Source organism: Camellia sinensis, chromosome 11, assembly GCF_055761805.1.
Source record: "Camellia sinensis isolate YWXY chromosome 11, ASM5576180v1, whole genome shotgun sequence".
NCBI classification, from domain to species: Eukaryota; Viridiplantae; Streptophyta; class Magnoliopsida; order Ericales; family Theaceae; genus Camellia; species Camellia sinensis.
The window spans coordinates 109,897,650-109,969,738 of NC_138971.1; the positions used below are offsets into that span (position 1 = coordinate 109,897,650).

Here is a 72,089-nt window from a genome sequence, read left to right on the forward strand (position 1 = left end):
TTATGATTTAAATTGACAGATCAAAATTGATAAGTCACAATCAATGTGAAATTTGGTTATGATCAACAAGTCATAATTAGTAAAATTAGATTTGGCCATAATTGATAGGCCACAACTAATTAGATTAAATTTGACCTATTAATTGGCCAAAATCGACAAAAAATCAAATATGGTGTCAACACATACTCTAACATTGTGCCATGTGGCATATTCAAGACTTGCCATGTCACATTTTTATCTATTTTCTCTACCTTTTGTGTCCTTTTATTTTTTGTCTTTGTTAATTTCATAAATTGTCTTATCTTTTTATTTGTATTTATTTAGAAAAATATATCATTTCCAAAAAAAAAAAAAAAAAAAAAAATTGTTTAGTCCAAAACACACATCCATCATCAGAAAGATTACAGCATATGGTAGCATTGAATATGGTTTTTTAAGGAACAATATTTCAAATTTATTAGAAATTAAACTTTCAATTAAAGAAAACATAAGAAAAGGACAACCTCTGATAATCGATCCACATCAACCACCAAAGCTAAAGTTTCAAATTGCCTTAAAAAACAGTCAAAACCACCAACCAAAAACAAGATTTACAAAACAAAAACAAACAAACAAACAAAAAAAAAGAGAAAATTATGCAAATAATCCTTGTAATTTACACGATATGTCAATTTGGTTTCTGTAGTTTCAATTTGTTCGATTTTACCCCTTAATGTAACGAATTGTGTCATTTTAGTCCAACAAATAACGGTTGTTAAGTTAATTTAACAGAAAGTCAAATAATATATCAATTTGGTCCTTGTATTTTCCACAATGTGTCAATTTAGTTCCTGTCAAAATCGAGAAAATTGAAACTATAGGGACCAAATTGACACATCGTGTAAAGTACATGGACCAAATTGACACATTGTTTGACCTTTTATTAAATTAACTTAACAACCGTTATTTATTAGACTAAAATGATATAATCTGTTAAATAAGGGACAAAATCAAGCAAATTAAAACTACAGAGACCAAATTAATACATCGTGTAAACTACAGGGACTATTTGCATACTTTACCTTAAAAAAAAAAAAAAAAAATTGCATTTACAAAGAAGGGGTCAAGCACTTCCATATGACTCCATTTCTTCTCCGTCGTCTTCATCTTCCTCTTCTTCATCTTTATTATGTTTTTCTTTAATCTTCATCTCCCTCATGTTTCTTCATCTTCCTGAATTGGTTTCTTTATCGACATCCACCTTTGTCTTAAATCTTATTTTTCTAACAGGCTAGGAGCTTCGTCCAACCTAGCTGCTTCCCAAAGGAATTGGATCTTGAGCCACATTATGTTCACAGCTATGTCTAGGCCTTTGTGCGGATCAGGATCAGGTCGGATTTGGCAGAATCCACTTCAAAATCTGAATCCGATTGTCCAAATTCAATAACCAGTAACAATTTGTACAGATGCCCGAACTGTAAATCCAATTGGATCCTCTCTCTTTCTTTTTTTTTCCTTTCCAAATCAGCCATTCTTAGATGCCAAAACACAAGTAACAAAATCAATAAAATCGAATTTTGAAAACTTTTACCATCTAACTCATTCAATACTAGAACCATGAGACTTGCTACGAAAATAAAATAATACTTCCATCATTTAGTTCAATCGAGTACAAAAACACATTATCCACAATGAACCGCAAAATCAAAATTAAGGAGGCTCCTTAGTATGTGTATGTAGCTCTTACTCCCTCCCTCTCTTTCTTCATCGACTCCAAATGTGAGGTCCTGAACAAATAAATTAGTAATGCTAAATAGTTCACCAATTGAAAAAGTAATACTCAAGCGAAGCTAGAAAGCCTGGAGTTTGGGGTTGAATGAAACTGAATGAAACATAGCAATGCTCATATCAACAAAAGGCAATACAATCACTTGCAATGAAACTGCGTAATTTAAAATCTGAAAAGAGTAACATAAACTGAATAATTTATATGAATCCGTTCTTTCAGAAAGGATGCAATTCTTTCAAAAAGAAAGCAACAACTGACTCTTAAAGACTCGTATACTTGTATCTACAACTCCAAAAGCCCAATTGTGATACATCCTCCGTTGAAAAATATTATTAATAAATAAAAACAAAAGTTTTAAATTTTTTTTGCAAATAATGGACTCCAAAATTGCACTAAAATGTGAATGTAGAAGCAAAAGCAATGTTATATTTTATGATTCCATGGCCCCAAAATCAAATGTCTACCCAATCAAGCTGCACGTCTAAAATCCAAATGACAGTATTCGTAACTGACCATTTTTTGCTACTAATAAGTGATCAAAAGTTGACACTAGTGTTCGTAATTAAGTTGAATGTAGCAAAACTATGGTGATTAAGTTTCTTAGAGTTCACCTTCTATTATTTTGTTATGGTTTCACATTTAATATCTACTTAACTGGCCATCTTTTCTGATTGTTTTTTTTCCCAACCAAGTCATCATCTTATCGGGAAAATCATCACATAGATCTTTATTTGTTTACAGGTAACTTGCTACTTTTGAGCAAATGTTTTTGATGCAAGAACACGGATTGACATTGTCACAAATAACACATGGGTCATTTTCAGAAACCCATTTACTCGCATCCTTTTGTTCCTTACACAAATGATCATGTAATCCTCACTTTTAACTATCACAAACAAGGGATGAGATCAATGACCTGTTATCTTATTTGATTGATAGATAGTTCTCGCTTAAATTCAAGATAAATTGGTTGTTACATAAAAAGCTAAAAAAGAAGAACTAACCAATTCTTCAGAATACGAAATAGTGGGACAGTGATATAAATAACTTAATTCCAATTAAGTCAATAATTCACTGACTACAAGTCCAATAAAGTGATAAACCTAAGTATAAAAAACCATAAAATCAAGTTACTCAGATAAGGATCAAAAAAGAATAACCTTAAGTTATGGGGCCGCATTGAAGGCCATAATCATGTCTTGGATTCAGAGATGCTCTTTTATTATAGTTTCTGATTGAAAAAAGTGCAGGGATCTTTCTGCTACACGTGTGATTGTATTCTTTGCAAACTTTGCTTAGTGTCACCTTGTATCTATTTCAAGTCTTTAAGACCAGAATCAATTTAGTCAGTCGTGAACTGATTTAGAACATTGAAATCTAGTAAAGGTCTTCAGTCAAGCAGACAACAATTGGGCTGTTATTAAAGAATTACTAACAACCACTTAGCAGAGTTATTAAAAGCCTTTAACAAGAAGTTTGACTACAACATCAGTAAAAACTTCCTTAAATATAGCCAAGGAGAATACTAGAAAACAAAAATACAATTTCAACAGCTCTTAAACTCATGCAGGTAGACTCAATCTTTAGGCACATGATTGAATGCTCAAAGACGTGTCTCAAATTCATTGGTTGCAACTAAATTTAGAAGGTTACCAAGTCAAGGAACATGCTATGATAACTTGTGTCTATGTAGACATGCAGACATATATGCACATATTGAAGTAAACATACTGTTATGACAGAACCAAAAAGCTCTCATAGCACAAAAACAACCCACAAAGTGTACTATAAATAATGAAAATTTTATATGCTTTTGGATGGTGAAGGATATATACCTCATAAATGGATTGAACAGCACCAAAAATGAAATCAACATCCCACATAGCCCAAAAACTCTCAATGAGTATATCGCCCCGCATTCACATAGCCCAAATCCATCAAACCTAAATGAGAACCAAACAAATTTCACACACAATAATCAAGAAAACCACATAGTTTGCTGTGAAATTCATTACCAAATCCACAACTGACCTCCAATCACTGCTCAAGTTGCATTCTTTTATATCAACAATTTCAAAACAATGAGACATTAAGATATTTATAGAACTAAACTAGAAAACATCTAATCATTGCAAAATTTCAATATTCATTTACTTTTTTTTTTTTGATTGTTTGATTCAATCCAATCATTGCCATAGGTCAAGGCCACCACAATATCCGGAATTAATGAAGCATTTCTCATCAATCACCCTACCACTTACACTAAACGTCACATCTGATGCAGCAATACTATCTTGAACACTTAAAATATCACAAGCCATCCTTGCCAAAGTTGGAAATTTCACATTATTGACTTTCAACCAATATAGAATATTGAAACTTCCATTACTTGAAAATACTAACTCCTCCAAGTATTGCTCCGCCTCCGATTTTTGATATGCATAAATGTTGAAAAGCACATGTCTGGGTATACCAAGCCAACCAAACTTTCTTGATACAAAGAACCAGTGAGCAATTGACTACCACTTGAGCTACAATTATCTTAAACAAGTCTATCGGAATTCATGGAATCAAAAGAATCACTCCTATACTTGTAAAAAAGATCAACCAAAGCACTACAAACCCGCTTAATATAATTATTGTCATCACCACCATAAATTAGACCAAAGTACTATTCCACTAAGTCAATTTTGTACCTCGGATCGAGAACCATTGCAATTGCCAACACCAAACAACATTCTTCCAAATATTTTTCAAATTCCACCCTCTCATTGGACCAACCATCAAACAAAGACATCATTCTGATCCCATTATTTCAATTGGAATTAAACAAGACATATATCGGGAAAAAAAACATTTGCAGCAAAGAAAGTGGTACCACTAAAATGGGAAGTAGAATTAAAGAAAACCTTGAAGCACCTCCTAATCACATTTGCTATTCTCCACTCATTTTAGAAAGATTTTGCTTATATTGTTTCTCAATTTATTCTAAGCTCTGGAATGCATTTTTAAAAACTAATGCAGCTTCAAGCATTGAATAAGTGGAATTCCAAACATCCATGGGAGCTTTCTTTCTACCATGTAATTTAAAATGATTCACTGCAACATCATTTTTTTTTGTTTGGCATAAGAAGACTTCCCTAAATATCTCACTCTTTCTAAAATTTTGGAAATAAGACTCCACATCACTTTCAAATCATCTTGAACAACGAAACTGAGTATATGCGCACTACACCGCACATGAAACAATTCTCCACCAAAATGTAGTAATGCCTACTTGACATCATTACTCGATGCATTATCGACCAGCATTGAAAACAACCTCTAATCTATGTTTAAAGGATACTTATGCTTCATTACCATTCTAGCAAAATCCATACAACTCCTCTCTTGATCAAATTTAAAAGACTTAAAAGTTACAACCTTTGGAGTTAAATCAGAAGCACCCTTACCTACTCTCTCCAACAAATTGATTCTTGCAATGCTTACATCTAGCTATGTCTTGTGCATTCGGTCCTTTAAATTTGTCAAAGTCATTCCCTACCTTTGATGTCAGTTTTTAACTCCTCTTTGTAGGTCATACATTGTCACCCAATTCGGCCATATCATCCTTGCCAAGAATATGTTCACTACAATCTCTAGACATCTTTGACTCAAGAAATCAAATATGTACTTGACAAGTAAAACAAAAATATCAAACAGAAAATGCCATGATATGATAAATTAAACACTCTAAAACACTCAAATTCATAAAGCTTTACTAAGTAACCATCAAATTCATTTTTGCCCTGCACTGGAATGTATATTGTTTGAATCACGTTTGTTAATCTTGAAAAAATGCATCAAGTAATTAAAACTTTCAATTTCTCACAAATGCATCAAGTAACTAAAATTTCAATTTCTCATCAATAGTCACATATCAGTAACCAAATGACACTTGCAACCAGTATTTATGCTATGGTTTTAAACCAAACTTCTCAACTATCTAAAAACTTTCTTTATTTCTTTCTTCTTTCTTTTTTCTTTTGGCTTCTTAACCAACCAAACTGGAACTTAAACAAAACCAAAAGAGTCCATACAGAAACAAAAATTATTTTGAATCAACCAAACTTTTTATCAATTGAAATCAGAGAATCAACTAGATTCACAGAAATTAACCACACCTCATTCATTATATCATATATGAACATCAAAAAGTAGTAAAAAGTACTAGAAAATTCAAATACTAAAACCACCCCCCAAAAAGTGGATTACAATAGAAATCAAAGAATCAACTAGATTCACATGCATTAATCAAACCCCATTCAACATCTCACAAAAAAAGTAACACAAAGTACTAGAAAATTCAAATACTAAACCAACCCCCCAAAAGATTTAATCCACAAAGTCAGACAAAAAGTGGATTCCAAATGGTCCCTAACAGACCCATTAAAACTTAATGCTATGTTTAGTTGAGGGATTTAGGAAGAGATTTGGAAAGGGAAAGGGAAAAAGGAGGTGAAATATGCATAAAATATACCAATATTTCATTTAATTTCACACACCTTTTCCATTTCCATTTTCAAATCCCTTCACAAATCCCTAACCAAACACAACATAAAATATCAAATCTTAAATCCTTGAAGAAAACACAAACAAACAAACAAACAAACAATAACCCCCAATAAATTATAACAATCAAATTCAGAAATAAACTGAAAAGAACCCAAGTATATCAAGCCTTCAGTTGGGTGGATGTGAGTGAGAGCTTAAAATGCAATTGGGAATAGAACCAAAGAGATGAGTAATCAAAAAGGTTGAGAACTTAAGAAGAAACTAGAGAGAGAAGGGGGGAGAGAGAGCGAGATGAAAACAAACCCAAAATTTTCAACAACCAATTTTCAATGTAGATGGAGGCTTGACAATGCAGTATTGGAGGCTCGATAATCAAACTTAGCTTTGACTTGATGATAACAAAACCCTTCAGCGTTGATGTCTCGATGATGGTATTGGTGAGAAATAAATCGCAGACGGTAAGGTAAGACAAAAACAAAAAGCAAATGTTGAGGTGAGACGGTGAGAGACATTCAGACCTTCTAGTGATAGTATGAATCTGTTGGGTGAGAGAGACATACCTGTATTATAATCAGATTCAAATAAATAATCGAACTGGACAGGATTTATCCTAATTCGTTCCATTTAAAATGAAATTATGCAGGTTTGGGTTTAATCAGGTAATAGAATTTGGATTTAACTAAGCAATTAACAAAAGTATAAATATGTTACCTGTGTGAACATATAGAAAATTTAATCAAATGGTAACAAAAGCACAAATGTGTTTTGGACAAGTAAACCATTAATAAATTAAAATCTTCCCAATCAATCGGTCGATAGAGCAAAATATTTAGATTTTCTCTTCCGACAACCACATTTTATATTAAACATGACATATTCATATTGTATTAATAAACAATACCAAAAAAAATCAAGAACTGTGATACTTGGCAAGTATTAGGATTAAAGTTCATCCATGACAATGAAATTTTAGTATCTAGAATCTTTTTAGTATTAATGTCACAACTTTTCCTTTAATAGAGCGTAAATGTCTGTTTTGTGTTTAAACTAAATGTCTAAAATAACCGTAAATAAATGCCACATGAAAATCAGATGGACTTTCAATTCCATTACAAATACATACATAAGCAAATGGTTTTCTGCAGCGATAGTTGATGCATATGATCATCCAAAAGCTTTTAGTGCAGGTAAATTATGCAAGTCTAGACCAACAAAAATAAAGTTCAACAACACTTTTAAGCAAGTGCAGCAACTTGAATAAGTCACCAACTACTCAACCCAAAGATAGGAAACAAAATAAGTATATATTGTATTGCTCAAATATTGCTAACTTATTTAGTTTTCATCCAGAATGTTATCCATACTAACTGTTTGATAAAATGTTTGTATAGGACGAACATGTCAATGACTAGTACATTGACAATGGTCAAATAAATAAAACACACCATGTGATTCAAATAACACATTGGTGAGCCAACATTGAGAATCAAATTCCGTTAATTTTCATCCATATTCAAGAAGTAAAATCCATCAAGTTGTTCATTGAGTTACATATTCAAAAAGTAACATCCAAGAGTAACTGCACTTGAAAGTATTGCTGTGCAAATCAATCACCCATTTAAACAACAATCAAAAAGTGGACACGTTCTAAAAAGCTTTGAGTTAGTGCTATACAATGCCCACAACATTCCAAAAAATCCTTCATGTATAGCCATACTGTAAAAATTTATGTATTATTGATTGATTTCTGATTGATATATAGAATGTTACAATGATTCCTATATATAGAAGAGTAGGTGGTAGTAGGTGGTAGATGGAGTAGGTAAAGTGGAGGTGGTAGGTGGAGTAGGTGAAGTGGAGGTGGTAGTGGTGTAGTGGGTTAGGTTTAGTGGAGTGAAGTAGGTGATAGGTTTTAACAGCCCCCCGCAAACTCAAGGGGGATAGGAACTAACCAACTTGAGTTTGGAGAGAGTAACAAAACAAGAAAATACATAAAAAATAAAAGAGGATAGGAGACACTGTATGGTCGTGTCAGACCGTTGTAGAAGACTGTATGGTTATGGTAGACCGATGTAGAAGACACTGGCTTGTGTCGGACCGATGCAGAAGACAGTTTATGGGGTCATGTCAGACCGTTGTAGAAGACAGTTTACGGAGTCTTGCTGGACCCTTGTAGAAACTAACCGGAATCAATGTCGGGACAGTTGACGGAGTCTTGTCGGACCCATAAAGGAGCTAACCGGAATCAATGTCGGGACAGTTTACAGAGTCTTGTCGGACCCATGAAGGAGCTAACCGGAATCAATGTCGGGACAGTTTACAGAGTCTTGTCGGACCCATGAAGGAGCTAACCGGAATCAATGTCGGGACAGTTTACAAAGTCTTGTCGGACCCTTAAAAAGTCGCACCCTCAAAAGGTGTGCCCAATTTTGTCAAAAGGCGTGCCATCAAAAGGCGTGCCCAATTCATCAAAAAATGTGCCGGACATGATGGCGAGGCACGTGAGTGCCTTGGTTGGCGTGCCCGTTTGTCGTCTGGCGGCAAGTGGCGCGCGATACGCGTGGCTGCCTCGGCTATTTAACCAAGACGAAGGCTGAGGCTGAGGCATACCATTCTGAAACCTCTGAAACCAACCCTTCTCTGAAAAACTCTGCCTCTTCGGAGAGAGAAACTGTGGAACACTTTGTAGCCCAGAAAAATGGCTTCGTCTTCCCGCGGGCTACTCACCCTCTTTCCCGACCTCAACGAGTCAACGAGAGAGAGAACTGGTGCGGTGGCACTGGAAACTCAACCAAGCGCCCCGGAGTTTGCTCCGTTGAACTTTCCGATGCGGTCTGTGGAGTAAAGAATGGCAGTGCAGTCGGATGTGGAGGCCAATCAGTATACTTTGAAGGCATGTGTGGAAAGCATGACGGCGGTCACAAACTTGTCAAACCGGCTGCAGAGTAGGACAAATGAGGTGCAGCATTTAAATGCCCAACTGGCTCTGCTCCAACGCATGTATAAGGATGCGCGAGCAGAGATAAGTGTGCTGAAAGCAGAAAATAAGGAGCTGAAGCGGAAGGCCACGGTGATGTTCCGATTTGGAGGGCCGCCGTATGCTGCAATGGAGGAGTATGGGGGAGTGAACGTGCTCAGCGGCGTGGAAAACACAGAGACAGCACCGTCAAGGGTCGCCCAGGACAGAGGCAAGAAGAAAAGACCGGCGGCTGAGTAGAGAAGAAAAAATCCCACTGTGGGTGTGGGTGTGTTTTTTTTTTTTTTTTTTTTTTTTTTTTTTTTGTTGTAAAATGGTGATCGGGGTGAGCCCCAACATGAATAAAATGAGTGTGGTAGCAGTTCTTCTTCTTCTGCTGTTTTTTTTTTTTTTTTTTTTTTTTTTGAATAAAAAATAAGAATACAATAAAATAGAGAAAGAGAGAATATTTGTGGGGGGAGGATGTGGATGATAAAATGAATTAGATATATATATATATATAAATATATAGATATAAAAGAGACCATGTGCAGAGGTCTGATGAAAGAAGGTTGGGCGGTGGGTTGATTAAAAAAAAGAAAGTGCTTGAGAGATTCAAAAAAGGTGAGTGGGTGGGTCTTTAGAGAGAGAAGGTTGGGCAGTGGTATGTGATGATGGTGTTGGATGGAAAATATTTTAGAATGGAAAAGCTGGTTTATCCACTTCAACCTTTGCAAAAAAACAGCTGTCTAAGGCAGTAGAGGACAGCACGGTAATCCTGAGATCTGAAAACTTTGGTAACAAATGTTCCTGTTGCAGCCAAGAACTCAGTAGCGAGTTTCACAGAAGCAATAACCAAAGCATTCTTGCTAGTCGCCTCGTGAGCCCAAGACTCGTAGTAGGCGATCATTGTGGAGTTTCCCGAGACTCGCCGGAGATTGCGGAACCGGTGACCGGGACAAGTTTCCGCAGTGTATATCTCAGATCTCCGACTCTTGTTCTCAGATGATTCTTCAACTGCATGATCAAATCCAGGCAAGAGTGAAGATTAAGGTGGTAACAGGTACACCTTCTGGTGTGGTAGCGGCTGAAGCAAAGAGTAATGCAGCCAGCTGGGTCATATTGGACAAGTAAGTTAACAAAAAAAAATGAAACAGGAGCAAAAGCATTGCTTGGAGGAACTTCACTGTAACATTGTAGTAATGAAAGGTTCTCAACCAAAAGTTCTTAGGCTGAATCTAGGATCCTCAGATGAACTCCAAACCCAAAATGCTGTATGGAGTCAGCAACTCAGTACTTCTCAGAGGTGAGATCCGGCGGGCGGTCAAGGCAAGGTTGCCGCCCGCCGGAAGGCGAAGAACACCAAGATCTTTAACCTTGCTCTGATACCATGTAAAAAATTTATGTATTATTGATTGATTTCTGATTGATATATAGAATGTTACAATGATTCCTATATATAGAAGAGTAGGTGGTAGTAGGTGGTAGATGGAGTAGGTAAAGTGGAGGTGGTAGGTGGAGTAGGTGAAGTGGAGGTGGTAGTGGTGTAGTGGGTTAGGTCACAAAAAGATATACTAAACTAAGGACTTCAAACATCAATACCATCAGAATAGTGACCATTCTGTAGGTACAGAACTTCCAGCCGATCTGCCTTCCCCATGTGGGGGCCTCCCAATCACACTAGATTGTATTGGAACTTCTAGCGTAGAACCACCAATTGCAGACCTCCAGGGGCAAACCTTCCAAGTGTAGAACTTCCAATTCCAGCAGACCTCCCACTTCCAGCTGCAAATTCCTTGTGAGTTGAAGTTCCCACTTGAGTTAAAACCTCATGAAAGACTAAAAAAATGATAATAATTGTACAATTAAATAAAAATTAAGCAATAGAATTGAAGCTAGATACAAAATTATAATGTATACCCTTTTTCTTATAGTTAGAATTCCACGTCCCCTTTCCTTAACAACTCGCTCTTCTCATCCCTCTAACATTAGTTCCTCTTCCACCATCATTTCCTCTTCCTCTATTAGTCCGTCTCCCTCTAACTGAAGCAGCAACTGGAGGGTTTTTTTGTTATGCTCAAATTGGTTGCAGTTAGAACATGAAATGGTTTGCAGCTTTCTCTGAATAATACTCCCACCTTCACCTTCACCTTCACCTTCACCTTTTTTGGGGGGGATCGACCAAGTAGACGACGAAGTGGAGGAGGTTCTAGGGGATCACCCATAGCTGCAGGCCACATGGACTCATCAAGCATAGGATGAACAATCATATCATATGCTTGTACATACCTTTCTTTAGTAAAGTAGGCATGGCAAAATTCTTCTTTGTTCATTCTCATGTAATTGATTGCTGATTGTATGTTTACAAGGAATTCCATAAAGATCCCAAAAGCCACAGGAGTGAGTCCTCCTACCAAGAAGCACCACATACCTAGAACTTGATACTTAGAAGTGCCCTCATTTACCTTAGAAGGAGCAATCATGGTAACTTCGATAAAAATTGAGAGGCATACTAAACAATCTCACCCTAAACAAACTAACACTGAACCACCCCAATTAAATCCTTGTTTTGAGAGATTGTTTGTTTGCCATGAAACAATGAAAGTTGGCTTTCTTAGGAGTGTAGACCCTTTATTGGTGTTGACGGGTGTCATCTCAAAGGCCCATATGGTGGAGTATTACTATGTGCAGTTGGTTTAGATGGTAATGTCGAGTTGTTTCCAATTGCATATGGGATCATGGAAAGTGAAACAAGAGCCAATTGGTCATTCTTCTATGAGTGAGGATCATCTGCCACTATTTCCTGCGGCCCTCGCCAAAACGACGTCATTTTGTTTAGTTTTTTTTTTTTTTTTTTTTTTTTTTTTTTTTTTTTTTTTTTAAATTTGAGTTTCCTGCTTTTTTTTCATTTTCATCTTTCTCTATCATCTCATCTGTTTAGCCTTAACAGAGACGAGCGAGAGAGATGCTAGACAAAGAGATTGAGAGAGAGAGAGAGGCGGAGAGATGACGACGGAGGAACACGACAGAGAGAGAAACGAACTGAGAGAGATGGTGGAGGGATGTGAAGACGAAGGATAGAGGATGGCAGAGGGATGTGACATGACGGCAGAGGGACGCGACGCAATGGCAAGGCGAGATTGCGGCCATAACGAGGTCCATTTCATCATTTCAGATTTTTCTTACTGTTATATACATATATACATATATATGAATGTTGGGTTAGAGGGCTGCTGTTGATTTTTGATGAATATGAGTTTTTTTGAGGCAATCAAGTAAATTTGATCATTATTATACTCTCTGCTTGGTGATTGATTCTTACCCTCGTTGCACTATTTCCCTATTATAATGTTATGCATATACAAAATTAACGTATATTGTAGGGATTTCATAAAAAATTAGAAATTTTGTTTTCCTATAAAATTCCTAATATCGTCTTCATTAATCTAAGTTATGTCTCAATTAAGTGGGGTTGACTACACTAATCTTTTTTTACGCTATTTTGCTCTATCAAAAGCTATATGCCTAATTTTTTTCTAACCCATTAAATTTGTGTGATATTTTTGTGGAAATTGAATTGTGAAATTGATGCTGTATTTTTGAAATGTTTGTTTTGGGACTCATATTTGTGAACTTCCCCTATGAAGATAGTTAAAGCATCCCAGTGCTTTTCAATTAAAGTAACAGAAATTTTGACATGCAAAATGAAATTGAACAAAAATATGGTCCTATTTTTCAAAGAAAAGATATTCCATAACATTACTCTAAGAAGCCTGTATAAAAAATAGGGTAAATTACAAATACACCCCCTGAGATTTGCTTAAAATACGAATTGCTCCTTGTGATTTGAAAAATTATAAATACCTCCCTTATTAGAATTTGTTATTTAACAAAATTAATTGAAAAAGTGAAATTTCTAACTGTTCACCTATACAATAATAAAATTATCTGAATTATTAATTGAAATAAAATTTTAACATTATTAAAATCTATTAATTAACTTGATGATTTATTAATAAAAGGGCCTATTTGTTATGAAATTAAAAATCTTAGGGGGCATAATGTAATTTTTAGAATTACATGGGGTCATTCGTAATTTAAGTAAACCTCAAGGGGCGTGTTTGTAATTTACCCTAAAAAATATATAACTTTCCAGACTAACAACATCCCAAGCCTACTTACTTTGATTACATTATTCAATTTTTATTTATGTTTATTATTATTATTATTATTATTATTATTATTATTGTTGTTGTTGTTGTTGTTATTATTTGTATGCTATTGAATTGCAAATAATGGAAGAAAATAATGTTATTAATGAGTTGGCCAATTGTGGTTGGAAGCCGAAATTGGGCATGTCATTTGACTTTCATTTGACTTGAACAAGTTGCATATGACTTTTACAATACCTATAGCGGAAAGGTGGACTTTAGTATTAGAAATGCGTATGCACACAAGAACGAACACACTAAGGAAATAACTTCACAGACTTTTGTATGTTACAAAGAGAGAAGTCAGAGTATTGACAAGTGAGATCCACTAGTAAAATTTCCAAGACAAGAGGTGAGATGTAGTTGTGGTGCCCCATTTTGTATCAAGTTAGATAGAAATTTAGGAACATATGTTGTTTGTGATTTTATTGAACACCATAATCATGACCTTGTGCCTCAAGAGTGCATTCATATGACAAACTTGTATGACAAACTTTGTGTGCATATTGATTGACAAACTTGTATGACAAACCTTGTGTGCATATTTTTGTATATGGTGCAGCTCAATTCTATAATATTTTGTGTATTTAGAACTACAAAGATAGGCTGGAGTAGTCATTCTGAAAAATGTATCGGGTCCTAGAGAAGGTTGAGAATTGGAAGAAGTAGAAAGTGATTAAGCATCATATTATTTTGAATTCAATAGTTTTACACTACACTTAAGTAAGTAATAGGAAAATAAAGGGATGTTGTCACTGTGGGCATTCTGGGGGATATGTTAGGTGTTAATTATAAATAACACCCAATTTGATCCAAATTTTGTTAGGAATCTACAATTCTCAAATAACTAAGATTTAGAATCAACACAATTGACATAGCATAGGTAACTTTATTAATTAAGCATTGTTTGGATTTTACATGCACATATCAAAACCCATAGTGTAAGCTTTACAACCCAAATACAAGTTCTACAAGTAGTGATTACATTCACTAGAAGTGGTTACATTCAGTAGAGCAGCACCATTAGCATGGTAAAACCAATCATCACTATGGTTGTAAAGATAATGGGTATGTTTGGTTTGCATTTGGAAGATGAATTTTAGAAAAAAAATTTAAAAAAATTGTTTGGTTTGAGTTTTTTTCAAAAAATTTCCAAAATCACTTTCTCTCTCTTATACATCAATCAATCACTTTTTTTCTCTCCTCTCTCCTTCTCAATCACTTTTTCTCTCACACACATCTACTCAAATTCTCCCAAAATATTAAATCATCCCAAACTCCAAAAAAAACAACTCTCCCAAAATATACAACCAAACAAACCAAAAAAAATTCTAAACTCTCTTCCCAAAATTTTTTTCAAAAACAACTCTCCCAAAAACAAACCAAACAAGCCCAATGAATTTCATAGCTTCTTGGTTTGCCTCAAGTCGTTCCAATCTATTCATAACTTCATTGTTTCTCTCAAAATCATAATCATACCCTCTCAGCTTCATCCTTCATATGAACAGCTTTACTTCTCCTTTGGATATTTGATGCATTCCTAGTAGGAGCCGCTCCCTATGCATGGTAGTCACAAATCTTATCTGCACACTTGAAATGCAACCTCTCTGGATTTCTCTCTAATTCTGATATGGACACTGTTGCTTTTTTCCCACATTTGCATCGTTTATTTTGCAAGAATCCAGCCTCATTGTTTGAACCCATTGACATGTTAATCCTAATTACAAGTAAACACAAAATTCAAATTCAGATGTAACCATGGAACCTTAATCTAGGCGGCTAATTAAGCATGTAAAAAAAAGAGTTCATTTCCATCAATATTAGATTTTCAAGAGAACAAAATCCTCCTGAGTATAAACAAACCTATATTACAGCATACACACTATACAAATAGAAAGCAAAAAAATTCCAATCAGAGAAAATGCAACCAGAACAGAGACTTGACATAATAACAAAAAATATAACTCAAACATTAGTAATTAGTAAACAATTAACATAAATAACCAGTTCATAAGGCCGGCAGTTCATGTAATATAAGGCATTAGCAAGATGCCTTCTAAATGACAGTCCAATGATAAAGACAAATATAGGTTCCATATATTACTATTTAACACAATCATCTTGCATGAAGAGTAAATGTGTCATAGTCATTACTATTTAACACAATTGCATTATGCAATTTTCCCAAGAAATAACATCCATCGTAGTAAAATATTTTGAAATATTTGTCCATGTTAAATAGCTTGCATAGTAAATGAGGAACAATAGAACAAGGCAAAAAAGAATACTTTTTGAGTATTGAATTTGCCGTTGTTGGATGAACAATGTTAATAAATATTTTGAACAAACAGATACATGGGATTGATGAATGGATATATATATGTATATACTCACTTCCAATAAGAACATAGAGCAGGAACTTGAAAGCATTTCTCAACTTCAAGCAAAATATCCATAGGGATTTGCCTTTTGGGGGCCGGACGGCCCCTACTGCGGGTCGGCAAACGGGCAGCAGGCGCATGCGTCGCTTCTAGCTCGGATTCTGACTTAGGCGTTCAATCATAATCCAGCGCAAGGTAGCTTCGCGCCACTGACTTTTCAACCAAGCACGATGATCAATTGTGCGAAAACAAAGAGAAGCCAGGCAGCAGCGCAAGCCGAAGCCAAGGCAGCACAACCAAGGCCACAATGCATGGCCGCTACTAAGGACGCGTGCAGGCCAGGCTGGCATGCTGCCAAGGCCGCGGGTTTGACATGCTGCCAAGGCCGCGCACAGGCCAGGCTGCCATGTTGCCTAGGCCACGGGCACGCTATGTTGCCAAGGCCGCACGCAAGCCAGGTAGCCAGGTTGGCTAGGCCGTGAGCATGCCATGTTGCCTAGAGGCCGCGCACAAGCCAGGTTGGCATGCACATCCAGGTTCGCACCGTTGACGTTGCAGCATGGCATGCTCGTGGCTTGGCCGACTTGGCAGCAAGGTGTGCCCGCGGCCTAGTCAACCTGGCTGTCTGGCCTCCGCACGGCCTTGGCAACATGGCATGCCCACAGCCTAGACAGCATGGCAACCTAGCCTGCGTGCGAACTACGCGGCCTAGCTTGCAGGCGGCCCTAGCAGCTTGGCCTGCGCACGGCCTGTGCAGCGTGGCTTGTGCGCCTCCCGTGTGACGATCTTTTGACCGCGGTGCGCGAGTTGAGCGCACGCCTTCGCACGCAACGCACGTCTAATGATAACAATCATTTTGAAGTCTGGCAATATCTATGATTTGGCAACAACGCAGGCCGGTCGCAGGAGAGACTGGGAAAGGGAAGGGATGAATCGGAGCGATGAATCGGAGCAACGCAAGGCTGAATCTCAGTGGATTGTAGCAACAAGGCCACTCTGCCACTTATCAATAAGACTTAATGGGTAATAATTTCCAAAAGTAGGACCTATTGGTATTATTTATTTATTTTTAATTCATTACTACGTATTCAAACCTTTAGGTAACATTGAATTGAAAGCAGCTTTCCAATTTGTTGTATCCAGTCTTGCAATCAATATGCACCATAAATTATTCAATGAACAAACATATGTAGCACAAGGTATGACAAAATGAATACAAATACATAAAAAAGATCATAATTGCATAACATATTTAAATTCTTCATAATTAACAGTCTTAGGAATTCAATTCTACAAAAAAAAAAAAACACTATTTGATACAAAAATCAAAAATAAAACTATCATTCTTCTATTGTTATCTTTCGAATGCAACTATGGGAAACACATAAAATTTTATTACAGAATGAAAAACTTACAAACATTAAAAGTTGGTAAGATTGTACATTAAAATAGTTAAAGAAATAAGTATTTTAGCTTTCTTTGTGTTTTTGTTTAATTTTATCATATGAGCAATTTTGGTTGACTTTCTATAAGAATTCGTTGGGCTGTAGGATGGTTCATAGTTCTGATGCTCTGGATTTTATTAGCTCTCTGCATCTGCCTCAAATTCACAAAGATATTAAAGCAGATTTGATTAAGGAGGTAACAGAGCTGCAAGTTAAGAATGCTTTGTTCTCCATTCAAGCTGAGAAAGCTCCAGGACCAGATGGATTTAATGCCAAATTTTACCAAGCAAACTGGGATGTGGTTGGGCAGGATTTGAGAACATTGGTTAAAGCATTTTTCTCCTCGGGCCATTTGTTAAGAGCTTGGAATAGTACCGCTATCACCTTGGTTCCTAAGATCAAACACCCCATTATGGTTTAGGATTTTAGGCCTATAATGTTACTTACAAATGTGTTGCAAAGATTATTGCTAGAAGAATGCAGAGAATTCTCCCCAACATTATCAATCCTCACAATCAGCATTTGTTAAGAATAGATCAATAGTTGACAACATTTTATTGATTTACGAGATTGTTAGAGGATATCACAAGAATGAAGGACCAGCAAGGTGTGTGTTCAAAATTGATTTAATGAAGGCCTAGGACTTGGTCGATTGGGAATTTTTGTTGGTAACTATGATACATATGGGATTCCCTGCTCAATTTGTTGGTTGGATCAAGGTGTGCGTTTCCAGTGTTATGTACTCGGTGGTAATAAATGGAGAATTACTTTTTTTTTTTCCTGCAAAATGGGGTCTAAGGCTAGGTGATCCTATGTCCCCGTGCTCGTTTCTCATTGTGATGGAGTGTTTCTACAGCATGCTGCAGCAAAGAGAGAGAAGGTGGTTTTACTTTCCATCGGAAATGTCAAGCCTTAAATCTTGTACAATTGGCATTTGTTGATGATCTGTTCATTCTATGTGGAGCAGATAGGGGTTCTTTTCAAATTGTTCAGTGTGTGTTATCCCAAATCTAGCTATTGTCTGGTCTTCAACCTAATCTTCAAAAAGGTTTGGTATTTTTTTGTGGAGTTAGTACTGAAGCCAAGGCTGATCTATTGTCCACTTTGCTACCAGGAGGAAAACTTCCAGTTAAATACTTTAGGTGTCACTCTAATTACTTCTGGACTGAGAGCTGCATGTGAGCAGCTTAAGGAAAGAATGATAAATAGAATCTGCAGCTGGACAACTAAATTTTTATCTTATGGTGGTAGGCTCCAACTTGTTCATTCAAGTTTATTGGTCAATTTTTATCCTTCCTAAGCAAATCTTGAAAGATATAGAGGCCATTATGAGAGACTTCCTTTTGGTAAGGGGCTGATAATCACTTTGCTCATGCTAAAGTCCGTTGGGAACATGTTTGCTGTCCAAAAGATGGAGGTCTGGGAATTAAAACGAGTATTCATTGGAGTTGAGCTGCAATTACGTAACTCCATTGGGCTCTTTGCAAAAAGTCGGATATCCTATGGGTGAAGTGGATTCACCCACATATAATCAAATCTAAATGCTTCTGAACTATGCAGGTGCCTTCTTATGTGTCTTGGACAGTGAGAAAACTTTTCAGTTTAAGAAGAGAAGCTATGGCAATGGAGAATCCACCTTCCTTTGGCTTGAGAATTGGTACCCTCTGTGTCTAATTGGGATGTCAAGTTTGTTAGTTATTTTTTGAAGACACTTTGGAAATTGTTTGGCACTACATTGCAATTTTCTTCAGCTTTTCACCCTCAAACTAATGGGCAAACTGAAATTGGTAATAGGAGTTTGGGTGATTTGCTTCGGTGCATTGTGGGTGAAAAACCAAGAAATTGGGATTTAATGTTGCGAACTACGGAGTTTGCTTACAATAGTTCAGTCAATCGGTCTACTGGTAAAAGTCCTTTACCATCCTAAACATTCTTTCAAAAAACTTCATGCTTGAGCCACTTTTTGTATCATTCGCAAACTTGGACCTAATGCACATTTGCTTGATTTGCCTTCGGATATGAATATTAGTCTTGTTGTTAATGTTGAGGATTTGTTTCCTTACCGAGGTACCTTTGAGCCTCCCACTTTGTCTGCAGGTTTGCCTATTGACTTTCCTTCTCTATACGTGCTAGTTGTTGTTCCTCGTCCTCCACCACCTCCACAGTTTCATGCTAATTAGATTGAGGAGGTCCTTGACACTCAGGATATTCGTTCTTCCTGTGGTGGTTCTTGACATTATCTTGTGCGTTGGAAGAATCAGCCCGCTGCTGAGAATACATGGCTCACCAAGGATGATTTCCGCATCTTGATTCCACATGTTTTTTAGCAGTACATTAGTCATTACTCTCCAGATGAGAGTCTTTTTTCGCCGGGGAGAAATGATGGGGATAAGGAAAGGAAAGGAATAAAGACTTATTATAGGCACAAGAGGCGTCAAATGAAACCCTAGAATGTATAGGAGATTTTGTGTCCAAATTTATTTATTCCTCATTTTTCTTTAATTTCCTTATTAGCTATGTTAGTGATCTGGAACAGAAAGGCATGGGATAAAGGAAATCTTAAAGATTTTATCATTTTATTTATTTGTGATACTTAATATAATTTAGAGTTTTGTTAGGTTCATAATCACTTTTTGATACCGTAATTAGGGTTTTCTATGTTGGCTATATATATGCCTTTTATGTAATAGTTTTGGTTAGGTAGCATTTGGTAACATTTAGGTTTTTGGTTTATGTTTACAAAAATTTTATAAACTAATTTTTGTTTATTTTTAGAAAAACATAAACAACAAACGCGTTTGGTTTGAACAAAATGTTTAAAAAATTTTAAAAACATAAACTAAAAAATATGTTTGTTTAGGCCTAAAATATTTATATTTATTTTTTATTATTTATGACAATGGGATCATACACATTATAATTGAAAAAAATAATTAATTAAAAAAATTAGGAATTTTTATTGATAAATCCATTCTACAGTTGTTATAACCCATTAGGTCCACTAAAGAATATTATAACCTAATTAGTCCCATAAACTTTTCTTTTTATTCCATAAGGTCCATTTTTCTAATTTAATATAATTTCTTGGACTATTTTGCCCCTGTATATATATATGTACAGTGTTAATACGTAATAGGTGCCTGTTTCTTCGCTCATGCAGTTTGGCAGTTTCTATTTTACGCTTTTCATCATCAATCCAATTCCGAGAGATACGTTTATGTTTTGCATGCTCGTTACAAGGATTGGTTGTGCTAGGGTTTCATCCTTGCTGTTGTAGTCTGGTTTTGTGGTTTGCGAGTGAAGACGACGAAGAGAAGGGTGTTCGGTTGTTACATTTTCCGGATTATAACTAGTTCAAATCAGTTTTTTTCAACTTTCTGTACGATTGTAGGATTGCATGATCAAGGTTAGTATCAATTTGGTTATGAATACATGTTCAGTTTATGGTTTCATTCGTATAATGGATCAGATGCTCTGTTTTTGGATTTATATGGATTGAATGCTCTGTTTTTTCAATTATATGTATTTTACGTGGTTATGTGGAGGGGAGTTCATTCGTATTATGTCAAGAATGTGTAATTCTCATTTGACTTTGATGCATGCGTAATGAGGCTCTTTGTGGATGATTTGATTATCAGTATATATATCAATGTGAATGTTCACATTTTGTGAATGTGGAATATGTGAAGAATGTGGATGTTCTCATTTTAAATTGATGTTTGCTTAATGAGGCTCGGTGAAGATTGTTAATATTATGTGAAGATTGTTAATGTTCTCATTTTACTTTGATGCTTGCTTAATGTTAACATCTTATTAATATCAATGTGAATGTTCACATCTTCGTATTGTGAATTATGGATTTAACACTTGAATTGTACACGTAGTCATCTATTTTTTGCACAATGTGAATTTTCATGTCGATTTTGATTAAATGTGTAGTTCTCATTTTACTTTGATGTATGCATAATGAGGCTCTCTGTGGATGATTTGATTATCAGTATATATATCAATGTGAATGTTCACATTTTGTTAATGTGGAATATGTGAATAATGTGGATGTTCTCATTTTAAATTGATATTTGCTTAATGAGGCTCTCTGTGTGTGATATAATTCAGAGTGTATGTGTCAATGTAAATGTTAACATCTTGTTTATATTATGTGAAGATTGTTGATGTTCTCATTGTACTTTGATGTTTGCTTAATGTTGACATCTTGTTAATATTAATGTGAATGTTCACATCTTCATATTGTGAATTATGGATTTAGCACTTGAACTGTACACGTAGTCATCTATTTTTTGCACAATGTGAATTTTCATATCGATTTTCATTACTGTTCGTTGTTGTGTTTTTGTGTTTTTACAGGAGATGGATACCTTTATGCTATTGGTGTGTACATATGGTTGTAGTACAACTGTAATAAATGTTGCCCGCGCAATGTGTTATTCTCGTTTGGTGGAGTGTTTGTGTGAGAAATGGGATGAGTTGTCTGCTGGTTCTATTTCATTGTTCTGTAAACTACCTGGGATTAATAAGTGTGAATTGGGCAATGAGGCAGAATTTCAGAACATGGTACTGCTTGCTAAATCAATGTGGGTACAACATGTAGAAGTTGTGGTTGAGTTAAAAGGTGATATTGGTCAGTCAAGTAGTTTGGGATTGCTGCGTGTGGGGGTTGAGGATGAAATTGATGCACTACAGAGATTTTGCCACCATAAGGAGAAGGTGTTGTCAGCCCCTTGGGCAAATGGTATTACGCATGTAGGACAACGGTTTGTTGGAGGTGCACAAGAATTTCGTGACGTTTTATGTAAGTATACCATCCAATGTGGGTTTAAGTTCACATACGTGAAGAACGAGACAACAAGAGTTACTGCTGTGTGTGCGATGCGGGAGGAGAAGGGGTGCTTGTGGGCTATACATTGTAGAGCACAACAAGCAAATGATTTTTTCTACATCAAGAGGTTTAGTGATGTGCATACTTGTGGCACGGATGTCCGAACATCGAAGAATCCGCGAGTTAGTTCGGATTTGGTGTCGAGTACCATATCTGAAATTGTGAGGGACAAGCCGTTGACTCAGCCGTGTGAAGTGGTGACTATTTTGAAGAGGGATTATGGCTAGATGTGAGTTACCATGTCGTATGGTTGGGTGTGGAGAAAGCAAAGGCTGGTATTCATGGAGATCACTCGTTATCGTTTGACCAGTTGCGGTGGTATTCGGATGCCGTGATGCCGTACAATCCGGGGAGTTATGTCAATATTGACTATGATGCGAGTAGTCAACAGTTTTGTCGCTTCTTTATGTCATTCGCTGCGTGTATTTCTGGGTTCAATGCTTGTCGGCCTTTATTATTCCTGGATGGAACATTCCTCAAAGGAAAGTACAAAGGTCAGCTACTTGCGGCAACGGCGAAAGACGGAAACAATGGTTAGTAGTTTTTTTTAGCTGTCTATTCATGTCAATATTCACTCTGAGCAGCGTAGTCTGGACAACAGAGTGATTGCTAAATTATAAGTAATGTGAACATTGACATTAGTATGCACTGATGTGAATGTTCACATCTTTGTATGCTAATGACAGAAATGTGAACATTCACATTATTACAGACTGATGTGAATGTTCACATCAGTGTATACTAATGTTAGTTGATCTATTAATGAACAGTACTGTGCATGTTAACATTGTCAGTGACTCAACAATCAACAATGAATTATTAATGGTCGTTAATGTGAATGTTCACATCGTTGATGTTTACAAACCTGAATCCAAAAACAGCAATAGTAAAGAGGGCAATGTACATATGAACATTCACATGACCTGTTTCGTTTATACTGTTTTCTATTCACTTTGGAATATTGTGAACAGTTGTGTATTGGTGTTGTGTTGTAGGTCTGTTTCCTGTTGCATTTGCAATTGTTGATTCAGAGACCACGGTTGGGAAGGTTGTTAATGGGAAGCGCCATATTACTTTTATTTCGGATCGTAATCTTGGTCTGTTAGAAGCTATGCCAAAGGTGTTCCCATCGGCTCATCACGGTTATTGCTTACAACACTTGAAGAGCAATTTAAGAGACCGGATGAAAAGAATTGATAATGGATTCAGGGATCACCTAGTAAGTAGTTTGGGTGACTGTGCCTACGAGCCAACTGTGGTAGGGTTCCATGAAAAGCTTGCAAAATTAAAAGAGGAGGGTAAACAACGAGCTCATAATTTTTTCAAGGACTTAGCACCTGAGCACTGGGCAAATTCATACTTCAGGTAATAATAGTTTCCTAAGGTGTTCCATTTTTGAAGTTTAGAATGGTAGTGATGTGAATTTTCAGTTTAGAATGGTGACAATCTTCGAATTGTGTTTCATGTTCAATGTAAATGATGTGAATGTTCACATCTGCTAATGATGACTGATGTCATGTTCACATCTGTTAATTTGTCAAATAGTCATGCAATGTATTACAGATTTGAATGTTGACACGTGTCATATTTTGTTGTTGTTGTTAACATTCACATCTGTCTATCATTTAAGTTGACAACGTAATAAGCATATAATGTGAACATTCACATTATTATAACCTGGTAGCAGATGTGAACATTCACATTATTATACCCTGATGTGAATGTTCACATCAGTGTATACTAATGTCAGTACTGTGAACGTTCACATCTGTCAACGTGAATGGTCAGGCCTGTTAAATTCCGTATTGTACAATGTTTGTGATATATTGTGCAGGGGCATGCATTATGGGGAGATGACATCCAATGCGGCGGAGTCATTTAATAACTGGATTAAAGAAGCACGTAATCTTCCTATCACTCAAATGGTGGACACAATTCGTACTCAGTTGATGCGGCAAATGTCTGCACAGCGTGACCAAGCAAATAAATGGAATGAAATTATTTGTCCGACATTCGAAACAAGGCTTATGGATTCGTTCAATGACAGCAAGTCTTGGCAAGTTAGCAAAGCCAACGAGGATGTGTTTGAAGTTCATTCGATACCATCTGTTACAGTTGATGTTGCGAGGCGTACATGTTCTTGCTTCAAATGGCAAATCAACGGATTCCCATGTGACCATGCTGTTATTGCCATTCAGAAGAGCCGCTACAATCTCAATGATTGTGTAGAACATTACTTTCATGTAGAGACATATCGTGCAGCTTATTCGGGAGCCGTATTCCCTATACCATCGGTGGAGAAGCCGCCTTTTGATCCCACGGACTTCACTATATACCCGTCAACCGTGAAAAGACCACCCGGAAGGCCGAAGAAGAATAGGATCCCATCAAGGGGTGAGAAACTGAAGCAAATAAGGTGCGGGAGATGTGATAAGTTGGGGAGCCATAATCGAAAATCATGCACGGAGCCGATATAAGATGTACCTTTTTTCATTTCAACATTGTATTTTACATTGGATTCTTATATTCATTTTTGAAATAAGATTGTGTTGTGTTGGCAAACATTGGATTGCAATAAGATTACGTTGCGTTGGCAAACATAATAATGCATTAGTGTTTGATTTGTGTTTTATTTTTACTTTTTTAAGGTACCAATCTAACATTTATGTTGGCTGTGTTTTGGATGAATGCATGCTGTTAACATTCACACTTATGTAATATAATCACATTATGTGAATGTTCACATTGTTCAACTTTCAAACATTTCTGTGGTGGGAATGTTCACATTGTTGTTACTGTTAACAACAATGTTTACATCAATGTAAACATTCGCATCATCAACTCATAAGATGTGAATATTCATGACATCATTGTTGCCATTCGCATAATCAGAAGTTATGATGTGAATATTCACATCATCAAATTATTAGATGTGAATATTGACTTGTGTTAAGAAATATCATACTCACACCTGTCATATTGTGTTACATGAACACTTTAAGCAATAGTCACATCCATGTAGTATGGTTTAAAATAGAAGAAAGTGTACGATCATTCTGTAATGTGAACATTGACATCATGTCATGTGTATCCAAAAAAAAAAAAAGAAAATACAATCTCAATGTACATGACCAACGCAAAATAGGCCTGAAAATGCATATACATATATTGACTGAAAAATATCTGTACAAGCAGTGATATAGACTTGATTTACAATTAAGCTAGTCTGCTCCAATATGAAAAATCTATTGAAACTAAATTGTCTTAAATGTGGATAACAGATTTGGGTAACAGTGATAGGTGGACACCCCCACCTATAGGTTTTCACATTGCACTGTCTTTCTGTGGTTCAGAAAAAGGTGTACTAATGAGTCTCTTATTTGACACCATTCAAAGCGATCTAGGCTGGCAACAATGTCTTCACGATATACATGCGCCCTCATGATGTAACAAACTGCAGGCCCACAATCCACCCTGAAAATGCAAACTTCTTGTTAGATTTTGAAATTTAGGTGGGTAATGGTTGTGAAACATGTGTAGAAATCGATTTTAGGCTTACGAATTTGATGCTTGCTGAGGACAGATGTCCACTGATATGAATGTTTTCGAAGTATTTTGGCTTGATAAATTGGTCCATAATGGTGATGATGGTCCAATGTTGTGCACCAAAGCTGTGATGTAGTCCCTCTGCCAACAATGAAATTTCATATTAGGCATCAACCAACATAGGGCATACGTCCAAGTTCAAATATTACACATCACGACAAGTATTATTTTTGTCAGCCACTTACCAGTATTTGTGCTTTGTCAATATGTGGGTCATGTATGCCTTCTCTTGGGCGCAGTGAGTTATAATGCCTCCATACATTCTCTTTCACGTCATACACAACAATTGTCCAGTGAAAGTTGTCGTGCATTGGGAAGATTAAGAATCTCTGGCCTTGATACTCCTTGATGTGCACATCAATTAGTTTATTCCTCTTGTGGGGGGGGGGGGGGTACTGTTGCATGATTTTCTGCACACAAAGGGCATACAATGATGTACCAAGTATTTATATCAATGTTTGGTGTTACTGATTTGAATGTTCATCTGCTAATGGGGAGTTATGTTACTGATGTGAATGTTCACATTTCGTAATAGTGAGTGATACTACTGATGTGAATGTTCACATCACTAACATCAAATGGAACACATTTCGTATTGGTGAGTGATACTACTGATGTGAATGTTCACATTTCCTAATGGTGAGTGATACTACTGATGTGAATGTTCACATCTGTTAATGTCAGTGATATTACTGGTGTGAATGTTCCCATTTGCTAATCGTGGGTGATGTTACTGATGTGAATGTTCACATCTGTTAGTGTGAGTAATGCTACTGATGTGAATGTTCACATCTGTTAATGTCAGTGCTAATGGTGGGTGATGTTACTGATGTGAATGTTCACATCTGTTAATGTGAGTAATACTGCTGATGTGAATGTTCACATCTGTTAATGTGAGTTATATTACTGATGTGAATGTTCACATGTGTGTATCATTTAAGTTTATCAACATAATAAGCATATAATCTTCAATGCGAATGATGTTAATGTTCACATCTGTCAATGTGAATCTTCTCAAAGGTCATTTTATGTTGTTAACATTCACATCTGCCTATTATTTAAGTTAACAATGTAAGCATGTAATGCTGAGAAGAACATCCACATGTATTGAAACATAATCAAAATTAAAGTCTAGTGGTTACCAAACATGTGCTTGTAAAGATGAATGATGAATCTTCCAAACTTGGGTTGACTAGCCCTTGTAGTTCAAGTAGAATTTCACCATAAGCATCTATCACCTGCAGAACCGAAGGGGTGGCAGTACATTATTTACAGTGTCTTTACTCTGTGTGTGTGAGTGTGTGTGTTTTGTACACATTTACAGTTGCCATACGTTGTTGGTTATTGATTCTTCCTTGATGATGTGTATGATGTCATCAAAATACACATCTTTAGTCTTTGAGTCCCCTCGCCACACTAGCAACCTGTGCATTGTGATTACAGAAAATGTTAATGTCAACATTGCACATTTATGAAATGATCTAATTTATTAAGTATGTATGTGAACTGAACATGATGGAAAAAAAAAAAAACAGTTGGGGATATGTAAGATCACTTACTCAGCACCGCCGTTCTTGTGCAAATTTTGGACTATTTGCTTGTTGAGTTTGTTCATGTTAGCCCAGACCTTCAGTTTGTTGTTCAAGGTTAACTTCTTGGACTTTGTTGGCTACTTTTTTGGTGGTTGCTTGTCTAAATCTTGTGCAATTTGGACTGCATGTGATTGTTGTTCGGCTCCCTCTTTCCCTTTCTTCTGACCAGGCAGGTTGGGGTATTCAAACTCGTCCAACCTGTGTTCTTTCCTTACCTTCTGCTTTATGCGCTTTACCCTTGATGGGGGGCTGATAATGTGTTCCAATGCTGCAGTGGGATTCTTGTTAAGGCTGTCATGAGCCTTTTGTGCTTCAACTTGAGTGATGATGTGGACGGACTGATCGTCAAAAAGGTCTTGAAGTATTGTTTTTTCACATTCCAAGTTGATGACCAACTTTGTCAGCCGCTGAATTTCTGTATCTTTCCACTCCATGCAAGTCTTCATGTCCATGTCCACATTGGATGAGCCCGATTGGTCAAATAGTTTGGCTTCAAGGGCAGCAATCACCCTTGCCCTCAACTCCCATGATTCTTCCAACTGTTTGTATTTCGCTTCCCATTGCCGTACAAGAGCCCAAGCTTTTTGGTTTTCTTTTATGAGTACTTCCACAATGTCGGGCTCAGTTGGTTGTGCTATGATGATTCCTTTCTCAACATTGGGGGTGCTACAGCTGGGGTTGATATAATGTCCAACATCATTCAGGTCCACTGCACCGACAGAAAATGCATCCCTGTCATCACTGCGTTGACTGTCTTTGCTTTGATCCTCATTGCTTTCATCTTTCTTTGCTACTGCACTTGACAAAATCTTAGGTTTTGGCTCCACATTCAATTTTGTATGACGATACATCTTCGCTTCAGTTGGTGATGCCATTAGCTCGCCGCCATATACCTGCATTTCGAGACAGTATGTTAGTTAGATAGTTCCTCGTCTCACTATGTGAATAAGCACAATATATTTGGTTGTACTTCTACCTCATTTAAACCTAGCTTAGCCAAAGTTATGGACTTCATGTTGCTATGTAAGGCTGTGAGGTCCCATTTTACGCATCGTGGAATGGCATTGGGGTTGCGGGGTTGTAAGATTGTTGTATGCTCACACAGCCAATACTGAAACAAATAACAAATATCAGTAATTTGAATGTTCATATGAATTAACATTGATGTGAATGTTTACACCACTGGTGCAGTAATGTGAATGTTCACAGTACACCACTAGGGCAGTAATGTGAATGTTTACATCAATTAAAACTGATGTGAATGTTCACATCCATTGATGTGAATGTTCACATCTGCTAATGTGGAGTAATGTTACTGATGTGAATGTTCACATTTCCTAATGTTGAGTGATACTACTGATGTGAATGTTCACAACTGTTAATGTGAGTGATATTACTGACGTGAATGTTCACAACTGTTAGTGTCAGTGCTATTACTGATGTGAATGTTCACATCTGTTAACGTGAGTGATACTATTGATGTGAATGTTCACATCTGTTCATGTCAGTGCTATTATTATGTGAATGCTCACATTTTGCTAATGGTGAGTGATGTTACTGATGTGAATATTCACATCTAGTAATGTGAGTGGTACAACTGATGTGAATGTTCACATCTGTTAATGTGAATGTTTACACCAGCATCTACTAATGTGTGTTTGTACATTACTGAAACAGTAATGCGAATGTTTTCATCAGTGTTGTCAACTTCCACACCAAAGCTGAGAAATGTGAACATTCACATCAGAGTGTCCAGAGCCTGTATATGTTCATATTAAACATAGAATAAGTTTTATGAGATTTACCATTAACAACATCACACATCCGGTGACTCGTCCTGGTTTTCCACAGTTTTGGCCCAATGAACCCATCAAGATTGCCCGGATGCTCTCTGCCCAATCATACTCGATCATCTTGTCTAATGGGTCCATGCATGAGTAGAAAACCCATCCAATTGTTTCTCCGGATGTAGAAAAGAATAGCTTGACGCATGCATACATGCAAACTAATCTTGCGACCTCCTCATTGTCATGTTTTTTTGTGCCCTTCAATGCTTCCCTCAAAATTTCTCGTATTTTGGCAGCACTTAACCGACTAACATCCTTGCACATTCGGTGTATGATGTCGGTTGTTGGTTTTGCACCATAAGAGAGGTCCATCGACTTGGTGTCGCAGTCCACCCCAAAAATCAGTGATACGTCGCTTCTAAAAATCTGGATGTTCTTATCCCCAATGTAAAACCTTCCACTAGATTGCTTGAATGTTTGTACTATACGTACAATGACATCATCATATTTCATGCAGTAGTTGAGGTCGATTTCGTTACTGATCAAGCTATCAAATAATGGCCAGAACGGTGTTTTTCTAAGGCACTTCAATTGGCCACTTGTAAATTTTGTATCCTTTAACAGTTTGACCAATCCAGTTATATTTGACCGGTAGTTTACTTTTTTCATGTTCACTTCTTCAGGAACAGCTGTTTGATCAGGCTTGGTTTTGGAACGGGATTCCCCTCGCTTTCGCTTGCCATCAACTTTATGGGGAAGACCTGTGTGTTCAAATGAGCACATATAATTGGTTGAAACACAGAGGATGGAACCCGAAGCACCAAACAACATTCAACAACCAGCATTGACAGTAATTTGAACATTCACATCATTGTACACTGATGTGAATGTTCACATCAGTGTGTAGTACTGTAAGTTTACACAGTAATCAATACTAATGTGAATGTTCACATCATCCATGTTTGAAAAATAAATTCCGAAAACGACAACAGTTACTGGGCAATGTAAATGTTTACATGGGTGATCACATTATGTTATAATTTGCTAAAAATCAAAGGGGGGAACCAACAGCGCCAAACTACACCCAATAACACAAACAACTTGGGCATTGATGTCACAATGTGAATGTTTACATCATACTCCATCACAGTGTTGAGTGAAGTTTGGGGGTTCTGACATTAATGTGAACATTCACATCAGTGTGTACTACTCTAAGTTTACCCAATACTCAATACTAATGTGAATGTTCACATCATCCATGTTTGAGAAATAAATTTCGAACACGACAACAGTTACTGGGCAATGTGAATGCTTACATGGGTGATCACATTATGTTATAATTTGCTAAAAATCAAAGAGGGGAACCAACAGCGCCAAACTACACCCAATAACACAAACAACTTGGGCATTGATGTCACAATGTGAATGTTTATATCATACTCCATCACAGTGTTGAGTGAAGTTTGGGGGTTCTGACATTAATGTGAACATTCACATGATGTGAATGTTCACATCAGTGTGTACTACTCTAAGTTTACCCAGTACTCAATACTAATGTGAATGTTCACATCATCCATGTTTGAGAAATAAATTTCGAACACGACAACAGTTACTGGGCAATGTGAATGCTTACATGGGTGATCACATTATGTTATAATTTACTAAAAATCAAAGGGGGGAACCAACAGCGCCAAACTACACCCAATAACACAAACAACTTAGGCATTGATGTCACAATGTGAATGTTTATATCATACTCCATCACAGTGTTAAGTGAAGTTTGGGGGTTCTGACATTAATGTGAACATTCACATGATGTGAATGTTCACATCAGTGTGTACTACTCTAAGTTTACCCAGTAATCAATAGTAATGTGAATGTTGAGATCATTCATGTGTGCAAAAACAAATCCCGAAAACTACAACAGTTAGAGGGCAATGTGAATTTTTACATGGGTGATCACATTATGTAATAATTTGCTAAAAATCATAGGGGGGAACCAACTGCACCAAACAACACCCAACAACACAAACAAGTCCAACATTGATGTCACATTGTGAATATTTACATCACATTCCATCACATTGTTGAGTGAAGTTTGGGGGTTGTGTGGACATAAAAAATGAACAATATCAACAGTGATAGTAATATGAACATTCACATCATCATACACTGATGTGAATGTTCACATCATTATACACTGCTGTGAATATTCACATCAGTGTCTACTACTGTAAGTTTAGCCAGTAATCAACACTAATGTGAATGTTCACATCATCTATTTTTACAAAATTAATTCCAAAACATCTATGTTTACAAATTCAAATCCGAAAACCAGAAGGTGTATGTATACATCAATGATGACATTATGATTGAAAAGCAGAAGGTGGAATGGTATTCCTTACTTTTGTTCGTCATGGTTGGTGGGTATAGATCACACTCAGTGGATAAAATAAACTCAATGGGACGACAAGAATCTTCGAACGACGAAGCACCCTCCTTCCAATGTGAAGCTTCGCAGTGGTGAGACGAAGAGGAATCTGGGGTCGATGGTCGACGGTGGACGACGAGGACGTTGGTGAGGCGATGTGAATCTAGGGTTACTGGAGGCAATATCAGTATCGTTTCGTGGATTGAGTTTTTGTTTTGGAAATTTTGTGGATTGAATATTTCGAATAGGAATGGGTATTTGCAGAATCGGTTTCACGCGGGAGAGGCGGAGAGGGTTATTTCGTCCTTTAACAATTAATGGACCTAATAGAATATTCAGAAATAGTTTGGGTTTTATGGAACAAAACAGTTATAAATAGGATTTATCAAAAAATGGCCCAAAAAATTAATTGGAAAAAAAATAATTGAAAAAAAAATTATTTGAAAAAAATTTATTTGTTAGTCAAATTTTTAAATTTTTGTTTAAAAACCAATGTAAACTCATTTTTTGAGTAAACTCATTTTTTGAGTTTACTTTTTTTTCTCAAATTTATAAACTGAGACAACCATTTATAAACCAAAAAAATTATTAAACAAGTTTTTATGACAGTACCAAACAGGAAGAAGAGAATGAATTGAATGGCTTGATCATAATTCATTATTAGCCTTGTATATATATATATATACTGAATTGGAGTGATTACAATTTAGGAAGGTAGAATTAAATAAAAATCAAAATAGGAGAAAATTAGCCTAATATCTCGTAACACACAATATATAGGATCCTAATATATTCGCATATTCCAACAGATAATACCATCGAGTGGGTTGTGGCCGTTTTGTGTTAAGGTTGTGAGGCGTGACCCCTGTTCTCTTTCCTTATTCTTTCTTGCTCTTCATGATATTTTTTATCTTCTCTTTTAGATCAATTCTTCATAAATTCTGGTTTCGGAATCAATTAGTTTGTTGATCGGATTTGTTGATAACCGTCCAACATCAGTTAGTCTTATCTATATATATATATATTTATATATATGGAGATTGTGGAACATAAATCTTTACCTTTGAATGAGTTATTGAAAGAATATATTTCTAAAACCCTAGAGTGGTTGTGTTGTTCTAAATCTATATAAAGTCATGTTTAATTAAATTTTGACTTCAGGTAATAAATGAACTTACCTTGATAACCCCCCTCTCAAACTTTTTTTGGACTGTCTGGATAGTGTCAAAGAGAGCCACACGTAGATTGTGTGTTCGATTCATAAAATGGATGTATAGATCTTTCCTGTAGTTCCATTGTTTCTGCACAAAAAATGGGGAAAACTTATAAATACATCAACAACATATATACAAATTTCAAAACACAAACTCGGAGACCAACCCCATAAAGGTAAAAGTCATGGTTGTTGTGATGTGACATGAGATTCCTAGTCAATCGAATGATCGTTTCAAAATCATCGTGCTTGTTTTTCCATAGTTTTGGAATCATAAACCCACTTTGGAAAGCCGCCGTCCATGGACCATTCCAATGTTTGTGTTGCTTGTCCCATTCATTTTTGAGTACATCGGCCAATAAATCTAGCCCTCCCATCAGTATGTTGGGGGGTTTCGATGCTTGAGGACGCTGCATGTGCATATGCACTGACATCAACACAGATTCATGCTCCCCTGAGCTCCAGAAAAACGGATGGGCAAAGAGCTCATTTAAATCTTTCCGGCAAATTCAAAAAAAAAAAAAACATTTCAAAAAAAAATATCTAGTCCACCATTGTGTCCCAAAACACATTTAAGTCAATTGTGTTTGGCTTAATCATGTTATTACTAATTTCTTATGTTCATCTTCAAGGATATTATGTTGAGTGTCTGGTTTCTTCACTAAATTTGGTTGCTGCCATACCATAAGATTCTCTTTTCTTTTTCTTTTTTTCTTTCTTTCTTTCTATGCCCACTAAATTTGTATCAACTGACCTTGTTTTTTGAACAGAGACGCTTGCAACATGTATCTATACCCAGATACTTAGACTGAAGCGATGATCATAAAACTGATAGTGTGCCAAAGTACTGCATTGATGCAGGTTCCATAGGAAACATTGCTAGACTCATCAACCATATTCGCAGCAGAACCTCCATTGAAGGTTCTCTAGACACTCTTTATGTGGTTTTCCTAAATTTTATTTCCCAAAAACTTGTTGAGTCCATCTTCCTCATTTGTAGTTGATAAATTGCTGATAATGACCAACAAAATATTCTACTAATTTTAAAAAACTTAATCATTGGTGTTGAGCACCTTTTTTTTGTGACCTTTATCTAATAAATGACATGGTCCTCCTAGATATGCTTCTTAGAATTAACAATATATATATATATATACACACTAAAAAAAACAGTGAAAAAAATGTATTTCACATAGCTCATAGGTCATGAAAGATTTGTCTGAGCTTAGAATGTCTACATGAGATTGAATGGCTTTGCATTGTCATGTGATTTATATTATCTGAAAAGAAATTTTTTAGTTTGTCCTTACCACCATTTTTTTGATCTTGCCCTTTGCTTTAAATCAATCAGCTCATTGATTGGCGAAGCATTTACTATTTGAAAGAGGCTTTCTATTACTTCTGCACAGCAACCTACCATTAAATCTTCAAATTTTGCTGATGATCGTACAAGTTACAAACAAACACTATCGAAGCATTAAATTAATCAACCAATCTAGAAAAAGAAAAAGGAAAAGAAAAAAAAAAAAAAAAAGCATTGATGAATGAATACGTACGAATTGAAAGTTCAGTTTCAATCAAAGGTTTAGGTCTACATTGCAACGGGGAAACTTTGATGGATATGGTTCCCCCACTTCCGATGTACAAGTAGACGCTTGACAAATCTGGAAATAGTTGTATCCTATGGTCATGGATATCTTTCGTTGCCACCAGCAGTTCTATGTGGAATTTCGGACTGAAAGTGATAAAATTTTGGACAGAAAATTAATTTCAATTTTGGCACAAAATTGAAATTTAATTTCATTAAGAATTTCTGGGACAATTCAAATAAAATTAATATTAGAACCGACCCGACCCACACCCGCGCTCGGCACAGCTTGGCTTGGCCGGCCGGTCTGACGGACTGCAGCGCGCGCGCGTGTGGTGGTTTGAGCCAAGGTTGCATTTGTCCATAACTCCTCCCTTCTACAAACTTGGGGTGCCCCTTGGGGCCCAACCCAAGTTAGTACACCAAGAGTTTATATATCCACAAAAGCTATATTAAAGTTTCAATGTGGGACAACCCATTTCAAGGAAACCCACATTTACTTCTTTAATTGTCCATTCCACGAACCCGAAAACGACGTCAACTTCCTATTCACTCATAAATGGTTTTGACGAACCGTCTTCACCGTGTGACTTGCCATGCGGCACGAAACACGTCACCTCTTCGGACCCACCCCAAAAGACGTTTAGGGCCCACTCAATTTTGGGCTCAAAGTTAGCCCAAAATAAGCCTTATAAAACCAATTTTTCCAACAGACAGGTTACTCCTCTTCCTTGACTTTGTTTCCCTCTCATTTGTGTATAAATTGAGGCGATGAGGAAGGGATTAAACAGACAACACAGAACACAAGCAACAAACACAGAAGGTATAATCTGTGCAAGAGAGTGAATTCTATAGAGGGTTGAGGTGTGAGTTGTAATCTCCATTCGGGATAATTCTATAGTGAGTAATCTCTTGCCGAACCACGTAAATCTCGTGTCTCCTTTCTATGTGTGTGATTGATTTCTAAGTGTGCCTAATCCTAACAAGTGATATCAGAGCCTCAGTTGGAGAAAAACAGTGCTTTTCAAAAATTGTCAAATTTCGAAGTTACTCGAAATCAATTTTTGAGCACACCAAGAGGTGCGTCTCTTCGATACGATTCCGACGATATGAAATTCGTCAAAATCAGAGCTAAAACGAGTGCCATAGAGCTTGCCAAAGATTCGCCAAAATTTCGCCTGAAATTTCATTTTGGCGAAGCATTTGAAGAAGAAAGCTGATGTCACTGTGATGTCATCATTGCATCAGCAGGGTTTCTAAAATTGCAATTTAGCCCCTGAAGTTATGGTAAATTGCATTTCAGTCCCTGAAGTTTCTAGAATTACAATTTAGCCCCTGAAGTTTGGTAAATTGCATTTCACCCCTAAAGTTATGGTAAAGTGCATTTCAGCCCTGAAGTTTCTAAAATTGCAATTTAGCCCCTGAAGTTATGGTAAATTGCATTTCAACCCTTGAAGTTTTTGAAATTGTAATTTGGCCCCTGAAGTTGTGATAAATTGCATTTCAGCCCTTGAAGTTTCTAAAATTGCAATTCAGCCCCTTGAGTTTGAAGAAATTTCATTGAGGTCCCTAAAAAAGTGGAGAAGTGCTTTTCTAGCTAATTTGACCATTCCGGACTCAACGGTGTAGTCCGTTTGTCCAAATTCAGATTTTTTGTACAAGTAAGAAGACAATGGAGGAATCCACATCAACTTCAAGATTTATGATAAAGTTGAATGCTTCCAATTATGGAATCTGTAAGCCGCAGATGGAAGACGTCCTATACTGTACAGACTTGTTTGACCCTATTGCTCTAAAAGGGGTTAAACCAGAAGCAGAGAAGGATGAAGATTGGATAAACATGAACCGGAAGACTGTCAGTTAGATCAAACAATGGATAGACCACAGTGTGTTCCACCATGTCGCCCAGAAGACAGATGCATATGTCCTCTGGATAATGTTAGAAGGAATGTACCAGTCAAAGACCGCCCAAAACAAAGCCTTGGTGATGAGAAGGCTTGTAAATCTGAAGTTGAAGAATGGTGTGTCGGTCGCCGAGCACACCAGTAAATTCAAGAATTTGGTGAACCAACTTGCAACCGTCAAGATGCCCTTGGACGATGAAATGCAAGTCGTACTACTGCTCAGTTCTTTACCGGACAGCTGGGGGACGTTGATGGTTTCTCTCAGCAACTCTGCACCAGAAGGGAAGCTGACCATGAGTATGGTCACAGACACCATGTATAATGCAGAGACAAAGAGGAAAGACATAGAAGGTCATCTGTCCCATGCTCTTGTTACAGAAGATAGAGGCAGAGATAGAGGTAGAAGAAGAGGTAAGAGTAAGAGGCAAGAGTAGAGGCAGATGGAACAACAGGAATAAATCTAGAGAGAGTAAAAGTCAAGGTAACTCTAACTTCACTTACTTTCACTATGGCCAGAAGGGTCACATCAAGAGGAACTGCCCAAGCCGGAAAGATAAAAGCCAAAGCAGTAAGTCAAAGGGAGATGAGAACACGACAGCCACAACAACTGATGAAATACTTCTTGCAGTTGGTGAAGAGGAGGATTGCCTTCACGTGGCTGACCACAGCTGTACAGAGCGGGTGATAGACACAGTTGCATCCTATCACGCCACTTTGCACTGAGAACTCTTTAGCTCGTACAACGTTGGAGATTTTGGCACTGTTCGAATGGGGAATTCTAGCTATTCGAAGATTCGGGGTATTGGAGACATTAGTATTCAGACTAATGTTGGACACAAACTAGTTCTCAAAGATGTGAGGCATGTTTCAGATTTGCGCCTCAATCTTATCTCCGGAAGAGCCTTGGACCGACAGGTCTATACAAGTACCTTCAGAAATGGCCGTTGGAAGCTGACAGGAGGAGCTTTGACAATCGCCAGAAGAGAGATGTCTTCAACACTATACAAGACTCAAACAAAGATTTGTCTGGGAAGTCTTCATGCAGCAGAAGACAAGGGGTCACCAGACTTATTGCACAGAAGACTGGCTCACATGGGTGAGAAGGGATTGCATCCGTTCCCAAAGCAATCCAAGATACCCTTATCCAAAGGGAGTGCTTGGAAGTCGTGTGATCATTGTCCTTATGGCAAGCAGCATCGAGTATCATTCAGTTCAACAAGAGGAAAACAAAAATTCTCAGCATGGTATACTCGGATGTTTGTGGCCCAATCGAAGTGGAGTCACTTGGCGATCGCAAGTATTTTCTGACTTTCATTGATGATGCATCAAGGAAATTGTGGGTGTATTTCCTGAAGACGAAGGATGAGGTATTCCAGCACTTTCAGAAGTTCCACACAATGGTGGAAAGAGAGACCGGGAAGAAGTTGAAGTGTCTTCGCACAGACAATGGAGGCGAATACACTTCCAATGCTTTTGAAGCATATTGTGCCAGTAGAGGTATCAGGCACAAGACAACAGTTCCCGGTACCCCACAACACAATGGTATGGCAGAGAGGATGAACCGCACTATTGTTGAAAGAGTCCGATGCATGCTCAGAATGGCAAAGTTGCCAAAGTCACTCTGGGCAGCCCGAACAGCCTATTATCTTATCAACAGGTCGCCTTCAGTCCCGTTGAATTTTGCAATACCTGAGGAAGTCTGGTCCAGAAGAAAGGTATCATATTCTCACTTGAGAGTCTTCGGGTGTAAGGCGTTCCGCACACATCTCCAAGGAAAACAGACAGAAGCTTGATGACAAGTCCACTTCATGTATATTTGTGGGCTATTTAGATGCAGCATTTGGCTACAAGTTGTGGGACCCAGTGAACAAAAAGATGTTCAGGAGCAGAGATGTTGTGTTCCATGATGCCATTGCAAATTTTGAGAATTCAGCAAAGTCTAGAGTTGTTATCACTCCAGACTTGTTTCCGCCTCTAGAGCCATCACAAAATGCTAGATGTAATGATGTGCAACAAGAAGTGCCAGAGTTGCAGGATCCTATGCCAAAAATTGAGAATCAAGAGAAAAGAGATGAAGACCCGGATGAAAAGGGTGTTGAGTAGGGGGAGCGACCCCTTCAACTAGAGGCAACTAGGCCTCAGTTGCAGAGATCTGAAAGAGCTGTCATGCCATCAACCAAATATCCCGCTTCTCTATATATTTTGATTACTGATGAGGGGGAGCCCGAGAGTTTTTCAGAAGCAAAGAGTCATACAAAAAAAGACTATTGGATGTAAGTCATGAAAGAGGAGATGAGTTCTTTGCAAAAGAACCACACTTATTAGCTTGTTCCACTTCTGAGAGGCAAGAAAGCCTTGAAAAACAAATGAGTGTATAAGTTGAAGAAAGATGGCAACGGAAAACAACTTCAACATAAAGCTCACTTGGTTGTCAAGGGTTTTGGGCAAAAAAAAGAATTGATTTTGATGAGATCTTCTCCCTAGTTGTAAAGATGACTTCCATTCGAGTAGCTCTAAGATTAGCAGCTCGCTTGAATCTGGAGGAAGAACAGATGGATGTCAAGATTGTCTTTCGCCATGGTGATTTGGAGGAAAGGATCTATATGGAGTAGCCAGAAGGATTTGAAGTTAAAGGAAAAGAAAATCTAGTCTGCAAACTAAAGAAGAGTTTATGGCCTGAAGCACGCGCCGAGACAATAGTACAAGAAGTTTGATTCATTCATAGTGGATCAATACCTTGTCACGTATTTAAGTCGTCTGCAAAGGATTCTACCCGCCGCTCGAGATAAGAATTGTACTTCAAGGGGCCCGCGCAGCTCATCTACCGTGCGAGCTACACCAATGACACGTGCCTTTGGGGTCCGGATGGCCTGTCAAGCCCGCAGACTTGGGCAGCATAGCAGCCTGGCTTGCGAGCGGCCTAGGCAGCGTGGCATGCCCGCGACCTAGCCAGCATGGCTGCATGGCCTGTGCGCGGCCTTAGCAGCTTGGCATGCTCGCAGCCTAGGCAGCTTGGCAACTTGGCCTGCGCGCGACCTTGGCAGCATGTCAAACCTGCTACGGCTTATGTTGCTGGGCAAGGCTGCGGCCTGTGCTGCTGGCCAACGCTGCGGCATGTGCTACTGGCCACAGCACAGGCTGCTGCCTTAACCAGCATGCTGTAGCACAAGCCACTGCCTTAGCCAGCATGCAGCAGCACAGGCCACAGCCCAGGCAGCAGAGCAAGGCTGTAGCGCAGGCCATAGCCCAGGCAATAGCACATGCCGTAACACAAGCTACAGCCAAGGCAGCACAACCAAGGTAGCACCGCATGCCGCAACCTAAGCCGCAACCAAGGCAGTAGCACAGGCCACAGCGCATGCCGTAGCCAAGGCAGTAGCGCAAGCCGCAACTAAGGCAGCAAGTGGCTGGCACCGGCCGCAACCTTGGCTAGCATGCTGCAGCCTTGGCAAGCATGCAGCAGCACAGGCCGCAGCCCCTAGTGCGGGTTGGCAAGCAGACGGTGGGCGCATGCGTCGCTTCTAGCCCGGATTCTGACTTAGAGGCGTTCAATCATAATCCAGCGCACGGTAGCATCGTGCCAATGCAAGTGCAAGGACCAATTGTGCGAAGCATGCTGGCCATGGCTGCGGCCTGTGCTGCAACATGCTGGCCAAGGCTGCGGCCTATGCTGCTGGCTAAGGCTGCAGCCTGTGCTGCAACATGCTAGCCAAGGCTGCGGCCATGGACCGCGCACATGCGATGCTGCTATGCCGCCCTGAAGGGGCGCATGCCACACTGCCACAGCCGCGCGCATGCCAGACAGCCATGCTGCCTAGGCCGCAGGCATGCCATGCTACCTAGGCACCATCGACCAACCTTGATCTTCTGAGAAGGGTTCGAGTGTGAGCATGCCTGTCGGGACCCGAAAGATGGTAAACTATGCCTAAGGGGGGTGATGTCAGAGGAAGAAGTCGTAACAAGCTTTCTGTAGATGAACCTGCGGAAGGATCATTGTCAATGCCTGCATAGCAGAACAACCTGCAAACTTGTCATATTACCGCTGGGGAAGCAGGAGGTGGGTCGTTGGCTCCCTCCTGTTGCCTCTCGTCGAGAGTGCACTCAGAGCCCCTCCGAGGGCGACGAGTGCCATTCCCCGGCAAACCAACAAACCCCAGCGCAATGCTGCAGCACAGGCCCCAGCCTTGGCAAACAGCACAAGCCGCAGCCTTAGCCAGCATGCTACAGCACAGGCCGCAGCCTTGGCCAGCAGCACAGGCCGTAACCTTGGCCAGCATGTCGCAACACAGGCCGCAACCTTGGCCACTATGAAGCACGGGTACTCCAAAAATGGTGCCGTACTCGTACCGGGTACTTACCGGGTGCTGGTACGCGTACCGGTATGGCTGCATGCGTACCGGATACGGCAAATAGTGTCTCGGTACGTTTGGGAGAACTGGTACGGCTTGGGTACGCTGTGGGTACGCCGGGGTATGGCAGAACTCTGCTGTTCCGAACACGGAAGAGAAGAAACAGAGAAGAGAGGAGAGAAGAGAGGAGTACCTGGTTTGAAGCTCCGACGGCTCCGACGACCTTCGATCGACCTTTGACGACCTTCGATCGACCTCCGACGACCTTCGCCTTCTCTTTCTCTCTCTCTCTCTCACTTCACCTATCGACCTCCGACGACCTTCGCCTTCTCTTTCTCTCTCTCTCTTCACTTCGCCTATTTCTCTCCTCTCTCATCGACTCTGTTTTTCTCTCAGCTATGACCTAGATATGGATATTATATATAGATATATATATAGTATAAATTATAATTTATATTATATTATTATAACTTTTTATTTTTTTATTATATATTTTTATTTATGTTTTTATAAATTATACTTATATATATATATATATATGTATATGTGTATGATATGTTTTTATTTATATTATATATTATATATATATAGCCTTTATAAATTATTTAAAAAAATAGATCAAAAAAATTAATAATCAATCATACTTATATAATGTTAATAATCAAAAAAATTAATTAGAACAAAATTATAAAAATTAATTAGAACAAAATTAATAATCAATCATACTTTTTAGTTTTGATATTTAATTTCAATTTGTAGGTTGGATCTTTTAACCATAATTATAAAAAATAAAAAAATATCGGCGTACCGCAGCCGTACCCGTATCCTACTTTTTTGAGGTTTTGCCGTATCGACGTACCCGCACTCGTACCCGTACCGTACTCGTACCCGCACCCGTGCTTCTTAGCTTGGCCAACAGCACATGGGGGAATTAAATAAAATAAAACCTTTTTGCTAAATAACTTAAACCTTTTTTTTTTATGGCTAGAAAAATTTAGTAGATTTTATTAAGTGTTCACAAATTTTTGAAAACAAAAATAAATACCAAACTAGCTTTATTTATAGTTTTCAAATTTTTTATAAATATAAACAGAAAATTACAAACATAAAAGTTACCAAACATGTCCTAAGTTTCACAACTTTGAAAAGTAGTATTTAATTGAAGGGTTGATTACACTTTTCACCGCTATAATTTGACCAAAACTTCACTTTAGCCTCTATTGTCTACATGCAAATTTCAATTGTCTAGGTGTACACCTTAAAAAATTAACAAGTGTTGATTTGGTAGTAAGTGAAACCAATATTTTTTTTGGTTAGAAAAATTAAGTAGATTTTATGAAGTGTTTACAAGTTTTTAAAATCAAAAATAAATACCAAACTAGCTTTATTTATAGTTTTCAAATTTTTTATAAACATAAACAGAAAACTACAAACACAAAAGTTACCAAACATGTCCTAAGTTTCACAACTTTGAAAAGCAAGTATTTAATTGAAAGGTTGATTACACTTTTCACCCCTATAATTTAGTCTCTATTGTCTGCGTGCAAATTTCAATCGTCTACAAAAAAATAAATAACTAAATAAAAAATTAAAAAAAAATTAAAGTGTTAACTTCAACCTCCAATTTGGACAGAATAACCGAATTAAAATACACTTAAAAGTGTATAATTGAAATTATTGTGACTAAAATGAAATTTGAATCAAACTACGAGATAGAAGGCATAATTAACCTTTAATTGAATATGTAAAATAAACATTAACAAAGCACAAGGAAGAGCAAAGCATACCTTTATTTTTTTTTTCCGACTCAACTCATGCCATAAAAATTCTAGTACGTAGAACCTATTTAATAACAAACCGTACAAACATTTAAAAAAATGAAAATATTAAAACACATTACAAGATTTAGAAACTAATTGGAAAATAAAAACCAACTAGCATTTAAAAATGGTAATCAAACATCATGCTAGACAAAGAGGAACAAAAGAAAGAAGGTATGTCATGTGCCCTTAAATTTACCTGATGATTGAGGAGCCATGTCTCCCTGAAAAGCCCTTCAAAATGAAGATCTAATCTATCTCTCTAGCTCTCTCACTGTCTCTCTTTGTGCTGTTCCTGTGTGTATCCGTATAAACAACCAGTCCAAGTTATGATTAGGTAGTGGGATTTATGGGAAGTGAGGGGGGTTTGCAGTGTGGGAGAGAAGAGAGATCAGACTTGCCTTAAGATGGATCGTTGCCTGAGGCGTAGGGGAGCCGCTGGCGAAGAGAACCACCGTGAGTGAGAGAGATCGAGAGGATAAGAGATGGAGGAGAGTAATAATCTGAAGGGGGAGATGGGTTTAGGGTTAAAACTTTTGGAGGCAATGATTGGGTGTGGTGATGTGCACAAGGCCACCTTAGGTTGGTTTTGTTTGGCAAGTTCACTATTATAATTGACTATTTGATTTTTTAATATTTTAATTGACTATTTGATTTTTTAATTATTTTAATTTGATTAAAAAAAAGTTAAATTTAAAAAGTTGGTTGGCTTTTTATTTTTATTTTTTGTAGTACATTCGATAGTTGTAAAAGAAAAAATGACATGATTATACCTCTGTTTGGCAACATAGGTTTTGGGCTTTTTTGGCTATTTTAGCCACAAAAGACAAAATAGGCTATTTTAGCCACAAAAAACAAAACATCACATCCAACCCATAATCATTACACTCTTCTCTCACAAAAAAAGCTAAAAAAGCCAAAAAGCCAAAAAGCCCTTCCCAAACCAAGCTTTTTAGCCCAAGCTAAAATAGCCAAAAAATTCAAAAAGCCAAAAAGCCAACCCACTTCCCAAACCAACCCTATGTGTTAAATATGATATTTTATTTTATTAACTATTTTAATCTATTTTATTTTTTATTATATTAAGGTTATTTGGTGATTTAAGAATTTTGCATCACACCATTAAATACTTGACACTTATTGTTGTTTCCTAGCAACCTAATAAAAAATGAGTTATGATAGGGATCCCAAATAAATTATCAAATTTTTTACCAAATCTCTCATATGGGTGTGGAACCCACACATATTTGATTTGTGAGGATCCCACACCTATGTAAGAGATTTAGTAAAAAATTTAATAATTTGTTTGAAATCTATAGCATTTTTCATAAAAAAAATATAAAGTTTAACAAATTGGACACTATGTGGCAATGCGCCAAATCACTGCAACATGGACCGAAGGCAATAAAAGTTTAACCATTTCAATCAATTATATCAAGTTGGGCGCTATGTGAAAATACCCCCAAGATCACTGCATAATTTTTTGTTGACATGAACCGAATTATGTCCGCCGATGATTTATAATGTATACTAGTAGGTGGAATATAAGTGTAATTTAAATAAGTAAAAATAAAAATAAATAATAAAAAAAAATAATATCATAATATGTATGTTAATTAAGTGTAAGAGTGTACATAATTTTTTTTTTTTAAGATTTTGAGTTCAAACTTTACTTATACATCTGTAAAATAACTTTTTTATTTTAAGATAGAAAAATCTATCACGTGATATGACGAGAAGATTTGGACACTAAGATCAAGTTTGGCAAATTGTTAAAAAGTCAAAAAGTCAAAAAATTAATCAAAAGTTAAAAAATTATCACTATTCACCAAAAGTCAAAAATTACGGTTGCACAACTCTCTATTCTAATTTTCAACTACACATTAATTTATACAATTTTTTAATACACATTATTCCATAAAAAGTCAAAATTTTGTCTTTTTGGACTAAAAAATTGAGAAAAAAAATATGGATATTTGTGTTAACTTTTTGACTTTTTATGAAAAAATGTATATTAAAAAATTGTATAAATAAGTGTATAAGAGAAGTTAGTGAAGTAGCCAATACAGTCCGGCAGAGCAGTGGGCTGATTAGGAGATAGGAAATGGTTGCCTCCTTTTCGGGCTTGAATTGGACGGTGTTATTCGGCCCGTGTGGGCCCACCATGAGTCCCGTTTTGCTAATCGAAACCGTTCAATGTGTAGAAATCGTCGACTACTATATGTTTGTAAAAAATCACGTTGATCGGATATCGATACCTATCTAATCGTGTTAATTGTTTATCAACTATTAACTATAACACCATCCATTTTTTATACAAAACTGATTTAATCATGTAGCTATCCATATTTGATTAACGTGATTTTTTACAGGCATATAGTACTCGGCGAGTTCTACACATTGAACGGTTTGGATTATCAAAAGGGGACCTGTGGTAGGCTCCCACTGGCCCAACATTACTCTCCAACTTAATGAATATATATACCTAATTTTCTTTTTTGTTCCTTTGACAGACCAATAAGTGCATTTCCATCAATTCAGTACCAGTCATGTCAACTAGTTGGTTTGTATTAAAATATTGTGTAAATTAATTTTTTTATATTTTTAATTTATGAATAGTGATAATTTTTTAACTTTTTTAGTAACATTTTGACTTTTTAAACTTTTTTTAGGATGCCAAACAGGCCTAAGTCCAGCCTTCACTTAATAATAGTACTAGCAGTGAGCACACACAATGCGCAGGTAACTCCAAAAATATATATATATATATATATAATATTAAAATAATAATTTTTCTTCAAGTATATTTTAAATTATTTATTTATTTATTTTAAGAACAATCCAAATAGATCATAAAAAATATTAAATATCTATTTTTAATTTTAATAAATTTTGGTGTCCTTATTATCTATAAATTTATTTTTTATTTGCTCAATCAAATTTAAAACTATATTCGTACGTAATTTTTCAAGGTATCATATTTTCTTTTCTTTTTTTGATTTTAATATTTTTTGGAGTCTTGTTAATCAATAAATATAAAAAATAAACAAATAAATTGAACCTTATCTGATATAACAAATAAATTGAAAATTATATGCTACTCATACATAATTTTATAGCTATCCTATCTCTTTTATGTTGTTAATTTTAAACTATTTTAGAATCTCCTTATCATATAATATAACTTCTTATTATATATCATAATAAATGAAAAAATAATAATAATAATAAAAAGAAATTGAGAGAGAACTGGGGAGAAAGATCATGAAAAAAGTTTAAATATCTAATTTTAATTTTAATAACTTTTGGTGTCCTCCTTATTATTTATAAATTTATTTTTATTTGCTTAATCAGATTTAAAACTATATTTGTACATAATTTTTCAAGGTATCTTATCTTCTTTTTTCTTTTTTTTTTCAATTTCAATATTTTTTGTAATCTTCTTGTCATGTACAAATAAACTATTAATCAATAAATATAAAAAAAAACAAATAAATTGAATGTTATCTAATATAACAAACAAATTGAAAATTATTTGTTACTCATGCATAATCTTATAGCTATCCTATCTATTTTCTGTTGTTAATTTTAAAATATTTTGAAATCTCTTTATCTTATAATATAACTTCTTATTGTGAGAAAACTGGGAAAAAGTTTTGGTTATTATACATACCAAATGCAAATAAACAAAGAGTTTGACAGAGGGAGAATGGGTCAATCACAATTGATATATCATAATAAAAAAAATATAATAAATTAAAGAAATTGAGAAAGAAAATGTTTTAGTAGAAAAATGAGATAAAAAACTGGAAAAAATAATAGAGAATTGATTTATCACAATTGATATACCAAGATAAAGAATTTGTTAGAGGGAGAGATAGAGAATGAGAGACAGAGAGAATTAGGTGAAAAGGAACAATAATTAGCCCTAGGTTAGATTTTTTTTTTTTTTTTTTCAAATAAAACTTCATGAATTAAAGAATTCTGCATTAATCCACCATTATGTTACTGTTGGCTACATATTTTGTACAACCCAATTACAATTTGACGCGTGGCAAAGTAAGGGTAGTACGGGAAGACTATTCAAATCTTCGATCTTGATCGTACACGTGTCAGTTAATATTGGTTGTTACGAGATCTGAGCAGCAGTGGATCAGCAGAGAGATATAAAGTGATGTGGCATCATCGGTTACTTACATTTGAATTCAAATTCAAGAGGGAAGCCTAACTACAAGTGATGGCGTAATGGAGCTAATCTTAAGGCAACATGATCAGCGATCATGAAGGAGCAGCTCAACGGTTGGGAATACAGTTCGATGGTCATCCTTAAGTAGTATAAATAGCAGAGAAGGCCCCAGAAAAACCTCTAGAATCAGATTCGAAAAACCAGTCTTATTCTACTTTACTTAGTTTTACATATCCTGTTCTTTACATTCTATTACTTTAAATTCTGCACTGCACTTCATTCATAGGAGTAGTTTCAAGTAGATTATCGTTGTAAATCTCTACGAAACTGAGTTTGAATCATTGTAAGTTTTTCATTCTAATGAAATGCTTCAGTTGTTCTTTATTTGATTGGTATTCTGTTTAATTCTCCTAAATCAAGCCACCTGTAAAAGTCCTCTTCATTGAGGCTGAGAGAACTAAAACACAATCGTCTGATAATTGGTTGGCAATTAAATTTCTGTAAGGACTGATTGATCCTTGCTGGCATGCTTGCAATTACAATAATAACCTTCGAAAGCCAAAAAGTCAACATATATTTTTGGCACGCCCAGTGGGACGTCAAGTGTAATAAATGGAAAATGAATTGGATTTGTCCATTTCAAATAGCCTAGATGAAATTTATTGGCGTAAACAAGAAATTTTGGATCTTCAAGAAGAGATCCATTTTCTTGATGAAATAAATTTTCATCCCTTACAATATTATTTGGTGGAAGAAAAAAGACACCATTTAATTAGAGAAATTCATCAACTTGATATGGAAATTCGCCAATGGAATGATGAGTTATTAACTCTCATTACCAAGTTTTTAACTGAGGCCTTAATGGCCGAAATTGGTGAATTTTTTCAGAATTTTTCCATGGTTAAAAATAGCAAAAACAAAGAGTTGATTTCATCAATGGCTCGGGGGGTTCAAGAGTCCTTTTTTAAAGAGCCAAATTATGAAATTAACATAACGAAAGAGCATGTTCTTGAGCCAAATTTGGTTAAGAATGATGTTCCATGCATGGCTCGGGGGGTCTCAAAACCAATTTTTAGAGAGTCAAGTCATAAAAATAACATATCTATGGGTGATTTTCATAAGCCATTAATGGCTAACATGGAAAAACAACCCACTTTGCCAAATAATTATGAAAATCTATTCGGCAAAAGTCATGTTTTTAAAACAAACATGGTCAAAAATAATGAACAAGCCACTGTTCATGAATTCAAATTTTTTGACATTTTTCAAAATGTCAAAAAGTATGAATTTTCATGGTCACACTATACCATGACTTTTGTTGTTCGAAATCCATTTTGGATTTGTGGATCACATCAAAATATAATTCTGATGATGTGGCTAATAAAATTAACAAATTATTCTTATGAGTTCGAAGCACTAAGAACAAGGGATGGCCATTTAAAATGCATGAACTTGGCTAGGAAAAGCCTATGCATTTAAATAAGTGGTTGAGAATGACTTATCTTTTCAAATTGATGGCCAGTTATTTGTATGTACACAATCAAAGCATCGAAGATACATTTGAAACATCAAGAGTTGTTTCGAAGGTTGATTATTTCACCTTCGAAGCTGTATAAAGCTTTGAAGATACATTCGAAGCATCAAGAGTTGTTTCGAAGGTTGATTACTTCACCTTCGAAACTGTATAAAGTTTCGAAGATACATTTGAAGCATCAAGCTTAACCTTGAAACTTCATTGTAAGTATCATCATCCTATATCAATGCTTCCAACCTTCGAGGGGTGATGTTGTTCCTTCAAAAATGTGCCGCAAGACCTTCAAACGATGAATTTGGTCTTTTATACTGCCTTCGAAGCTTGTTATTGATCATCTAGTCATAATTTCATACTTATTTGAAGCACTTTATTGGTGCTATTATATCATTCGAAGTATTTTATTAGTGCTATTACATCATTCGAAGCACTTTTATTGGTGCTATTATATCATTCAAAGCACTTTGTTGATATTATTCGAAGCATTTTATTGCTTAGATTAGTCATGTGCTTGGTTCGGCCCTTCAAAAATTCAAGTAAATATCATTTTTAAGGGCCGCGGGGGGGTAATGTTGGCACCATAAAATATTATTATTATTATTATTTTCAAGACACGTGGCATCCTCTTATTCATTTGGAAGTTAAAAGAAGTTATAGAGATAATGGAGAATATGAAGGACAAAATGGATGAATGGAAGGACACATGGCAAGACAAGAATGAAGATGGAAGAAATAGGTAGTTACTAAGTAGTTATTACTGTATTTTTTTCTCTATAAATAGTCATTAATGGCTACATTGTAAAGGATCCAGAATTCATAATAAAAGACAATTGATTTCAATATTTCTTGTCGTTTTCCTTATCTTAGGAGTAATTTAACATAGATTTATATTTTGAAGCATTTATTTTCAGCATTTTCATTTCGAAGCATTTTATGCACTTCTTTTTCGAAGCATAGGAGTAGAGGTAAGTAATTATTACTTTGATTGTTCACTCAATCGTCTTTCTCCGTCTCCCCCTTTCTTCTTTTAATTTTTCTTTTCTCTACACTTGGCAATTTTGAAGTCCTCTTTGTTGAGGCAAAAGAACCGTCAACGCAATCGCTTGATAATTGGCTTGAATTTAATCTGTTAAGATTTTTCAATCCTTGCTGGCACGCTCGCATTTATGATATTTTCCTTCGTAGGAAAAATAAGCCAACAATTTTTGGCACGCCCAGTGGGACCAAATTGAAATGGCTAGACGTAGGAGATAAAGAGAAAATGAACGCTTGGAAGAAGGCGTGGAAGGAGAGGTAGAGATACTTAATCCAGAGGATAATATGATAACACATCCTGTGGAAACTCCCATTTTATCAGAACCTATGGTCGAACAGGCCAGTACTTCAGAACAAATACCATATGTTCGTAATATTGGACGAGACCAAGGAATTGGACCATCCACTGCCCCATCTACTCAGCCAATGAATCCATGGGGTGGCTTAATAGATGCAATGGGACAACAATTAATGAACACAATGGAAATGTGGGCAACATCCTTTTTGGATCGAATGAATAACCACCAACTAACAAACGTAAGACACATGGAGGAAATTTCGAATGTCCCTCAGCAAAGATTGGCTAGAGATAAACAGCCTATGCAAGTTAATAGACATTCTAATGGTCAAACTAATAATCAGGACCATGAAAGACCATCACCTCAGTCTTGGTACGAACCTGTTCTAAGGCCTGTAGTAGGCCAAAATGTCTCAGTACTTAACAGTGAAACCATGCAATTTGGTGGAACTGGCCCAGTACAAGAAAATGGCATAAGAATGGTTCCAAATCCCATGTTCGAAGCCATACCTAGCACAAGGGGGTTCACTAATCCCTTATTCGAATTTATACCCAGGGGGTTGGAAGGTTTTCCTACAAATAGAAGAGACACAACACCAGTTCCAGCACCTTTCGCAGGTCCTTTGTAGGACAAATTCAAAGGGGTTACCCACACCCCCAATAGCAACCCACACCACAGGGACAACCAGTCCCAAACATGCCACCTTATGAACCAAGAGGACCGCAAGCACAAGTTTATCCACTTCCTGTGTTTGTTCCTCCAGCGGTAGTTCAGCAGGCACAAAATATGGTCCCTAGGGACCAAATTGCTGACATCGTTAGGGAGATGTGTGGACCAATGGCTTGGGGGGTCCAGACGCCTGTATACAGAAAACCATACCCAGAATGGGTAGATAGGGTACATGAATACCCAAGAGGTTTTAGGACACCAGATTTCGCCCTTTTTTATGGGAATGGAAACCAGTCAACAGTAGAGCATATCGCTAGGTTCGCTGCTCAATGCGGTGAATTCACTAATAATGACTATATGAAGCTGAGACTGTTCCCAAACTCTCTAACTGGGGGGGCATTTGTATGGTACATTAACCTTACACCTGGCTCAATCCAAACTTGGCAACAAATGGAAGAGGCATTTCATGCCCAATTCTTCCAATCGGAGCCAGAGGTTTCCATGGCAGACCTGGCAAGTTTGAGTCAAAGGCCTGAAGAAAAGGCTACTCAGTTTATTGCCAGATTTAAAAGGGCCCGAAATAAATGTAGAGTCATTTTGCCAGAGCCAGAATTCGTAAGATTGGCTCAAAATGGTTTAGAGTTTAGGTTTCGAAAGAAGTTTGACTTGATAGAGTTCAGGGACTTAGTGGAACTGACTTACAAAGTATCTAGATATGAAGCATTACTAGAAGAGGAGCAAGATCAAAATAATGCATCATACAAGACATACTATAAAGATCCTAACTATGAGATTGATGCAGCAGAGATTGTGGGGAAAAAACCTGTGATCTGTGAAGCATTAATTCATAAGGATACAACAATTGACCAGCAGTTTAAAAAGAAACACCTTCACAGGAAATACTCTTTCAATTTAACTAAGGCAGATGATATCTTTGATCATTTGCTTGTGGCTAACTTCCTTAAGTTACCAAAAGGGGTTAAAATTCCATCTCTTGATGAACTTAAAGGGAAAGTATATTGTAAATGGCATAATTCTTGGTCTCACTTGACTAAAAACTGTGTTGTTTTTCGAGACAGGATCCAAGAACAAATTCGGAAAGAGAGTTTGAAATTCCCAGCCAAAGCTGAAAAGGCCATGGGGATCGACAGTAATCCATTTCCAGAAATTGGAGAGGTGGCAGCCAATGTCATTATGCCAGATTTTCAGAACCTGTCTTTGAAAGAATTGGAAAAAGTCAATGTGCAGATGCATGTGGCCAACCAGACAGCTATCAAGAAAGACACTGGAAATCTACCAGCTATTGAACAAGGTTTCTCGCACCAGATGGAGGACTCTGAGGAAGAAGCACTGGATGACGATTACTTAGAAGCAGCTGTAATGCAGATGATGTGTCCTAGGTGCAGACTAAGCTACAAATGGTTGAAAGGACTCTCGATTGATGGGAAGCAATACTACGAGGATGTGCAGAGACGTCCTAAACCAACCAATGCTTACAATAAAAGGCCATATCCATCTGGCGTCAGGCAGCAGCCATTGAAGGTTGAACCAACAGTTGATAGGATGCATTTCAAAGGTAAGAAGCCTTTACATGAATCCAGGCTAGCTAATTATTATAGAATGGAGAGCAGTCATTCTGAGAGGAGATTGGAGAGAAGTTCAGTTTATGGGATTAAAGCCAGAGATTGGTCCCCTAGACCAGCCTCACGCAAGGCAAAAAGTGGACACCTTCATCGAAGGCCGAAGCTAGGTCCAAAGCATGAAGTCAAGACCAAGCAGTGGCCTTTGCAGCTAGCTTCGAGGAAGGTTTCGAAGGAAGAAGGAAGTAGTTCAACGGCAGGGTCAGTAGGTTCGTGGGTACCTGGGGTCCCAGACTGGTTTGTAATGTAGAACAAACCTAGGGAGGTGTCTACCTAGAGAAAGGTTGCGGGAGACCAAGGTAGGATGGTCAAACCTCCTGTGGTGGCTCCAAACAATTGGGTCTTGCTTAAGCACCCAAAAATAAAGAAACCAAATATGGTTCCCGTGATTTCCAGATCACAAAGGAGAAAGATTCAGCGTAGGTACACTCAGTACCAGCGAGACCTGAAAGAGAATGGTGAGAGTTCTTCATTGGTACAGACAGAAGGAAAGAAGAATCCAAAGTCAGACCATACTCTAAAACCAACTCCACAAGGTAAAATGGGTTGCAGTAGAGAACAGTTGGCCAAAGTTCACTCTGAACTAAAAGCCAGAGAGAAGTCCAGTTTAGCGGGATTGGAGAAGGCATTGATGGAAAGTGACAGCGAGGCAGAGACGGAAGTTGGCTTAGGCCAAAAGAAAGAAATAGTTGAGGAAGAAATGTTCGGAGCCTTCATGGCTGAACAAACATTTCTGGTTAAAAAACCAGTCGTGACAGACCATTCAAAGGATGAAGTACCAGAGAGCAACATGGAGGATGCTTCTGGAGTAACTGAACAGGGTGGCCAAAAGGAGAAGCAGACACAGCCAGTTATCCAATTTGGCTCAGTGTCAGTGAACATGGTACACATATTACCGCATGAATTCCAAGCTGGAGATGAGAATCAAGAGGGGCAAGAAATTGACCCAATTCCAATCTCTAGTGAAGACTCACAAGTGAGTATGGTACAAGATAATTTCGGAATGGTCACCCCAATGGAAACTGAATATGAGAGTGAAGAAGTGGTAAGTATTAACCTCTCGTATCCTTTTGAGTATCCCTCGAATTCTATGACACAGCATGTTAAGCCTTTGTATATTAAAGCCTTCTTCGATAGTGTAACAACCTTCGTCACTGTTTACCGATTAACTACCGATTACTGCTAAACTGAGACTGATTATGATTAGTAATTAAATTGATTGAAATACTGAACTGACTGACTGAAATCTGGAACTGAATTGATTAAGTATATCTGTTTAATTGTATGTCTATCTGTTGACTGTTTGATTATCTGTTCATGCCTTTGTGTTTAAATTGTAAATTGAAGGCCTTATCGGCGGCCGAATCTAAAATTGATTGATGTTTTACGATCATCATAATTTATATGATTTTATGGTATATTTATCTGAAAAGTGATTTGGTATGATTAAATTAGATTGAATTGAGCTAGATTGCAATAGTTGGCTTAATTACCGTAATGCCATGTTAGTGGACAATGCTAGGACTTATTGAATCACATGTACAACACTTGACCAACACTTTTCCTCAGCCATTTCTTGAGTTCTCACCGAAAAATAGAGAGAGAGAGAGAGAGAGAGTTAAGAGAGAATTTGGCTTCATCTTGTGAATTGTTTGGGGACTTGAAGAAATTGAAGAAGAAATTGCATATTTGAGCTTCCCTTCTTTGAATTGGAGACTTAAGGTAGAAATTCATCTTCTCATTCTTGTGTTTAAATTGTTTCTTGCATGGTTTAGACCAAAGTTGAAGACTAGAGCCAACTTATGGCTCAAATTGTTGTGTTGAAGCTTAATTGTTGCATGCATGTATATATATTGAAGTTTTGAGGTTGTAGTTCATAATTCCTCACATGCATGTCCATGTTTTAAGAGTAGTCCATGATTTCATCATGTTTTTAGAAAGAATTGGCTCAATTGAGCTAGCATTTGAAGCTTTGAAGTGTTTAAATTCATGCATGTTCCATGTTCATCTTGTTCATGAAATGTTGTTCGAAATTGGATTTATTTGAACTACCTTTGGGCCTTGATTTTACAAATTGAGCTTTGGAATCATGTTAAACTATGAGTTTTGGGATGTTTTCTGGAAAATTGGCCCACGAGGATCGAAATTTATGGTTTAAAAGTTGAATTTGAGCTTGAGGTTCAAATCTGGAAATTCCAGATTTTGAACTCACGCTCGAGCGCTCGAGCATGAAATTCATGCTCCCAGCACTTCGCACTGTTTTGATGTCCGCTCGAGCGGAATAATTGACGCTCGAGCGGGACATTATGTCTCATGCTCGAGCGGGTGTCGAGCGCCCAATCGAGCGTGATTTTCACCTATCCAGCACTTTTGACTGTTTTTCAGAACGCTCGAGTGGGTAAGTCTATGCTCGAGCGGAAAGCTTTGTCTGCATGTCGCTCGAGCGGAGTAATCTACGCTCGAGCGTGACCTCTGTTTTCTGAAAATTCTGAAAATGTTTTTAAATTGCATCTTTGCATCCTCATCCCATCCTAGCCATTATTAGGCCTAGTTTAAGGCATCTTAACGAGGATATAGATGTAGAACACACCGAGGGAAATTAGGGATTAAGTTATTATCTTTCCTAACTGTGTAGCTTAGTGTGTGTTCAATCTGTAACTGTGTAGGGTTGGCGATTGGGGACGCGCTCTAGCTTTACTGTAGCCCAGAACTCTGTGAGTAACAACTGTGTAAAGATATGTTCAAAATGATTATCTTCTGAACAATTGAACTGTACTGCTTTCTGAACTGATACTGTTAATTGAATGAATGTATGTCCTATATTCTGAACTGTATTGTGGCGTCCTTAGCAACTACTGTTTACTGTTACTGTTAGAGAGATCTCTGTCGGTTCCCTTGTTGGAACTACTACTGTTTACTGATTGATGGCCATCATTTACTATTCGGTCTTTTAGGACCTACTATTTACTGTACTGTTATGCTAATGGATGTACCACATATGACTGTACTGACTGAACGACTGAAATACTGATTTAATGAACTGTTTTCATTACTGTAAGGACATTCATTCTTAACCCCTTTACGCATTGTGTTATTCACTAGGATTTAGCTCACTACTTATATATATATGTAGGTGTACAGGCACCAGACCGTGGTTAGAAGCGTCGGGGTAAGCTCCAGTTTTGTCAAGCCAACCACTGTGCCTCACTGCGAGGTTCCGAGCCTGTCAAGTTATGGCTTAGGGGTGTTTTAGTTCCCCCTTCTGTCTTTGTAACTGTTTTGTTTACTGTACTGTACTGTTTAATAGGGACTAGGTCCCTGAGCTGAACGATTGTATATATGTACATACTATTTTGTCCAACTGTATATATTTGAATGAAAGTCTTTTTGGCATACAGACTGTCACAGCTCATTGGACATTGTTTATTTACTGGTTTGGCTTCTGCCATGCCCCTGTACTCTGTTTTATTGTATTACTATTAAGCAGGCCTTCGGTAATCTCAGATTACTGGTCGGTTACGGTGCTAAACCCATAGGGGCGGGTTTGGGTCGTGACAGAGTGGTATCAGAGCGATACTTACCACGAGTTATACCGCACACACGTGTCCCAATGAGCTATAGGATGTCCTAGAAAAGCGATTAGGGCATTACATGAGCATGATAAGTGTGTGTGGCTATGACATGACTGAATGTATGCTAATGTGTTAATCTGTTTAAACAAATGACTGCCTATGTTGATAACTGCTAAAACTACCTATAGTGAAATGGATAATGCAAGAATTACAAATGAATCTGAATCCTCATCCTCTGAGGCAAGAATGGCAAGACTGGAAAGAATGATGGAACTAATAACTGAGAGACTAGATCAACAACAGAATCAACAGCCCCCACCTCCTCCTCCGGTACAACCGGAGCAGAATGTGAATGTTAATGATGGAGACATAATTGCTCTCACCCATAAGTTTAGCAAAATGAAACCTCCATCCTTCCAGGGAGGCCTTGAACCGTTAAAAACTGAAGCATGGGTTCTCGAGACAGAAAAATTGTTTGAGGTTTTTCCGTGCTCCGAAGCACATAAAGTGCTATTGGCCACCTTTACTCTGCAAGAAGAAGCTAGAAGGTGGTGGATGCTTATCCGTAATGACAATACTGTTATGACTTGGGCTCAATTCAAAGGAGCCTTCTTTGAAAAGTACTTCCCTCAATGTGTTAGGGACAGAAAAGTAACTGAATTTGAACAGTTGAGACAGGGCACAATGTCTGTTGCTGAATATGAGACAAAATTTACTGAACTTGCCCGTTATGCACCACATATGGTTGACACTGACTACAAAAAGGCCAGAAAGTTTGAAGGCAGCCTTAATGTTGCAATACTCGACAGAATAAATGTTCTGAAATTACCGAACTATGTAAATGTTCTTGACCGAGCCTTGATGGCTGAATCGAACATCGAAGCACTGAAAATTGAAACACCAGTATCTGAATGGTGTAGTAAAAGGCAGGGTTTTAAATTCAAGAAAGGCAAGCATAGCCCATTGAACAAGAAACAGAATACGGGGTCAACAACTAGCCCCAGTTAAGGGAGTAGTTTCATACCACCCTGTTCTGAGTGTGGCAAGAAGCACAAAGGGGTCAGTTACAAAATATCTGGAGCCTGTTACAGGTGTGGCAAGGTGGGCCACATGGTTAAAGACTGCCCCTCTGCTCCACAAGCCAGTAGTAAAGCTGCACCAAGCGTGGCAGCATCAACTGTTGCACCAAAATCGAACCCCAAAGCTACCGGGAAAGAGCCTATGAGGCAGGGTCGAGTGTTCGCCCTAGTACCGGGAGACGTGCAGAATGCCGAGACCGTTGTGTCGGGTATTCTCTCTATTTGTACTCAAAATGCTTATGTACTGATTGATTCGGGGTCTACGCATTCATATGTGTCCATGCTTTTTCACGAAGACTGAATAGACCGTTAGAACCCATGAATTATCTATTAGCTGTATCATCACCCATTGGGGAATCTATGACCTGTGCATATATGTACCCTACTTGTGAAATTATTGTTGGAGATGCACATTTATTTATTGACTTACTGTCTCTGAACATTGATCATTTTGATGTAATATTGGGAATGGACTAGTTAACGAAGTACCATGCTACCATAGACTGTGTAACGAAACAAGTAGTTTTCCATCCACCAGGTTTACCCGAATTCATGTTCAATGGGGTTGGAGTAGTACCTCATCCGTACTTGATTTCATCTGTGAAAGCTATTAAATTGATTAGAAAGGGGTGTAAGGGATATCTGTGTTCTGTATTGACTGTATCTACTGTTGATAATGCTAACGTGAACAGTATTCCTATAGTCAGAGAATTCCCAGATGTTTTTCCAGATAATCTGCCAGGGGATTTGATTGACAGGGAGATTGAATTTACCGTTGACGTGATTCCGGGAATGCAGCCAGTATCTAAAGCTCCTTACCGAATGGCTCCAATTGAACTGAAAGAATTGAAAGTGCAATTGTAAGAACTGCTGGATAAGAAGTTCATCAGGCCTAACACTTCACCATGGAGCGCTCCTGTTTTATTTGTAAAGAAGAAAGACGGCTTACTGAGACTGTATATTGCCTACCGTGAACTGAACAAGGTAACTGTGAAAAATAAATACCCATTGCCACGTATTGATGACTTATTTGATCAGTTATAGGGTGCTCAAGTGTTCTCTAAGATCAACCTCAGGTCAGGATACCATCAGTTGAAAGTTAAACCAGAAGACATTGACGAAACTGCTTTTCGAATGAGGTATGGACATTACGAATTTTTAGTTATGCCTTTCGAAGTTACCAATGCACCTGCTGCATTTATGGACCTCATGAACAGAATCTTTAAACCATACCTTGATGACTTTATTGTAGTATTCATTGATGACATACTGATTTACTCCAAAAGTATAGAAGAACATGAACATCATCTGAGACTTGCCCTACAGACCCTAAGAGAACAGAAACTTTATGCTAAACTGTCTAAATGTGAATTTTGGCTTAATCATGTTATGTTTTTGGGACATGTTGTTAGCAAAGATGGAATTTCCGTTGATCCACAGAAAATTGAAGCTGTAGTAAACTGGCCTAGACCAACAAATGTGACAGAAGTCCGAAGCTTTTTGGATTTGGCTGGATATTATAGAAGATTTGTCAAAGATTTCTCCAAAATTGCCTTACCGTTGACTCAATTAACTCAGAAGGGGATATCATTTGATTGGACTGACCAAAGGGAATCAGCATTCCAAGAGTTAAAAACTCGACTTGTAATTGCACCGATTCTTATCCTACCTTCAGGTACGGATGGTTATACTGTATTTAGTGATGCTTCTCATAAGGGTTTGGGATGTGTTTTAATGCAAAATGGGAGACTTATTGCTTATGCTTCCCGACAACTGAGACCGCACGAAAAGAACTACCCGACCCATGATCTGAAACTTGCTGCAGTAGTATTTGCACTGAAAATCTGGCGTCACTATCTGTATGGGGCGACATGTGAAATATATACTAACCACAAGAGTTTGAAATATTTCTTCACACAGAAAGAACTGAACATGAGACAGCGGAGATGGCTAGAACTAATTAAAGACTATGACCTACAGATTTTGTACCATCCGGAAAAAGCCAACACCGTTGCCGATGCACTGAGCCGGAAATCGATTGGAAATTTAGCCTGTTTGCTCACCGGGTAGAAGGAATTGCTTTGTGACCTTGAAAAATCTGAAATTGAAATCGTTTTGTGAGAACAAGGTGGAACAATAACTGCTATTTCTGCCTAAACGGCACTGATCGAAGAGATTAAAGAGAAATAACAATCGGATGACTTCTTGAAGAAGATCATCGAAGAAAGGGAAACTAAACCCAGACCGGGTTTTAAATTTGAAAGTAATGTACTGAAATTTCAAGAAAGACTGTATGTACCAAATGATACTGAATTGAAAAGAAGAGTTCTGCAAGAGGGCCACAATTCAAAATTTTCTATCCATCCAGGGAATACGAAAATGTATCAAGATCTGAAACTAAATTTCTGGTGGCCGGGAATGAAGAAAGAAATTGCTGATTTTGTATCGAAATGTCTTCATTGCCAACAAGTCAAAGCCGAACATCAATGACCCGCAGGCTTATTGCAGCCCTTACCCATACCGGAGTGGAAATGGGAACATATCACCATGGATTTTATTGTGGGATTGCCTCGCTCCAGTAAAGGTATGGACTCAATTTGGGTTATCATTGATAGACTGACTAAATCTGCTCAATTCTTACCTGTTAAGACAATTTATAATGTAGACAAATTGGTTATACTCTATATTGATGAAATTGTTAGACTGCATGGAGTGCCTGTGTCCATTGTTTCTGACAGGGATTCGAAGTTCACATCGAGATTTTGGCAAAGTTTACAGACTGCATTGGGTACCGAATTGAGATTGAGTAGTGCTTATCATCCTCAGACTGATGGCCAGTTAGAAAGGACCATCTAAACTCTGGAGGATTTACTGAGAATGTGTGTCCTTGATTTTCAAGGAAGCTGGGAAAGTCATTTGACCTTAGCTGAATTTGCCTACAACAACAGCTATCATTCAAGTATTGGTATGGCGCCTTTCGAGGCATTGTATGGCAGTTAATGTAGATCTCCGATTTGCTGGGCAGAAGTTGGAGATGGGCCTTTTCTTGGGCCCGAGATTGTATACGAAACGACTGAGAAAGTGAAACTGATACAACAAAGACTGAAAACCGCACAGAGCAGACAGAAAAGTTATGTTGATGTCAGAAGACGGGATAGAGAATACGAAGTAGGTGATCACGTATTTGTGAAAGTGACACCGATGAAGGCCAGACTCGTTTTGGAGTCAAAGGCAAGCTAGCGCCGAAATACGTCGGACCGTATGAGATTATTGAGAAAATCAATCTGGTGGCGTATCAAGTAGGGTTTCCTCCTGAAATGGAGCATATGCACAACGCCTTCCACATTTCTATGTTGAGGGATTACCTTCGGGATCCTTTCCATGTGATAGAGCCTACTCGTGTAGTGCTGAGTGATGACTACACTTACGAGGAACGGCCTATTCAGATTGTAAACAGACGGATCAAGAAGTTGAGAAACAAAGAGATCCCGTTAGTGAAAGTTGACTGGCAAAACCATGGTGGCGTATATGCCACTTGGGAAAGGGAAGATGACATGGCTAAAAGATATCCTGAACTGTTTCCACTGAATTCTGTTTTCTTTCAAAACGAAGGTAACTTGAGTTTGAAGGACTAAACTCTTTTTAAGGAGGGGAGACTGTAACAACCCTCGTCACTGTTTACCAATTAACTATCAATTACTGCTAAACTGAGACTGATTATGATTAGTAATTGAACTGATTGAAATACTGAACTGACTGACTGAAATCTGGAACTGAATTGATTAAGTATATCTGTTTAATTGTATGTCTATCTGTTGACTGTTTGATTATCTGTTCATGCCTTTGTGTTTAAATTGTAAATTGAAGGCCTTATCGGCGGCCGAATCTAAAATTGATTGATGTTTTACGATCATCATAATTTATATGATTTTATGGTATATTTATCTGAAAAGTGATTTGGTATGATTAAATTAGATTGAATTGAGCTAGATTGCAATAGTTGGCTTAATTACCGTAATGCCATGTTAGTGGACAATGCTAGGACTTATTGAATCACATGTACAACACTTGACCAACACTTTTCCTCAGCCATTTCTTGAGTTCTCACCGAAAAATAGAGAGAGAGAGAGAGAGAGAGAGTTAAGAGAGAATTTGGCTTCATCTTGTGAATTGTTTGGGGACTTGAAGAAATTGAAGAAGAAATTGCATATTTGAGCTTCCCTTCTTTGAATTGGAGACTTAAGGTAGAAATTCATCTTCTCATTCTTGTGTTTAAATTGTTTCTTGCATGGTTTAGACCAAAGTTGAAGACTAGAGCCAACTTATGGCTCAAATTGTTGTGTTGAAGCTTAATTGTTGCATGCATGTATATATATTGAAGTTTTGAGGTTGTAGTTCATAATTCCTCACATGCATGTCCATGTTTTAAGAGTAGTCCATGATTTCATCATGTTTTTAGAAAGAATTGGCTCAATTGAGCTAGCATTTGAAGCTTTGAAGTGTTTAAATTCATGCATGTTCCATGTTCATCTTGTTCATGAAATGTTGTTCGAAATTGGATTTATTTGAACTACCTTTGGGCCTTGATTTTACAAATTGAGCTTTGGAATCATGTTAAACTATGAGTTTTGGGATGTTTTCTGGAAAATTGGCCCACGAGGATCGAAATTTATGGTTTAAAAGTTGAATTTGAGCTTGAGGTTCAAATCTGGAAATTCCAGATTTTGAACTCACGCTCGAGCGGGGTGACTGACGCTCAAGCGTGAAATTCATGCTCCCAGCACTTCGCACTGTTTTGATGTCCGCTCGAGTGGAATAATTGACGCTCGAGCGGGACATTATGTCTCATGCTCGAGCGGGTGTCGAGCGCCCAATCGAGCGTGTTTTTCACCTATCCAGCACTTTTGACTGTTTTGCAGAACGCTCGAGTGGGTAAGTCTACGCTCGAGCGGAAAGCTTTGTCTGCATGTCGCTCGAGCGGAGTAATCTACGCTCGAGCGTGACCTCTGTTTTCTGAAAATTCTGAAAATGTTTTTAAATTGCATCTTTGCATCCTCATCCCATCCTAGGCATTATTAGGCCTAGTTTAAGGCATCTTAACGAGGATATAGATGTAGAACACACCGAGGGAAATTAGGGATTAAGTTATTATCTTTCCCAACTGTGTAGCTTAGTGTGTGTTTAATCTGTAACTGTGTAGGGTTGGCGACTGAGGACGCGCTCTAGCTTTACTGTAGCCCAGAACTCTGTGAGTAACAACTGTGTAAAGATATGTTCAAAATGATTATCTTCTGAACAATTGAACTGTACTGCTTTCTGAACTGATACTGTTAATTGAATGAATGTATGTCCTATATTCTAAACTGTATTGTGGCGTCCTTAGCAACTACTGTTTACTGTTACTGTTACAGAGATCTCTGTCGGTTCCCTTGTTAGAACCACTGCTGTTTACTGATTGATGGCCATCATTTACTGTTCGGTCTTTTAAAACCTACTGTTTACTGTACTGTTATGCTAATGGATGTACCACATATGACTGTACTGACTGAACGACTGAAATACTGATTTAATGAACTGTTTTCATTACTGTAAGGACATTCATTCTTAACCCCTTTACGCATTGTGTTATTCACTGGGTTTTAGCTCACTGCTCATATATATATGTAGGTGTACAGGCACCAGACCGTGGTTAGAAACGTCGGGGTAAGCTCTAGTTTTGTCAAGCCAACCACTGTGCCTCACTGCGAGGTTCCGAGCCTGTCAAGTTATGGCTTAGGGGTGTTTTAGTTCCCCCTTCTATCTCTGTAACTGTTTTGTTTACTATACTGTACTGTTTAATAGGGATTAGGTCCCTGAACTGAACGATTGTATATATGTACATACTGTTTTGTCCAACTGTATATATTTGAATGAAAGTATTTTTGGCATACAGACTGTCACAGCTCATTGGACATTGTTTATTTACTATTTTGGCTTCTGCCATGCCCCTGCACTCTATTTTACTGTATTACTGTTAAGAAGGCCTTCGGTAATCTCGGATTACTGGCCGGTTACGGTGCTAAACCCACAGGGGCGGGTTTAGGTCGTAACAGATGAGATACAGTTGAACCGAGTCTTAGTGGATAATGGGGTAGCGGTGAACTTACTACCGAAATCTTCCTTGAATAAATTAAGGAAAAGGAATCTTAGGTTAATCTCAACCAGTACAACCATTGTTGGTTTTGCTGGGGACAAACAGATGGCCCAAGGAATTCTACCCATCAACTTGAGTGTGGGAACCAGGGACTGTATGGCGGTGTTCTTCGTCATCGACAGTAATGCTAAGTACAATGCTTTACTTGGTAGAGATTAGATCCACACTAACAAATGTGTGCCTTCCTCTTTGCATCAGAAAATAATGATGGCCCTAGGCAACGGAGAAACAGAGAAAATTGATGCAGATCCTCAACCTTTCATAGCCTGCGCAGACTTCGCAGAAGCCAAGTTGTATATTGAGGGAGTGACACCACTCAGTATACTAAGGAAATCTGATGGCTCAGCCAAAGTAACGGCTGATGAGGAAGTGACACACTTGAAGCACTTAGTCCAGGAGAGTGCTGATGAAGAGGTGGTCGTTAAAGATGACAATGATGCTTGGTTGTAGGCAGCAAGATGAAGCACCAGAAGCCAAGTCTTTGGCTTTAATTAAGTTTTCAATATTGGATGTAAAGTCAATAGTCCAGAAAGTGTAGGAGCAAGAGAAAGAAGCCATGATAATTGGCTACAAGCAGGAGCAGCAACAAGCCAGAGTTTTGGCCCTTGATAAATACTGTGCATTGTACATAGAAACAAAAGTTCAATAAATACAGGAAGAAGAAGCCTTGTGGACAGACTTCGTCTATGAGGAGAAGGGTAAAAGGTTGAATCAAAGAACCGGGGAACGGAACACAGCAAGGAGATTGCTTCGAAGCCAGAAGAAGGAGCTCCAGTAAGGTCTCAGATACAAGACCCCTTAGAAGAAATAAATTTAGGGGAAGGTGTTGTACAACAACCCGTTTATATAAGTGTTTGGTTGAGTACTCTTGACAGGAACCAGTTGTTGGTTATTTTGAGGAGATATAAAGATTGTTTTGCATGGTCTTATAATGAACTACCAGGATTGGATAGGTCATTAGTGGAACATAGGCTCCCTATGAAGCCTAACTTCAAGCCATACAAGCAAAAACCAAGAAGAATGGGTCCAGAAGTGATTCAGAAAGTTAAGGAAGAAATTTTTAGACTACTCAAGGCAGGCTTTATTAGGACAGCCAGGTATGTTGAATGACTATCTAATATTGTGCCTCTAGTTAAAAAGAATGGTAAAATGAGGATATGCATTGATTTTAGAAACTTAAATCTAGCAACTCCAAAAGATGAGTATCCTATGCCTATAGTAGATTTGCTGGTAGACAATTCAGCAGGCCATCAAATTTTATCAATGATGGATGGGCACTTTAGTTATAACCAAATCTGCGTAGCGGAGGAAGATGTTCACAAAACAGCATTCAGATGTCCTGGAAATATTGGTACCTTCGAATGGGTTAAAATGCCATTCGGTTTGAAGAATGTTGGGGCTACATATTAGAGGGCCATGAACACTATCTTTCACGACCTCATTGGAGGATATTTAGAGTGTTATATTGATGATATTGTAGTCAAGTTCCAATCCATGGAAGAGCATCTGTTTCACTTGGAAGCAACTTTCGAAAGAATGAGAAAGTTCAAGTTGAAACTTAATCCTCTTAAGTGTGCTTTTGGCGTATCATCTGGAAATTTCTTGGGCTATGTAATACACAAGAAAGGAATACAGATTGACCAGAATAAAGCCAAAGCCATCATTGAAGCCAGACCCCCATCAAGTAAGAAGGAATTACAAAAGTTCCTTGGACAGGTTAATTTCCTTCGAAGATTCATTTCTAACACTGCAGGAAAAACTAAAGTATTTTCTTCCTTGTTAAGGTTAAGAGATAAAGAGGAATTTGTATGGACAGCCGAGCATCAAATTGCTTTCGAAGGAATCAAAGCCTACTTGGCCAACCCTCCAGTGCTGATGCCACCAAAGGCCGATAAACCTTTGAAGTTGTATATAGCTGCAGCAGAAGATTCATTGGGAGCTTTCTTAGTCCAAGACAATGAAAAAGGCAAGGAGCAAGCTGTTTATTACCTTAGTAGGTTTTTAAATTCTTGTGAATGTAAGTATTCAGCTGTAGAAAAGCTTTGCCTTGCATTGTATTTTGCTGCAACGAAATTAAGATATTATCTTTTGCCTACAACTGTCTTGGTAATTGCAACCACAGATTTGGTTATGTATATGTTATCTAGACCTATGTTGAGGGGAAGAATTGGCAAATGGGTATTAGCCTTGTCAGAATTTCATTTAGAATATGTTCCCCAAAAGGCAATGAAAGGACAAGTTTTAGCCAATTTTTTGGCAGACCATCCATCTCAAACAGAGAGCCAAGAGATAATGGAACTCGGTATGGCTAGTGTTGAGCCGTGGAAAATGTGGTTCGATGGATCGAAAGCCAATGGCCTAACTGGAATTGGTATAGTGATTAAGTCACCACAAGGAATAGAAACCACACATGGTTTCAAAGTGGATGAAACTACTTGTTCTAATAATCAAGCTGAATATGAAGCCTTGATAGTGGGATTGGAAATTCTTATTAGATTACAAGTACATGCGGTTGACATATTTGGAGATTCTCAATTGGTGGTTAACCAAGTGAAAGGGATTTTCAAATGTCAAAGTATAAGTATGTTACCATACTATGTTGTTGCATTACATTTGCTCTCTCAATTTCAAATGGCAAATATAACTCATGTCCCAAGATTCTTGAATAATAAAGCTAATGATGTGGCTCAGAAAGCTTCGAATTTCAAGAGGAGGGATAATACTCAAAGGGACATAAGCCAAACAACATACCCAAAATCTATACCACCCTTAAATAAAAGGAATGTGGTCCTGGAAGTCAATCATAATGACTTGCAGAAACAAGATTGGAGGCATCCAATAATACAGTACTTGGCTGGCCCATCCTCAAAGGCCAGCAGAAAAATTAAATTGCAATCTATGCAATACATCATATATAACAATGATCTCTACAAAAGGGGAGGAGATGGTCTATTGTTGGAATGTTTAGGCCCAAAAGAAGCATTAACAGCTATGGCTGAGGTCCATGAAGGCACCTGTGGTGCTCATCAGCCTGGTGTAAAAATGAGATGGCTTCTTCGAAGGCATTCCTACTATTGGCCAACTATCCTTAAAGACTGCATAGAATATGCAAAGGGTTGCCAGGCATGTCAAAAGTATGGCACAATAAGGCATGTGCCCATAACTGACCTGCATGCAGTAGTAAAGCTTTGGCCATTCAGAGGATGGGCCATGGATATGATGGGAAAAATACATCCACCCTCTTCGAAGCATCATTGTTTCATTTAGTGGCTACTGATTATTTCACCAAGTGGGTCGAAGCTAAGCCATACAAAGCTGTAGACCAGACTGAGGTCATTGGGTTCATCAAGGATTTAATCCATAGGTTTGGCATCCCACAAACTATAACTGTTGATAATGGGACTGTGTTTGATGGAAAAATGGTAAGGTCTTTTGTGGCTAAGTTTAGAATTAGCCTTATTAATTCCACCCCATATTATGTATAAGCCAACGGCCAAGCTGAATCATCCAATAAGTCCTTGAAGAAAGGAATACAAAAGGTCGTGGAAGACAATCCTAGGGATTGGCATAACTTATTGTTGGATGTATTGTGGGCTTATAGAACTTTCCCAAGGTCAAGCATAGGAGTTACTCCTTATGCCTTGGTGTATGGGCATGATACTGTATTGCCTGTGGAAATTAATGTTAAGTCTTTGAGGGTAAGATGCCAAGACAGGCTAGATCCTGAGCAATACTATCAGAGTATGTGCTTGGAATTAAAAGGAATAGATAAAGCTAGAATTCTGGCATTAAATAGCATTCTCTTTCAAAAGAAGAAAGCAGCCAAAATTTACAATAAAAAAGTCAAGCACATTGGCTTCGATGAAGGTGATTTGGTATGGAAAATCATACTCCCAATAGGGATTAAAAGCCATAAATTTGGCAAATGGTCACCTAACTGGGAGGGGCCATACCAAATCCATAGAGTCCTTCCTTTTGGGGCATACCATTTGAGAAATTTGAATGGATATGTACATTCCAAAAGGATTAATGGCAGGTATTTGAAGCCTTATTTTCCAACTATATGGGAAACACAAGGAGATAAATAAATGCCAAGTACAAGAATACAAAAATACTCAAATGATAAATAAGAATTTATTTTTCATAAAGAGTTGAATACATTCTGCCATAAATTGGCCAAAAAATCATTACAATGCCTTAGTTTTTCTTTTACAACAGATGTTCTAGTTTTAAAAGATGAAAACAACTGAATGGCTGTAGTCATTTCTTGCTTTCGATCGGCCAGTCCTTGGTTGGTGATCAGCAACTTGGTATCAGTTCGGGCTAAAGCCTGGTTGACTACAGATAACTCCTCCTCAAGATGAGCCTTCCTCTCCAGTAGTTGAGTGTGAAATTGGGAGACAGATAAATGTTGACCCTTCAGCTCTGATATCTCAGCATGTACTGTTGAAACAAAGTCCTGATCTCTGACCAATGTCTCCTCTGCAGCCTTGGCAGCACAGCAAATATTGATGTAGAAGTCAATAGTAGCTACTGCTTGAGATAGATGACTTGAGACAGACATGCCGGATTGCTCAGTAATTTTGCAGCACTGAAGGAAGCCATTCCTTATTATAGGTTTCTCTAGGGCCTCGAAAGGAATTCTTGAGAAAGATGTCAATAGTTCCAGGCAATTGTCCAAATCTATCGGAGGTGTAGAAGGCTTACTACTGGAAGAAGGACTTTGAAAAATTTCTAGTAAAGAATCAGCCAAAACTAATGGCTCAGCTTCATCATTGGTTATTGGAGAGGTAGAGGGCATGCCAAAGAAACTGGCTAGTCTCGCCTCAAAGATATCTACCTCAACTATGGACATGAGGGGTGCAGAGAGGGTAGCGGTTGAAGATACAGAAGATTGCATGGGGATAAGAGAAATAGGTGGAGCATCTTCAGCAGTCTCTATGGTCCTAGCCACCAATAGATCAAGAGAAGAAGGGCTGGAAGTAGGCAGAGGTAATAAACCATGAGTCGGAAAGCTACCAGCACCTTTTATAGGAGAATCAACTGCCATCAGAGATGGAGTAGCAGTTGGAATTTCCTAGGGAGAAGGAAAAAGAGCGAGGTTTGAAAGAGAACCGAATTGAGGGGGGTCGAAAGTCAGATGGAGAAGATATGAAGCTAACCCGAAAGAAAGAAATTTATGAATGATTGGTCTCAAGGAGAGTACATCAAATGCAGGCTTGGGAAGTGGAAGGATGATTTGAATAGTCCTCACGTTCTGCAGATGATCGACCTCAACTGAAACTGAGGGAGACTCCATTGGAAGAATAGAATCAGTAGTTGTTGCTGCGAAAAGAAGAAGACATGCAAAGTAATGTCAAGTTTCAATACCAAGATTTGACAAAGAAAAACAACAGAAGCATAAAAGAAATTACTTGTTTTAGAAGTGTTGGCAATAATAGGAGAGCTACGAAGGGAGTAATGTTCGGCAATTTGTTGCCTTCTTGCAGTTTCCTTTTGTAATACATCAGCAGCAGCAGCTTCAACTCTCAGAAATTGTTGCTGCCGTCTCTTCTCAGCTCTCTCGAAAATGATTATGGCCTTAGAGTGTTCTTGCTCCACTGCTTTGGCAGCTGCCTCATATACAGGGTCTTCAGCAAAATCAGAAGAAGAGATAGTGATCTTTTTTTTCCTTTTTCTCTGTGTTGTTGTCTCATCTTGAATCAAGTTAGAAGAAAGGACAGTCACTCTTTTCCTTCTTTTCAAGGGTGATTCTTGCTCTTGATTTTCTTCTTCTTCTTCTTCTTCTACTTGAACCTCAAGTACCTCCTTTTCGGGCTCAAGTAAAAGCTTCTTTTTCTTCTATTGTCGTTTGATTTTGAGGAGGTTTAGAGCCTGAGTCTTCTGAGGGGATTCTCCCTGTGAGGCATCTGCACCACCTTCGTAAAAGAAGAACTAAAGATAAGGCTAAGAGCATTATAAAGAAGGCAAAAGGAGAAGAAATAAGGGTGTATACCTTTCTTCGAAGCGGCTCGGGTGATTTTAGGAGGAGTTGAGGCAGCAGGGGCAGATTGTGACGTAGCAGGCATAGGAATCTGAGTAGTAAGGGCAGTGGAAGAAGTAACAATTCCAGCCCCTTTGGGCTTGGGCACATCCAACACCATCAGTAGGTCTTGAGGAGGAATGGCCAGGTATACTGCCATATTGGCTTCCTACCAGTTGTGGTACCTCTTCAACATGTTACCTTGAGGAAGAAAAGAGATATACTCAAAATCGATCAGGTCTTGTATAAACTTAGAAGTTGTCTCTTCTAGTCTGAACCGTCGAACTTTCAAATCCCTGGTGGTAAGGCTTAAATTGGTGTTACTGCAGAGGGGTATTGGGACCCCTTGTGAGAAGCCAAATTGTCTAGCAAATTGAGCAGGATAGTAGGGCTCAGCTATACATTTATAAGCTCTGGGGTTCAAGGTCCCAATGAATAATTCTCTAGGGATTAAAATAGAAGCCCATATGTCTTTATGAGCAGGTGAAGCGCAGAGCCTATCACTTAAGAAATTCTTCAACCAAAGTGGGCCAATGGTGATAGGTTCGAAAGGACAGAAGCAGTAGGAAGGAGGAGAAACTGGAAGTTGGTGGAAGAAGGAGAAGTAAAAAGCAAAATTAGAAGGATAAAGTGAAGCATTGGCTAGCCTCATGCCATGAGTAGGAGGGTTGGGTTCGAAAAATTTAAGGCATTTGGATTGTAACTCAGTGAAATAAGCAAAAAGCCAAAGCTGAAGAATCCAGAATGGCCCCTCTTGATTGGCATCTAAGGGTTTCTCACAGAAAAGAGAACAAGCCCTATATACGTGACCTAGAATGTATGGAGCTAAAGCCACCATCTTCTGTAAAACAAGGGCTTTGGCCAGAAGGGCAAATTCGGGCATGATTCTTTGAGAGGAAGTGCAGAAAAGGAATTTGCAAAGCCAATATAATAAGAAAGAGAAGAATTCCCTATCAGTCACAGGACCCTCCCTTCTATTCTCAGCCTTGATAAAGTCACTATAGGATGAGTTAAGAAAAGGAAGAGAGAAGGGGACTGACAGGTCAGGATAATTCGGTCCAATGGGGGATCCAATGGGAGATAATCCTAAAAGATGGCAAATGTCAAGGACAGTAGGGGCCATCATCCCACATCTAAATTGGAAGAAATTAAAAACAGAGTTCCAAAAGCACAGAGCAGCAGGAATCAAGAAAGGGTCTTCAGGAATAGTTAACCTGGATAATCGGAAGGCATCTAGAAGGTAGAGTTCTTGAAGATCCAGAGTCCTATTAGGTACAACTCGATCATACCATTCTTGTCACTCTGGTCTCACGGTGGGCCAACATTGGTGGGGGCGATTCGTCTTCCAGTTCCTCTAGTCAAGGCCACCTTCGTAAAGAAGACAATGGTCTTCTAGATGAGGGTATAGAGCTGAAAGCTCAGTAAGAATCTCCTTGAATATTGGCCCAAGCACATAGTCTTGTTGCTCATGGCGACGAGGGATGAAGATGCGTCCATTGATGGCACTTTTCTCCCCAGCTTTGTACTTCTTACATTCTACATCGATGATCCTCTTTAGAGTTACAGATGGGCTCGCACGCTCTATGACTGGCACTTTCAATGAAGAAGAAGCCATTGATAGAACACTTTTTCGGAGGGTGAAGCTGAGAAGGGAAGCAAAGAGAAGTGGAAAATTGGTAGAGGTAAAGGGTTTGTGTATTGCACAAGCGAATGATTTCAGAGCACGAAATAAAAAGGGTTTTAAAAGGAAACTTTTGTGTCCGAAAGACATGTCGCGTAATTTGTTAAGTACTGAGCTTCCTCTAATATTGATACTTTTGGAGGAAAAAACACATCCCAGATGTTGAAGCTAGCTTCGAAATAAGTATTTGGCTTCGAAACCAAATTTTGGCACCAAAAGTCGAATGACAAATAAACTTCGAAGCTAAAAAGCCAGCTTCGAAGTACATTTCATACTTATGGATGAAAGAGTGCCCAAGTATTAGTTTACTTCGAAGAAATTAAAGACCTGTTTTAGGTTTCTCAAGGAAAGTAATGTCCTTCGAAGCAAAACTTAAGATCCCTTAAGGGTGGGAATTGATGTTCGAAACATCAAGACCAATGATTGGTTTGTATTTAAGAAAGATTCTCTTTCTAGACTAAAACAGTGCAACCCTAAAAAGGAACTTTCATTTTTTTGGAACTGTCAATGGTCAATTTAAAACTGGTTGATCATATTGACCTTGACCATATGTTGGTTATGATCGAAACAAATTTTTCAACAAAAATTGTTAACTATATTCCATCAATTGGACAGGTTCATTGTTGGTCCTTTTAGTGTTTCATTTAAAACAGTCGAGTCCAAATTCGAAGGATAAGCTTGTTCAGTTCGAACCTCTGAATTTGCTTTTAAAAGACAAACAGAGATAAGATCAAACCATACCAAATAAAGAAAAGGTCCTAATGGTATTAAAAACCAAAGCAATTACGTCGAATGACCCTATTTGGGTACAAACTCAAGCTCATAAAAATAGGGAATGGAATAAATGACAAGATCATGAAATTTAATCCAACAATGATCAATGAATTTCTGTTTTTTCTTTATTCTATCCTCTATTTCTTCTAACATTGGCTGCATGAGTTGATGTGCTCTCACTTCGTAAAAGAGCTCGTCAGCCTTTATTTCGAATGCTGTTTCTCTCAATCCTTGTTCCAATTCGTCCATCTCTAAGTCATCCTAGTACGCAGAACCTTTGTTCTTGAAATCATCGAATTCTTCAATGAAGTTCTCTGCTTCGTACTAGGCATGAATTCGAAGGGACGAAAGTTGGTCTAAAGATTGTGTGGTGGCCATAGAGGTCCGATGCCAGTGGAGAAGCAATGGAAGTTGGTCCAAAAACATGTGAAGCTCTGCTTGGGCAAGGGGATTGAGGACATGACCCCGAGTCAGAATATCACAAGCCCATCGAAGGTTCTCGAGAGGGACTTCATCCTCGAGAACATTGAAGGGCAAATGAGAGAAAGCCGCGAGCAGAAATTGAGCTTGCTTTCGCTCAGTTGGAGTAGGGGAAGGTAGAGGCTTGTAAGGTGGAAAGATCTTATCTACGGAGAGGGCAAGCCTCAATCTCTCTGTCCAACAAGGATTTGGCAGGGGGGAAGGTGTGGATGCTTCTATTTCAGGAGGTGGAACAAGGGCAGAAGGAACAAAGACATTAATATAATCGAGCCAGTCAGAAGAACAAATCTTCGCCTTCTGGGCTAAGAATGATGGATTGTACCCTTGTGCCTCTTTTAGACGTCGGGCGGCGTGCACTATCTTTGTAGGTATGGAGGATGTATACCATGCCACAAGCAGATTCTCCTCCAAACTGCGTCGATGGTC

At 37.9% G+C, this 72,089-nt stretch overlaps 1 protein-coding gene and 1 long non-coding RNA gene across 21 annotated transcripts; both read right to left on the bottom strand.

Moving 5' to 3' along the window:
* Window positions 1-1,603: 1,603 nt before the first annotated feature.
* Window positions 1,604-12,107, bottom strand: LOC145802074 (uncharacterized). Of its 2 annotated transcripts, XR_014344317.1 has the most exons (4): window positions 11,199-12,107; window positions 10,881-11,117; window positions 3,604-3,711; window positions 1,604-1,766 (listed from the first exon to the last, which is right to left on the bottom strand). It is a non-coding gene; the product is annotated as an uncharacterized LOC145802074 (long non-coding RNA). The 2 variants fall into 2 exon arrangements; XR_014344318.1 differs by lacking the exons at window positions 10,881-11,117; window positions 11,199-12,107 and adding an exon at window positions 6,626-8,033.
* Window positions 12,108-14,358: 2,251 nt separating this feature from the next.
* On the bottom strand, window positions 14,359-43,056 carry LOC114272882 (uncharacterized). 19 transcript variants are annotated; one of them, XM_082894482.1, is made up of 13 exons: window positions 42,702-43,056; window positions 42,470-42,524; window positions 34,398-34,576; window positions 34,152-34,242; window positions 33,009-33,295; window positions 32,807-32,929; window positions 28,387-28,521; window positions 27,378-28,303; window positions 27,152-27,242; window positions 26,961-27,056; window positions 26,004-26,228; window positions 25,772-25,899; window positions 25,355-25,686 (listed from the first exon to the last, which is right to left on the bottom strand). In XM_082894482.1, the coding sequence occupies exons 5-8, from the start codon at window positions 33,273-33,275 to the stop codon at window positions 27,488-27,490; spliced, it is 1,341 nt and encodes a 446-aa protein (XP_082750608.1). In that variant the 5' UTR covers window positions 33,276-33,295; window positions 34,152-34,242; window positions 34,398-34,576; window positions 42,470-42,524; window positions 42,702-43,056; the 3' UTR covers window positions 25,355-25,686; window positions 25,772-25,899; window positions 26,004-26,228; window positions 26,961-27,056; window positions 27,152-27,242; window positions 27,378-27,487. The 19 variants fall into 19 exon arrangements, 18 of the variants coding, with proteins under 18 accessions (XP_082750603.1, XP_082750608.1, XP_082750607.1 ...); XM_082894481.1 differs by having other exon boundaries at window positions 34,152-34,254; XM_082894486.1 differs by having other exon boundaries at window positions 33,009-33,251; window positions 34,152-34,278.
* Window positions 43,057-72,089: the final 29,033 nt, after the last annotated feature.

What these genes read in the sequence shown, in the direction of transcription:
- LOC114272882 (XM_082894477.1), bottom strand. An exon ending in GATGTGTGATGTTGTTAATG is followed by an intron (nt 28,522 to 29,215) that starts GTAAATCTCATA and finishes TATTTGTTTCAG; the next exon opens with TATTGGCTGTGTGAGCATAC. An exon ending in CTAAGCTAGGTTTAAATGAG is followed by an intron (nt 28,304 to 28,386) that starts GTAGAAGTACAA and finishes CTCGAAATGCAG; the next exon opens with GTATATGGCGGCGAGCTAAT.